This window comes from Medicago sativa, chromosome 5 (genome assembly GCF_051527215.1).
Source record: "Medicago sativa cultivar Bolivia chromosome 5, Bolivia_mono, whole genome shotgun sequence".
Lineage (NCBI taxonomy): Eukaryota > Viridiplantae > Streptophyta > Magnoliopsida > Fabales > Fabaceae > Medicago > Medicago sativa.
In genome coordinates, this window is record NC_140753.1 from 73,626,769 (window position 1) to 73,696,920 (window position 70,152).

At 33.1% G+C, this 70,152-nt stretch overlaps 11 protein-coding genes, 1 long non-coding RNA gene and 1 pseudogene across 14 annotated transcripts in view; 6 read left to right on the top strand and 7 right to left on the bottom strand.

The window, feature by feature from the left end:
• The first annotated feature begins 705 nt into the window (after window positions 1–705).
• Window positions 706–4,615, top strand: LOC146924847 (uncharacterized). The gene is made up of 2 exons (XM_085709798.1): window positions 706–846; window positions 1,823–4,615. Exons 1-2 carry the CDS (start codon window positions 743–745, stop codon window positions 4,281–4,283), a joined length of 2,565 nt encoding a protein of 854 aa, XP_085565924.1. The 5' UTR covers window positions 706–742; the 3' UTR covers window positions 4,284–4,615.
• Window positions 4,616–5,138: 523 nt separating this feature from the next.
• Window positions 5,139–12,948, bottom strand: LOC146924848 (Golgi transport complex protein-like protein). Of its 2 annotated transcripts, XR_015010280.1 has the most exons (4): window positions 11,852–12,948; window positions 9,144–9,617; window positions 6,564–7,637; window positions 5,139–5,388 (listed from the first exon to the last, which is right to left on the bottom strand). XR_015010280.1 is itself a non-coding variant. In XM_085709799.1 (3 exons), exons 1-3 carry the CDS (start codon window positions 12,917–12,919, stop codon window positions 6,699–6,701), a joined length of 2,481 nt encoding a protein of 826 aa, XP_085565925.1. In that variant the 5' UTR covers window positions 12,920–12,948; the 3' UTR covers window positions 6,361–6,698. The 2 variants fall into 2 exon arrangements, 1 of the variants encoding a protein (XP_085565925.1); XM_085709799.1 differs by lacking the exon at window positions 5,139–5,388 and having other exon boundaries at window positions 6,361–7,637.
• A 122-nt stretch (window positions 12,949–13,070) lies between these two features.
• Window positions 13,071–13,356, bottom strand: LOC146924849 (uncharacterized; annotated as a pseudogene).
• Window positions 13,357–15,140: 1,784 nt separating this feature from the next.
• Window positions 15,141–15,636, bottom strand: LOC146924850 (putative cysteine proteinase inhibitor 7). The gene has a single exon (XM_085709786.1). The coding sequence runs from the start codon at window positions 15,564–15,566 to the stop codon at window positions 15,219–15,221; it is 348 nt and encodes a 115-aa protein (XP_085565912.1). The 5' UTR covers window positions 15,567–15,636; the 3' UTR covers window positions 15,141–15,218.
• Window positions 15,637–19,670: 4,034 nt separating this feature from the next.
• Window positions 19,671–22,053, bottom strand: LOC146924851 (uncharacterized). The gene is made up of 3 exons (XR_015010277.1): window positions 21,662–22,053; window positions 21,484–21,579; window positions 19,671–20,210 (listed from the first exon to the last, which is right to left on the bottom strand). It is a non-coding gene; the product is annotated as an uncharacterized LOC146924851 (long non-coding RNA).
• A 3,498-nt stretch (window positions 22,054–25,551) lies between these two features.
• LOC146924852 (cysteine proteinase inhibitor 5-like) lies at window positions 25,552–25,884 on the bottom strand. The gene has a single exon (XM_085711899.1). It carries the CDS (start codon window positions 25,882–25,884, stop codon window positions 25,552–25,554), a length of 333 nt encoding a protein of 110 aa, XP_085568025.1.
• A 676-nt stretch (window positions 25,885–26,560) lies between these two features.
• LOC146924853 (uncharacterized) lies at window positions 26,561–30,075 on the top strand. Of its 2 annotated transcripts, XM_085709788.1 has the most exons (11): window positions 26,813–26,962; window positions 27,199–27,346; window positions 27,549–27,816; window positions 27,907–28,125; window positions 28,221–28,311; window positions 28,410–28,548; window positions 28,637–28,794; window positions 28,895–29,015; window positions 29,101–29,271; window positions 29,371–29,451; window positions 29,550–30,075. In XM_085709788.1, the coding sequence occupies exons 2-11, from the start codon at window positions 27,209–27,211 to the stop codon at window positions 29,841–29,843; spliced, it is 1,680 nt and encodes a 559-aa protein (XP_085565914.1). In that variant the 5' UTR covers window positions 26,813–26,962; window positions 27,199–27,208; the 3' UTR covers window positions 29,844–30,075. The 2 variants fall into 2 exon arrangements, with proteins under 2 accessions (XP_085565913.1, XP_085565914.1); XM_085709787.1 differs by having other exon boundaries at window positions 26,561–27,346.
• Window positions 30,076–31,698: 1,623 nt separating this feature from the next.
• Window positions 31,699–38,054, top strand: LOC146924854 (uncharacterized). Its single transcript, XM_085711900.1, has 7 exons — window positions 31,699–33,106; window positions 33,216–33,661; window positions 33,727–34,678; window positions 34,775–35,995; window positions 36,085–36,286; window positions 36,387–37,255; window positions 37,348–38,054. The coding sequence occupies exons 1-7, from the start codon at window positions 31,699–31,701 to the stop codon at window positions 37,926–37,928; spliced, it is 5,679 nt and encodes a 1,892-aa protein (XP_085568026.1). The 3' UTR covers window positions 37,929–38,054.
• A 2,627-nt stretch (window positions 38,055–40,681) lies between these two features.
• Window positions 40,682–42,534, top strand: LOC146924855 (uncharacterized). Its single transcript, XM_085710964.1, has 4 exons — window positions 40,682–40,761; window positions 41,232–41,298; window positions 41,438–41,959; window positions 42,057–42,534. Exons 1-4 carry the CDS (start codon window positions 40,736–40,738, stop codon window positions 42,324–42,326), a joined length of 885 nt encoding a protein of 294 aa, XP_085567090.1. The 5' UTR covers window positions 40,682–40,735; the 3' UTR covers window positions 42,327–42,534.
• Window positions 42,535–44,667: 2,133 nt separating this feature from the next.
• Window positions 44,668–45,613, top strand: LOC146924856 (uncharacterized). The gene is made up of 3 exons (XM_085709789.1): window positions 44,668–44,790; window positions 44,872–45,222; window positions 45,365–45,613. Exons 1-3 carry the CDS (start codon window positions 44,668–44,670, stop codon window positions 45,611–45,613), a joined length of 723 nt encoding a protein of 240 aa, XP_085565915.1.
• Window positions 45,614–48,185: 2,572 nt separating this feature from the next.
• Window positions 48,186–48,704, bottom strand: LOC146924857 (uncharacterized). Its single transcript, XM_085710965.1, has one exon. The coding sequence runs from the start codon at window positions 48,624–48,626 to the stop codon at window positions 48,366–48,368; it is 261 nt and encodes an 86-aa protein (XP_085567091.1). The 5' UTR covers window positions 48,627–48,704; the 3' UTR covers window positions 48,186–48,365.
• Window positions 48,705–56,643: 7,939 nt separating this feature from the next.
• Window positions 56,644–57,187, bottom strand: LOC146924858 (cysteine proteinase inhibitor 5-like). The gene has a single exon (XM_085710966.1). The coding sequence runs from the start codon at window positions 57,142–57,144 to the stop codon at window positions 56,794–56,796; it is 351 nt and encodes a 116-aa protein (XP_085567092.1). The 5' UTR covers window positions 57,145–57,187; the 3' UTR covers window positions 56,644–56,793.
• A 7,774-nt stretch (window positions 57,188–64,961) lies between these two features.
• The window catches only part of LOC146924859 (putative sucrose-phosphate synthase 3), a 5,419-nt gene continuing 228 nt past the window's right edge, over window positions 64,962–70,152 (top strand). Inside the window, exons 1-12 of the mRNA XM_085709800.1 lie at window positions 64,962–65,358; window positions 65,680–65,912; window positions 66,278–66,341; window positions 66,417–67,118; window positions 67,372–67,506; window positions 67,838–67,969; window positions 68,059–68,235; window positions 68,321–68,374; window positions 68,461–68,523; window positions 68,633–69,544; window positions 69,722–69,849; window positions 69,969–70,152. The exon at window positions 69,969–70,152 is cut by the window's right edge and continues 228 nt beyond it. Of these exons, the coding sequence (XP_085565926.1) occupies window positions 65,068–65,358; window positions 65,680–65,912; window positions 66,278–66,341; window positions 66,417–67,118; window positions 67,372–67,506; window positions 67,838–67,969; window positions 68,059–68,235; window positions 68,321–68,374; window positions 68,461–68,523; window positions 68,633–69,544; window positions 69,722–69,849; window positions 69,969–70,152 (3,075 nt within the window). The 5' untranslated portion in view covers window positions 64,962–65,067. The remainder of the gene's footprint in view (window positions 65,359–65,679; window positions 65,913–66,277; window positions 66,342–66,416; window positions 67,119–67,371; window positions 67,507–67,837; window positions 67,970–68,058; window positions 68,236–68,320; window positions 68,375–68,460; window positions 68,524–68,632; window positions 69,545–69,721; window positions 69,850–69,968) is intronic.

Below are 70,152 nucleotides of genomic sequence, written 5' to 3' on the forward strand. Positions count from 1 at the left end.
AAAATTAAGCGCAAGACTAGTGGAATAATAACATCTAAGGTTGTGATTTAAAATCTACCAGTGATTTACATGTCCCATGTGCATGTCCCATGTGAAATGCCACCTGTGATTTAATCTAAAGTATTCACATGGATCACCCATCTTTTAGTCCTGACATTTTGCTCTATAGTACGCACTAAAGTCTAAACATCTTTGTAGACTAGTATTTTTTAAATATTAACTTTTAATAATTCTTGTTAATAAATAATTAAAATGTTAAAGATCAAAATTATACATTAGCATGTAACAATCAAATATGTCATTTATTTTGTGACAAGAGGGAGTAATATACATGATAGGACACAAAGGATGGTTCATTTTGAACCAAATGATCTCAATTGTAAAGTGTGAATTACTGTACATAGTTACATGTCATCAATCATGTTACTCCCTCCGTCTTGGAATATCTGACCCATTTTCTAAAAAAATAGTCTCAAAATAACTGAGTCATTTCAATTTTCAATACAACTTTCATCATTCTCAATACAATATAACTCTAATTAATACTACTTTCATCATTCCCAATACAATATATTTCACTTTCTCCTTTATTTATACATTTTTCTTAATCTGTGTGAAAAATCAAACTGGCTCAGATAAAACGGACGGAGGGAGTATTATAGTGCAAAGGTACACATGAGCAGAAAAACCAAATAAAGAAACATTATTACATAGGAAATTGGAAGAAACCTTTGTTACAACGATGGCAAACCATGTTGTTGTTCCTCCTTTAGTTGAAAGTAAATCATCTGATCCTCGTAACATGATCACAACTCTTAATTGGAGGGACTTCATTGATTCTAGCTGGTCAGTATCCATTTCATTTCATAGATTAATATTGTTACTCTTTCACTTCTTTATTTGATGATGATTCATGATCTTAGAAGTGAAGAATTTGTTAGTGTTACATACCAACACTAGTTGCAATTGCATGCATATCATTTCTTGTTGATGTTTTTTAGGATGTTGGCAACATGGGATGTAACAAATTTGTATAAAGTTGAAAACTTTACCAAATTGGTTTGCTTGCTTTGTGACTTTACTGTTTCTGAGAGAAGTAACCAACAACCGTAAATGGAAAAAGTCTGTTACTGATTTTTGTCTTGTTTTAGAACATTGTTGGATAAACAAAAAAATTTCCACAATTGCTGATGAAAAAATAATAAATTGAAAGAATCTTACAATCAGATTTTAAGCAATAGCTGCTGTATCTCATATTTTAAAAAAGTTTTTGTATTTAAAATCTGTATAAACCCCTTATAAAGATTCTAAGGACTTTTTTTGCAACTGAAGATTCATAAACTTATTTTAATCTTGTAGCACCGACACTTTAGATTAAAAGCATGCATGTCCAATCTGATTACATTCAATCACTTTCATTTCTCAAATTTTTACTGGTGACGGTGTCTAGTGCTTCCTAGTTTTTAATCGAGAAGCTCATCTAAGCTATAATCTAACTCATTCTGTATTTGACTTGGTATAATAATTGCTTAGTTACCTTATGCTGTCAATCAGAGACTGTTTTTATAATGTCAGTTATTTTTATTTTTTTTTGGTACATTTATAATGTCAGTTATATTCATGGTTTTTTATTGTATGGAGTGTGAAACCAAGAGTACCGTGTTGACACGAACAAAGAGCACTTTATTCTTCATTTGTCATCTTCAATCTGCTTTATTCTTCATCTGTCATCTTAAATCTGATGCAAAAGCACCGCTGGTTTCGGTGGCATTTACATTCTTCTTTGTGTGCATGCTCCTGATAATTGTTTTGTTTCAAACAGGAAGGACGCAAATTATAAAAGAAGAGCCATTGCAAGTCTTATACAGGCAGTGTACTTTCTTGAACTTGATAGGCAGGAGAACAGAACAAAAGAAAACTCTCTAGCTCCAGCTTTTTGGATTCCCTTCAAGTATAAGCCCACACAAATATTGATTGATGAAAGAGATGGGTCAATTTTCGGTGCAATATTTGAATGGGATCGGTCTGCAGCATTGTCTGAATTCAAACCATTTAAACCAATTGGTGCTCCCAGAGCTGTTTTAGCACTCAGAGGAACATTGATCAGATTCCCTACAATGCGAAGAGATTTTGAAGACGATTTCCGTTTTGTTGCTTGGGAATGCTTGAAGGACTCTGTGAGATTTAAAGTAGCTATGGATGCAGTGAAATCAGTGTATGATACGTATGGAAGCAGAAATGTATGCATTGGAGGGCATTCTTTAGGTGCTGGATTTGGTATTCAAGTGGGAAAGGAATTGGCAAAGGAAATGATTAATGTGGAAGCACATTTATTTAATCCACCTTCTGTTTCACTTGCTATGAGCCTTGGAAATATTGGAAAAAAGGCTGAATATGTTTGGAATAGAATTAAAATTTTGCTTCCTTCAAGTAGTGAACCTCAAGTCAGCATTGATGTGGACGAGACTTATGTGGATAAGACTTACATTGTACGATTGAAGAGAATGATGCCTCGTTTATCGCGCTTGATGGATGCTTGTTTAGGAAGCGAAAAATGGGTTCCTCATCTTTATGTTAACAAGAATGATTGGATCAGTTACTTTTATATCCATACCGATGGAACAAGAGAGAACATCGCCAATGTGGAGAATATGGATCCTTCTAATGAGCACAATGAAGCCAAGTTGTATGTTATCACAAAGAAAGACCAGAAATTTCTCGAAGCTCATGGCTTGAAACAATGGTGGTCAAGTGACGGTAACATAGAGCTTAAGCATGATATCCGCAATAGCAAATTTGTGAGCATGCAACTTAAATCTTTGAACACTGGTACACCTTCTCAGGTAGTACTTTTCTATTATCCATATTATGTTTCATTAGCCACTCGTCACATAAATATTAGAGAAGTGACATATTATGTTTGGAATATACTTAAATGTGTGCCTCATCATATAAGTGGTAAATCTCAAATCATCAACGACGGACAAATGACTTCAGGTATAAGTTTGATGGGTTGGATACCCCAGTTATCTAGCTTGAAGGATACCGGTTATTGGGTGTGGAAATGGGTTCCTCTTCTGTATGCTAATGAGAATGTTGGCGCTGTCGTGAAGATGGTTAGAAAGGAGAATATGGATCATGAAGACGGTCAAATTACTGCAAATTTGTTTACTGTCTCCAGGGAACAACTGAACTTCCTTGCAGCTCATGGTTTGGAACAATGGTGGCCAAATGATTTAGAACTTCAGCAAACTATCCGTGATGGAAAACTCATAAGAAGGCAAATTAAATCTCTATACACCGGTTCACCTTGGGAAGTAAAAAAAGGATCAAATGGTTCTTTTCTTTCACTTGCCATGTGTCTTGCAGAAAAGGAAGAATTTATATGGAAATTGAATAGTCTTAAATCCATGCTTCCTTCAAGCAGTGAATCTCGGGTGCTCAATGATGGTTACAATACTTCCGGTGTTGGTTTGAAGGGTTTGATACCTCAGTTATCTGGCTTGAAGAATGTAGCTTATCGGGTGTGCGAATGGGTTCCTCATCTGTATGTTGGCAAGAATTGTGGCACAGAAGAGGAGGTTGACAAGGAGAATGTGGATCCTGCAAATGAGAAAATTACTGCAAAGTTGCACGTAGTCTCCAAAGAACAGCAGAGATTTCTTTCTGCTCACGGCTTGCAACAATGGTGGCCAAGTGATGCAGAACTTCAGCAACCTATTCATGATAGCAAACTCATAAGCAGGCGAACTGGATCTTTATACACCAATACACCTTGGGACGTAACAAAAAGATTAAATCCTTTTATTTCACTTCCCATTTGTCTCGATAGTATCAGACAAAAAGAAGAATTTTTATGGAAATGGAATGCTGTTAAATCTATACTTCTTTCAAGTAGTGAAACTCAGGTGAATAACGACAATGACGATAACAAGACATCAAGTGTACCATTGAAGAGCTGGGTGCCTTCACTGTCAGGCCTCAGGGATACCGGTTATGCCGTGGTCCAATTGGTTCCTAGGCAACTTAGGTATTTATCCTTTGTTGCTCCAGCCACGAGCCTTGGAAATACTGAAGAACAAGTAAACTCTGTTTCATGTAGTGAAACTCAAGTGAGCAATGATTCAGACAAGACTTCATTCCAGAGTTGGATACCTTCATTATCTGGCTTGAAGGATGCTGCTTTTGGGGTGGGAAAATTGGTGCCATATCTGTATGCTGACAAGAGTGGTGGAAAAGACGACAAGATGGTTGACAAAGAGAACAAGGGTCCTTTGCAATAACATAGGGAACACCTCAAGTTAACAATGGATTTAACTCCATAGTTTGCAAAATGCCAAGTTTTCAATCTTAACAATGCAGTCTGCTTTTGCTTTTAATGTTACTCTTCAGTTTAAGTTCTTAAAACTCTAGGAGTAGAAACTCCAATAGCTTTAAGAAGTATCAAGTTATGAACTATTCGTCTAAATAGAAGTGAGGTGAAATGGTTGTCTGCGTGTGATATATAAGTGATTAGCACAAAAAGTTTCTCTAAGTTTGTGTGAGACCTCAACATGTCTGTTGTACTTTGTTTATATATATATATATATGTTTTGCTACCTGATATGATGCTAAATTTCATCTGCTAAACATAAAATTATTTAGAATAAGCACGTGTTTATTTCTTCAGAAAATAGGAGCACATTGGTAATTGGTTACCTCAGGCACGATAACATGCTTTGAGTCGTGAAATCGCGTCAAGATGTATAGGATAAGGTTGGTTCTTGATATATAGGATAAGAAAATCCATAGCAGAATCTGAAAAATCATTGGCAAAAATCCATAGCAGCATCTGAAAAATCATTGGCACATTGGTAATTTTGATTCATGTTCATTTTAAATTGCTTTTGAAGTATTGTGACCTTGCAAATGTCTCTAGTACTTTGCTCGTTAGTGGTCTGTCTACACTTTATACTTGAATGAACGACTTTAGTATCCTGATAAAAGTTATATACTGAGTATACTTATTTGAACGGTGGGTATGTTTTCTCTTGATGGTTTGGTTTACCTTATAGGGGTGTGTGTGTGTGTGTGTGCACGCCAACATGCGCAGTTCAACTTATAACAATTAAGCACATCGCTTGATAGGTCAAATTCAATTTTCAGTTAGTAATCTAAATAAATTAATTTTTTTAAAGTTTAAATAAATTCAATCTTAACGGTACATTAAACAACCAAAATACAAAGCCAAAAGTAAAAATCTATATGCATTAAATCTTAAGAGCTGATCTTTCTTAGGCATCGCTCTAAGACTTCCCATACCACACTTGTTGCCAATTATGATAATAATGTTTTTTCAGTGTCAGCTCTCGTTGCCAACAGAACCTTGAGAGTATGCATGCCTTGTACCTAAAAGAGAGAGGGGCAACTTTAGAGCAACATATAAATGCTATAAAGATCAACAAAAGATGGAGAAAATAACACTTAGGTAGAAACTAACTAAGATACTAGCAAAACAAAGGCCAAAAACGTGTTTTATATCGAAGCCAAACCAAACAAGCTAGATAACATTGGTTACGAATAGTAATATCCCACAACATCCGACAAAATGAAGGGACCAATATTCCAAGTGAAATCCAAAGGTCCAGCTGAATTATCAATGAGGTCATATTTAACAACTTCCTTAATGCAAATATTGGCTGTATCATTATGCAAACAATTGTATTAATCCGTTCAAGACAAAATCCCACCACATGCAACAAAAGACAATAGAAGATTGTGAAATTTAAATGTGTATCCAAAGAAAATGCAAGAAAAAATTTGAAAATTTTTAGCCGGACTTGGTGAGAGAAGAGAGGTGATACCCTATGTGACCATCAAGGAAGAACTCGTGGGGTTCTCAAGATTTAAAAACGTAATTGTATGATAATCATAGCGGTATTTAAGCATACAGAGGGTTCCGGTTCTATCTTGGTGTTATCCTTGCTGAGAGATAGGTGGGACAAGACAGGAGCATACAAGGGAAAAGTGGTGGGGAGGGTAGTGACGATCAGAATCATGAATCTAAAGGGTGCCGACAAAAGTTACAAGAGTGGGAATCAGAGGCAAACCAAGGTTTTTTGGGTCGGGAATCGGAGGCAAACAAAGGCTTTTAGGCAAATATTGATTTTGAATGGTTGTACCTATAAAGTTTGCACCGACATTGTATCACTTTTATACTCTTATAAATAATCTGACAAAAAAGATACGGTGGGAATGATTGCTTGCTTGTCATGCTCATGCATACATCAATTCGAAAAGAAAATAATTTTCAATATGGCCCTCTCCACCTTTGTACAACAAATACCTATATTTTCAATATTGATGGAAACAATTTAGCAATTTAACAAAGGATCAAATACCCATTAATAATGCGGAGTTACAACAGTACTTGTTTCTATCTTCAAAAAACTATATTTCTCTACATTGAGTATAACAAATCAGGAAGGAAGGAAGCTTGAACCAACATTGGTAATCCATTATAATGGAAAGGGGAAGGAAGAATAACAAATAAAAACCTATCAAAACAATACATTAGTTTGTACCTCTTGCATACCAGCAGAACTAGCAGGCCTCTTCCACATGTTACCGCAACTAAACTTTTTCTAAAAACTTTCAAGAAACAATCTGGGAAGTTACAGATGCGATTTAATTTGCTGGACCACAAAGTATTTACTGGATCAAGAGTTTGAGGAAGCCTTAGTCTTTTCGGTCAACGACGAACCCAATTGAATCATAAGAGGATAAACAGGGCTAAACTCCTTATCTCGTCTACTCCTCACATTTGCAGCATAATCATCGAGTGTTGCTTTGATGCCCTTCCATATTTGATCCTCCCCTTGTGAATCAAGCCATAATGAATACTGTAATGGAGTCAATTTGTTTCTTTGCAGAGGTGACTGCAATTCTTCAGGACCACGGGTATACAGATGATGAAGTATGACATTTGGTGGCAGATCTTGAAGAAGGGGAGATGATGCAAGCTGGGATGTTTCCAAGAATATAAGTGGACGAAATGCTCTGAGTGCTCGATATGGGGCACCAAGTTGCTCAACAGGGAACAAATTTTGACCCACAGCTAACTCCAATTCAGCCATATCCCTAGCCATTCTCAATTTTCCTGATTCTGAAAGTGGTCTGACAAGAGAGGCGTGCCGAATGAAGAATACCAGAACACGGGAAGCCATACTCTGGACAAGCCTTGTGCATATGTTTTCAACTCCCGGTGTTGCAGTTTTTCTGGAAGGCAACAACTTAGATAGAAACTCACTGCGGAAGTGAAGAATACATTTCTGGAGTTCCTCCATGTAAGGTGATGCATTATTGTCCATAGCAGCATCCATTCCAAGCATTCCAAAATTATGATCGTGTATTTGCAATATACAAGACTCAAGACGATCGAGCATTGACTGGAATAAAGACGTTACCGAGTCACAGGCAACGCCATATATTGCACCCAGTGAAGCAGACAACACATCTGCAGCAATACTGGGCATTCCTTTAAGCATAGATGATATTCGTGAATGAACATCTTGCAGATGTTGACACAATGTAAAGTTTTTGAGCTGTGCTGGTGTTGCAGGGCCACTTACTTGACGTGATTCAGGACCGGTGGATATCTGCCATAACAATGAAAATGAATAATTAAAAGATTAGACACTCTGCTTCTACAATTATCTTCCTTTCTCATGTGTAAAATGGACTTAAGGTTGCCTAAAGCTACCAGAGAAAACATACATCAATAGCAGTTTCAATATTACAAAACCCACAAACAGAATATTTCAACAGCTGAAACTATCTGCTCTTTTCAAAACCAAAGGTAACCTTATTGATCTTCCTTTCCTCTTATTTATAGCATATCATCTAACACTGTCAAATCAATTCTCTTACTCGCTAACTAACTAAAGTGGTTATATATCACAAATTCACAGTCCCATTAAGCTAAACGTGGAATACGCATTAGGTTAGCCAATACCTTTTGTTGAGACTTGACATATATTGGGACATACTCCCTCCGTTTCAAAATGAGTGTCGCTTTAGCCAAAAAAAATTGTTTCAAAATGAATGTCACTTTCAGTTTACAATGCAATAATAAATTTTTCTTTTCAATTGTACCCTCCAATTAATACTCTACACACTACTTCCAAAGTATTACTTTTAAAACTAACCAATAGTTAATAAGGATAACTTGGTAAAATAACCATTCTCTTTCTTTTAATCATTGCATTTCTTAATATGTGTGTAAACACCTAAAACGACACTCATTTTGAAACGGAGGGAGTAAAAATTTATTCACAAGACTAAGGGAAATAAGGTCCGCTGACTCACTAGACTTCCTGATTGAAAACCATATACTCTTCAAGTTTTTTACTCCCTCCGTTTCAAAATGAGTGTCGTTTTAGCCAAAAAAAATTGTTTCAAAATGAATGTCGCTTTCAGTTTCCAATGCAATAATAACTTTTTCTTTTCAATTGTACCCTTCAATTAATACTATGTTACACTACTTCCAAAGTATTATTTTTTCTTAAATGAAAAACAAACCAATAGTTGATTAGGATAATTTGGTAAAATTGCTATGATATTTGACTACTTTATTCCATTCCTTAATCTGTGTGCAATTGGCTAAAGCGACACTCATTTTGAAACGGAGGGAGTATAATTTAAGCATGACCATATCACGATAAGTACAACATGTTAGTAATATGTGTAGATGTTTGATAAACCTATCTAAAACATTAGCAGATTAACATAGATATACCAACAAAGAAAGAAAAAAAAGTTTCATATTTCAATGGTTGCTAGTCATTAAATGTGGTACTGTCACAAGACTGGCAACACATGCACAGATGAACTCCTCAACGAAAGAATACAGAGCCCTTATTTGATGATATATGCATAACTGTAGTTAACATGATTTTTCTCCTCCTATGTATCCACTCTTTCCTTGTCGCGAATATTCTTTTATAAACAATAAAGTAAAACATTGACAGTTAATTGGATAACCTTCCTGGAAAACCACGAACTGGCTAGTTTTTGAATACTTCCAGACTAATAAATATAGTTCATAAAGCATTGTATAAATAGCAAATGACACCTTTAAATACAATGAGGTCTTTTTTGTTTACCTGGTATTCAGCTCGCTCTGCAAAAAGAAGCAAAACCTTGCCAATTTCACGCAAAACAAGAAGTGTTAGGCGTGCATCCATCTGAACAGCTTCTATCTCTTCCTGAATGCGTGATATTATTCTTGATATTTGTTCCCTGGAGGGAACACTTCCACGACTGGACATAGGAAATACATTATTCACTAGATCTGAAAGACGACTCAAGCAGTGACCCAAAAATGCAGACTGGAATATTTCAACAGCTGAAACTATCTGCTCTTTTCCAGCTGAAGTAATAGCTGGCAACACTCCTTTGACATCCGTGTCACGTGAAATTCTTTCGAGGAGATTCTCTATCATGGAGTAAAGCTTTGGATATCCCATAGTAAAAATCTCTTTAACAAAACTTGAAGCAGTGAAAGCAGATTTCATTTGGCTTGCAAAAGCTTTTGCAATCGCCTCCCAGACTCGATCTGTTAGCATAGGATCACCTTCCTAATCAGCAGCAGTAAAAGTTAGAACAGTGAAAAAAATACAGTTACCAGATAAAAAAATTGTGAATTATAGCAGCTACTCGAATAGAGTAAGTGCAATCAATGTTCCTTGATAAGAACTCAATACTGTCAAAGTAAACCAGATCCTGAAGATTCCGTCGGGTAAATAGATAAATAGTAGTCAGATACATTGTATAGGTTGACAAAATCATGTAATTACAATAATTAGAATTACTGTACAACAACAACAACCAAGCCTTATCCCACTAAGTGGGGTCGGCTACATGGATCAAATGACGCCATAGTGTTCTATCAAAAACCATATTTAGATCCAACTCATTGACCTCTAAATCTTTTCGAATGGTTTCTCTAATGGTTTTCTTAGGTCTTCCTCTACCTCTTTTAACCTGACTCTCCTCCATTTGATCTACTCTTCTTACAACGGCATCTACGGGTCTTCTCTCTACATGTCCAAACCATCTAAGCCTATTTTCTACCAACTTTTCTACTATAGGTGCTACCCTCACTCTCTCTCTAATGGTGTCATTCCTAATCCTATCATGTCTAGTCTTACCACTCATCCAACGCAACATCCTCATCTCCGCTACGCTTACTTTACTCTCGTGTTGACTCTTAACCGCCCAACACTCCGTACCATACAACATTGCCGGTCTGACTGCTGTCAACTACATAATTGGAATTACTGTAAACTACATAATTGTTATTTTTGGTCAATACATATTGCAATATATGTCTCACTTTCTCTTTCCTCAACAGCCCAGACACCCTATGAAAGATGTCTGTTTGCCCTTGGCACAAGATAATATTATTTTTCAAAACCTAGATAAAAGACGTTATTAAAAAATTCAATGCAAGATCTTTGTACATCTAGCATCCTAATCAATTTATTCTATTCTTAATACAAACGAAAGAATACAACTACAGGAGATTATATAGTGATCCTGTCCAATTCAATACAATCCATTCAGTGATGCTTGATGCATCAGAATCAGAAGCAAATGAGCAGGCATAATTTTTTTCCATACCCTGCATCCTATTTGTAACATAAGCTAAGATATAGAGGTATTTGACTGTCTGAAAGCCTATCTGAATAACTCTACAAATATGAGAAACAAATAATTGACCTTGTGTCCTTATATGGCTTAATCTCTCTTCACTTATAGCAGCACAGTAACGCACAAGTCATAGGACCCTGTGTCCTTATTGACCTTGTGAATTTTTCTCCCAGCCTTGTAAATCTATCCTTTCAAGCATAATAGGATGGGAGAAAAATTCACAGAAAGGACAGATATACAAGGCTGGAAAATGATTCATATAGCACAGTGAATCTACTGAGTTCTCATTTTTTAAAAAGGAAATGTCATACTTGTGGGATCTCTGGCATTTAAAGAACTATATGACATGCCTGCAATAGATTTAAAGATTTTGACATGTTGTCATGTCGGGTTCTTCATAAGAATCATTACAGAATGAACTTATACACTGAAATTAATAACCATTGACACAATTCAAGCTATTAGTGTAATTCACTATTGCTTCCATTTAAATAGATTTATAAATTTTCACATGTTGTCATGTCGGTTTCTTCATAAGAATCATTACAAAATGAATTTATACACTGAAACTAATAATCATTGACACAATTCAAGCTATTAGTGCAATTCACTATTGCTTCCATTTAGGAAGAGGACACACAAAAATAACTCCCATCCCATACACTAAACTTCACATCAAATTAGGTTTCTAAAACTGAAAACAAAGTAACCTGGTTTTGTTAACAACTTCTGCAAGCTCCAAACTTTAATTCAACCCCCAGAATCCGGTTTCTTTTAACAGGAAGAAAGTTGGAAAATCCACATGTATGTGTTTACACAATTTATATCAGCAAATCCATTGTAGGAGAGAAGTACTAGTATCTCCTTTGCAACATAAACCAGGGCATTCACTAACTTTAAAGATGCTTATCAAGAAGCTAAAATAGAAAGCTTCTATAAAAATTACCAACATGCAAATAAGAAGCCAATGTCTATAAGATCACAGTTAATGCAAGATTTCTTTCTTCACAAGTAATTCTTAAAAATTCATCAGAACTAACCCTACCTGAGATTCTCTAGCATTGTATATAAGCATGTATGAATATATATATAACAATTCGATTATCACGTAAAATGAAACATGGCTTCAAAATATGGATGAGAAAGTTCCTCTCCTCACCTGAATGACTTCATCAAGCAACAAAACATGTGTAAATGGATCGCGTTTCTTCGAAAGCACCCTCTGCAAATGCCACACAGCCACAGTAATGGAATGCAACTGATCCATACAATTCCCCAACCTCTGCCACAACGCCTCTCTAGCCTTACCACCTCCACCAATCTGAGGAGTCCCAGTACCCCTAATTCCACCCGGTCCAAACCCGCTTCCACTCGATCCCGTTATCGCCTTCATATCCAATGCTACACTCACACTCTTAGCACCCATACCCTTATACTTACTAATCACTTGCTCCACAGTAACCTTCAATTCACCAAGATTATAGAAAACTTGTAATCCAGTACCAACTTCTGCTTGATTCAACCCTTCCATTCCACTTTCCAGAACCTTCATCGCTTCTTTTCGCAACCGATCTCCACTTTCTTTCACCCAACGGATCTCTTCATCGACAACATCAATTCCGGTAAGATCATATTCATTACATAGACTGATGATCTCAGAGTGAAACTGAGCAGCTTTTGCAAGATCAACTTTTTCTATTTCTCCGCTCATGGTATCGCGAAGCTTCTTTGAGACTCGGAGTGCACGAACGGAATGTTGGAGAAGCTCCGTTGTGCGGTGGAGGTTGGTGAGTTGAGCGGTTTTGGAGGCAATTGAGCGGTGTGGATCGGAGAGTTCAGATCGGAGACGGCGGAGGGAGGATTGAAGAGATGAGAGAGCGGATCGGAGAGTGGAGAGAGCGTGATCGGCGTGGTGGAGAGAGGAGAGTTGCGAGAGAAGCTCATCGTGACGAGAGAGGACTTCGGTACGGAGCTGATTCTCGAGGAGGCCAATGGCGTGGTGGAGTTTCTCGGCAGTGGAGGCAGGGGAGCCGGAAGAGAGTGCGGCGGCGGAGAAAGTGGTGGAGGAGAAGGAAGGTGAGAGGAAGGAGGAGAAAATGGGGTCGGTGGAGAGTGAATCGAGTGCGGAGGAAGCAGTGGTGGTAGGAGGGTGTTTGAAGGTGGAGAGACGTTGGAGTGGTGTCGCGACGGTTGATGCCGGTGACCTCGCCGCCGCTGGTGAGGCCATTTTCGGTTTTTCAATAATGAGAGTGAGGCGAAGCGATCTATCTGCACTTCTCTGTTTTTATCAAATGTTATGTGAAATTACTCTTTTCAACTGTTTTTGAGCACATAATTTGTCATAATACATACGGTCAATATAATAAACATTTTCTTTAACATTTTACTTTTTTTTAAAAAAAAGATTTTTTTTAATTTTATTGTATTAGTCGAGAACAAATGAAACAATCTTTTGAGTTTTAATTTGGTGGATTTGTTTTGAGATTTACTTATCATTCAGCTAGAATATTCAGAAATGGCAGCCACGACAAAGATAGAAGAAGCAATACGTGGAGACAAGAACAACAGCTTCATCCACAAAGAGTACCCTAAAACGACAGTATCCATAAATGTCGTTTGAAGATGATCAAGTCTCAACCTAAATGCAGAGAATCTCCAAGACCAAATTTTTATAAGTTAGTATAAATTTATGTTTCGTCATAAATTTGGTTGCACCAAATATATTTATTTGTGAAAAATATTACTAGTAGAAAAGTTTGGCTTGATGTTATTTGAACCATCTGGACGTCCCGGAACGACCTTATGTTTTCTGGTGGCGCTCTGAGAGAGGAGCATGTGGTGGCTAGAGCAAAACTCTTAGCTTGAAAGGGGTTTCTAGCTAAGTATCCTGCTAGTTCCTGCACTTATCATGAGTGGGAGGTGCAGCTCGTCCTTTGTTGGCAGCAATAGGGTTTTGTAGTGGTGGTTTTCCTGGGGTTCCGAGGGGTTAGGTGGGGGTTTGCTGCCTTGCCCTTTCCAACCTGGCTTCCTAGGTTTTGCTTTTGCTCTTTGTTCTTGCAGGGGGCTTCGCAGGTGTGGGACGGCTTCCTTAGGGTGACATCTCCTTGGTTGTGTTTTTTCCTTTTCTTTGCGGTTTTTTGTGGTGTTGCTTTTCCGGTTTACTCTTAGCTCGCCTTGTGGGCTTCGATGTTTTTCGGGGGTGTTTTTTTCTGATTTTATGGGCATCTTTGGATGACCTTGGGGTGTATTTGTACAGTTCCTTTTTCGTTATATATATTGTCATTAAAAAAAAGACAAATTTATCACTTCATACTTGAATTTACTTTACTTGTTTTGACACTTTCAATATCTATAGTAACTACGCACAAAATTTTGCCACCAACGAAAGATGTAAAACTCAGATTCGTAAATTTTTTATTCAATTACTTCTCTATTGTAGAAGGTAGCAATAACACTAATGTCTTGAAACTCCCACTTGATCAAACAAATTAATAATATTCCCTTCACATTAAGATTGAAAGCTCACAAAAAAAGGGTAAAAACAAATATAATAACCTTGAATAAAAGTGGTAAAGTGGAAACACAGCCGAATAAAAAAATTAGAATTAAAGAATACCCAGCTTCGTCACTGCTATTTTCTAAATAGAGTGATTTTTTGTACCATACATTAATGCTAGTTTATTTTTAACCAAATTCAAAATTCGTTTGCATTTTAATTTTCAACGAAGAAAAGCGAATATTCATTTAATGTGAATTAGAAAATTAATAAATGCTTGTACCAAAAAAAATTAATAAATGTAAATTAGATCAATAATATGTCACATGTACTATAAAATAAAAAGGAGTTTAATTGGTTTATATTGTAGATGAAACATAGAAGATTCTAAATGGAAAGATCTAACTCAAAGTTGGATGTTTTGGAATACCACCTTTAAGAAAAGGTCGTCAAGAAGTCATAGTCAACACATGGTTTTATACATTCGACACGTTATCCTAATCAGCCAATCGTGTTTAGTACTTGCACAACATCGTACGAGGAGCAAGGAAATTTGTCCAATGTGGCTACAAAGCATGACTAACAAAAATATCAGTTATTAATTATTAATTTTTAACAAATAAATTATATTCTCTTAGGAAATTCGTTAAGGAATGACCGTTTCTTCAAGATAGCTTTAATTTTAAGGAACAACACATACTTAACTTCTTTTTTTATGAAATACTAAATTGATATTTTTCTTTTCTAAAAGAAATGGTCTATGAAGAATTCAAGCACTGTCAACTTATGATTGGTGAGACCAAGCTTTGACAAACACAAGTTTACATTCTAGAATGATCATTTTCTCTTTTAATCAGTTGTATGCCATCAATTTCAAAAATATTAAAAATACTCTCTATTAGGGGTTCAAACACTCAAAATAAATAGTCTATATTTAATACTATAAGATCATATAAAAATCAACATTTTATATAGAAAACATAAAATTTTATTGCTATAAGATCATATAATAATCAACATTTAATACTCTTTAAGCATGAACAAGTTCAAAAGAAACGAGCTTTCTGTAGTGCTCCAATGACTTCTCGAACACAATAGTTCTATATTTATGAGAAGTTGAAAGACCGTGTGCAGAAAAAGTGAGGCGGTAGACGGTCCCATCAACCACATTTTTAGATTCACCATAGACGACCTTCTCAAACGTTAACTTCTCTATAGTAATTCGCTTGTTGAACTCGTTAACAGCAAACTTTGCAATTTCTACCACGTGGGGATCATTGATGTCGACGGGGCTCCAATCAATGAATGTTAAAGCTTGATTCGTGCCAGATAAGGCCAACAGAACAATGAGAATAAAAACAAGGGATTGAAGTGTCATGATGCTTCTATTGTAACTGCTATATTTTCAAGTTTCACAATTCGTGGTTGTGTGAGTAAGCCTTGATCAGTTTGGTTGTTATATATATATATATATATATATATATATATATATATATATATATATATATATATATAGGAATGGTAGATATTAGAATATAGTGTGAAGATAACTTGGAGAGCAAGTTATCTAGATAGCTTGGAAAGCAAGCAAGTTAGTTAGGAGTTAGTTACACTAACTCGCCCCTATAAATAGCTCTCACCATTGTACTCATATTCATATCTTTTATCAAATCTATTGATTCTCCTATGAGTCTATATGGTTATCTACCACATGAATACTACTATGCTCTCTCTCTAGCTGATCGCTATGACCTTTATCCCTGGGATTCCATGATTCGTAACATGGTATCAGAGCGATACCCTAGGGATGAAGATGATGATGTTGCTTCCGCTTCCGATTCAGAAATTGGTGAAGATGAAGATGAAGAATCTGATGTAGTTCTCACAGCAGCTTCTGCCTCTTCCATTCTTGAATCTTCAGCTTCGCACAATCACATCGTTTTCGGTAGTTTTGATTCTCCAATTGTTTCGGTTTCTTCTCCTTCAATCGAACCAAAACTCGATGGATTCTCCGTCCAAATTGGTGAGATTTCTTGCGTATTCATTGATTCTTGCAAGAACATCGTCGATTGTGACGATTCTGTGTTCGTTACTTCCGAAGAAGACGATTACGTGAAGGATGTTGAAGCAGCATTGAAGAATTGCGATTCTGTTTTCGATGCCTCTGTATCGTCGGAAGAATTCATCACACACGCAACTCCGGTGAGATTGAGGAGCTCTGTTTACGGCGTCGCCGCCATGAGGCCTTTCGCCTTATGGTTGTTCGTCGGAAAACAGTCTGAACAACCTATTTCTGCCATCAATAATCAGCCTCTGTTTCTCTAATTACATGACGAATCAATCGTCGATTTCGATCCCGGTGGAAGTGTTTTCTCGTGTTCTCTGTTCTCGGATTCTAGTGTTCTACGATGCACCTCTTTCTGTTTATTGTGGATACCTTGGGATCGAGGAAAGAAACGTTTCTCGGCATTGATCTTAAGAGATAGAAGTTATGCGCGTTTACACAAGTGCTTCTTAAAGAAAGGTGGTTTGGTTATGTTCAGATTCATGCTTGGATTTGGATTACAGCTTAAGATGTTAAAAGAAGAATTTCTCTGTTCCTGGCTTAATTCACTTTCGATCTTCATCGAATATCACTGCAGAATCACGATTGGAATAGTGTTTGTTGATGGTCATGATTCAGCGTGTTGTGTCGTTTCGTTGTTCCAATATCTGATTCTTAACAGGTCCAAAAGTTATTGCCAGAACAAGCTGTTTTCGATGAATTCACTTTTCTCTTGCAGAATCACTTGCAGAAGAGCGCTTTCTATAGCGTGTTTCCAAATCGTTTCAGAAGCGCTTTATGCAACGTTATACAGAAGTTCTTTTGATTCAATGTTTAGAAAAGTTGTTTTTGGAAGAAGCCCGTTTTGCACAAGAGGATTATCGCGTTACTTTGCACGTTTTACAGTAGCTTTGCAGAAGCACGCTTTGAAGCAGTTATTTTGCATCTGATTATGGAAAAGCGATTATTGAAAAGCACGTTTGGTACAAGCTTTTTTGGTCAAGCACCTTCAGCTAGCATCACGTTATGGAGAAGCTCATTTTGGAAAACGCGCGGTTTGCATTAGCTGATTTTGTCTCAGAAGTGTGTTTGTAGCTTTTGAAGAGGGAATCACGTTTGCTTTGAAGAAGGAATCATGTTTGCATAAATTTGGAAGACCAGCACTTGCCTATTGTTTGTCACATGGATCTGGTTTTCTTGTTTGGGCCTGGGCTTCCTCATCATTTACTATCAGTCTTTGTTAGTTTACATCTATTTTACTTGGTTTACCCCCTAGTTTGCCTAGTTAATCTAGTATGAATGATTTGTAATTTTCATTGTATTTCAAACTCAAATTGGTGAATTTCCCACTTTGAGTTTGAGGGGGACTATTAGAATATAGTGTGAAGATAACTTGGAGAGCAAGTTACCTAGATAGCTTGGAGAGCAAGCAAGTTAGTTAGGAGTTAGTTACACTAACTCACCCCTATAAATAGCTCTCACCATTGTACTCATATTCATATCTTTTATCAAATCTATTGATTCTCCTATGAGTCTCTATGGTTATCTACCACATGAATACTACTATGCTCTCTCTCTAGCTGATCACTATGACCTTTATCCCTGGGATTCCATGATTCGTAACAGTAGATTTGAGATTAACCATGCTTTCAATAGAAAATTGTGAATGTCCTTTCTGAGTTTGAAACAATGTCTACATCATGTCTTTCAACTTTTTTATTAGCTTTAAAAGAAGATTGAGAATATCCTTTTTAATAAATGAAAGATAACCTACTTCACATTTTTCTCTAGTTATATGACACACACTATATTGGAACACTATGAGTTAAGTGTTGATGTGTGAATTGAAAAACTCCTATATCCCACATCAGGTAGATTACACACAATACTAGTGTTTATATAATGGATGTATTATTTTTAAGACTCAAACCATTAAATTTAATTATTTATTTTTTGCAATTTTTTGTTTCGGTACACCTCATCGCCACGTAAGCGATTTGCACACGTCAACATACACTTGACACATGTCAGCACATGTTGAACACGTGCTTTAAAAAGATCGACTTAGTCTGTAACTCAGCCTAGTAATCTTCCTTCTTTTAATAAGAAAATGGTTCATAATCATCTTCTAGGAGATTCCAATAAGTCTGTGTAAAACACATATTTAATTGGGTTAGCAAACCATGGTTATGTTCATCAACAAACTTTGTAACTCGCCACTCGCTTAAAAATGTATCACAGGACTTTTGTAACGAGATTCGTAAATGAGCTTTACATCCATACTATGATGATTCTCTTTTTCTTTGTTTTTTTTTATGGTTTTTTTGATTTTTCAAGAGACTTTACCTTCATGATGGAAAAAAATCACGCCAGCTAATAATTCCATTTTGTTGGATGAATCTACTTCATTTTCATGTTTTTTTTTTGAAAGAGCTACATTTTCAAGTTGAGAACCCATGTTGATCATAAGCATATATCTTATAAAAGACAAATTCTTCTTCTTCACTGAGAACCAGGAAAAGGAACCAGGAAAAGGAAGAACAATATTTGTCTCATTACAAGTTACATCATTATCAACTTCTTCTAAAAACTTATTTATCTCAATATTCTAACTAGAAGACACAAGGCTTTCTTTTTCAATACTTCCAAATTTATCACCTTCTTACACGTCTTTTGCCACGGGTGGCACTTTGGTGACATTAATGTCACCGTGTCATTGCATCTGGACCACACATTGTCATTGCCATTGCATCTGGACCACACAACACATCTAATGTCACCCAATGTGTGGCCCAGATTTAATGTCATCGTGACATTAATGTCACACAAGTATTTCCCCTTTTGCCACCATATTTCGATCAAAATGCTCGCCAATTGTATCTGAATAATCATTCTTCAGAGAAATATCTTCCACCCAACATTTATTAAAATCAAAATTACTTATATTGTTGTTCATGTCTGTAGCACTTAATATTTCCAACGGTAGTTAACTGTCGTTCGCTCCTTAACATTTAATTTAGAAGGGAACGGTGGTTAACTATCGTTGAATGTATTGTTGTCCTTTTCAGGTGTGGGAGACCATTTTTTGAACACTACACCATTTATCCTTTTCAACAACAGTTGAAAAACGTTGCCTGAACTACAAAAATCGTTGCCTAAAGGGACGCTTTTCAGGTGTCTCCTATATGAGCGTCGCCTATTGTCTTTGGGGACGATTTTTCGCGCTCTTTGAGCACAGTTTTTAAAAGCGTCGCCTATACCTGAAGAATAGAGGACGCTTTTTTCATGGTATCTATGGCTACGCTTTTAAGCGTTGCCAGTGGTGGCTACAATAGTAAAACGTTGCCTTATAGTAAAACAGGTAAAACACCAAAGAATTGTTTACTAAAAAGTATATAAAAAAAATTAAATTAAATCTGTTATAGCTCAAACGAGATCGAATTTAACTACATATCCATGAAAGTTAAATTATAATAAAGTTGAGCCAAAACATTCATTCTTGGTGCATGAGTTCAAACGATAAATCAACACATAAAAGTAAACAAGTACAAGCCTAACATAATACATAGTTCGGACTAGTTTAAGGCTTTCAATTTCAAGCCTAAGTAAAATAAAAAATCATTCAACTTTGTCTTGAAATTCACCAACATCTATGTCATCCTCTTGAAATTCATCACCTACGACATCCTCTTGAAATTCATTATCTACGCCTTCATTTTGAAATTCATCATCTACATCGTCATTTTCATCATCTTGAATCATACCTTGTTAAAGTTGACATTAAAGGCAGGCGATGCTTGATAAAATAACAACCTTTTGGACAACCTCATTGTTCAGCCTTGGGTAGGTGTTGCTTGAAGCCAAGACATCAACATTAGCCGAAAAGAAAGCTTGCAAAATGACATGCATTGAGAAGCTAAAAATATCAAATGAGTCACTATGTGCAGGCTGCTTGTGTAAAAGAGATTATATATATCGCTGTGAACACAAAGGTAGCACACACTAAGTAACATTGAGTTAAGGGCCTCATCTATTATAGAAATTGTTAATAATAAAAGATACTATCGTTATGAACAAATAGTATGCCATAAAACTAAAACAAAAAATCACTATCAAGAACACGAGTTTAGTTTGACCAATGTGATTAAGTTGGTGTCATTATTCAAAAAATTAAATTAAATATACACACAAAATGGCAAAACAAAAAAATATTCTCAAAGAGAGGAACTAATTCATTAGTATTCATCCCATTTTCTAGCTACAAGAAAACTAAATCAATTGAAAAGATCTATCAACTTTCAACACAAGTCCAATCTTAGAACATATTGAATAGAATCTAGTAGAAGAAAAGCGTGTGCAGCAAAACTTGAATGCCTGTCACAATATAGCATAAACTTTTTTATTTTTGAGACATCTCAATTATAGTTAAAGAATGATTTAGATGGAAAATATCAAAGTTTCATTTCTTTTCCCTTTCAGAAACTAATACTAAACTTTGAAGACATGAGACTAGTGAAAATAGTGTGATCATGACTGTTCAAAAAATTCTAAGTAAGAGAAACTTTAAGCATCAATATATGATATTTGATTTTCAAATAAAAAACATATTATATGCAATTCTACATGGACTACAAATATACCATAAAGACTATAATGAGTGATAAAGAGTGAAAATTAAAAAAAGGTACAACAACATATTAAAGAGACCCATCCATTCTCCTTCACTTTCGTATATTATTTAACTACCTCCATCTTATGTCTTTTCTTTAGAGTCATGTAAGACAACATTTCCTCCTAATTTCCTTACACAAACACAAGCAATAATGTGCTATACAAGAAAAACAGAACAATGCAGACCACACGCCCCAATACTCTAGAGCCAATACACAGAACTGAAACAACTAAGTCCCCTAAAAAACTATTAAACCAAAACCGCTACCCTGCTGCAAAAACAACACTAGCATACCAAAACACAAACATTGGGTGGAAAACAGAGGTCGACAAACCACACAAAACAAAGCCAAACAACAAGTGAATCCTAACAGCACAAGATAGCTATTAAAACATCACCAAAACAACATAAAATACCTACTAAAAATCACCAGCAGCGGCTCAAAAACTATTCCCCTCCAAGAGAAGAATTTGATTCGAAAGCTACCTATTCAAACTATCCTCCAGGTTCGAGCACCATTCATAAAATAGACTAGAGAATTCACTTAACTATAATGTGAATTAATGAAGATTGGCTTACCTTTTAACATAATTATAATGAAGATTGGCTTATGATAGTGTTTTCTGAAACCCAAATATTTTTTTAGAAAATTGTTGATGCTTCAAACATTGGTACCTTATATCACAAAAAATTATCAAAATAACACTCATAAATTTAAGAGAAAAATGTAAAACTTAAATAATTAATTGTGTCATACCGTAGGTGGGATTTGTGTCTGAACTACGAAGTCGAACTGCGAAGTCGAACTCGAAGGTTTGGTTTCTCCATCACCTTCTCGAATTCGAAAAAAACACAACACACTCAAACTAGGTTTTCATTTCTCTTGCGATTTTGGTCGTGAACGGCAAAATCGAAGGGTTTAGAGGGAAATAGTTTCATGTCTGAGGACAACCAAAATAGTGGCTAAACACCAAATTCAATTTGGGCATTAGGTCAACATAAATTGAAATTGATTTGGGGCTTAAGGACAAAAGAAACGAAATCGATTTGGGGAGAAGAACGGTGAGCAAAAAACGATAAGGTTTGGAAAGAATAATGGAGAACTGGAAAATCAAGATGTTGAAGAAGTTGTTTGGATGAAACTCGAATAAGAAGATGCGGTTTGGGTCTCTCTGTGTAATATAATATCCATGTCTTTATTTATTTATTTATTTTTTGTTTAAATAATATCCCTATCTTACTATTAGTTTTGAACGATATGTAACACTTTATTTCTAATTGTTTTTCTTATTTTTTATAGATTTTTTTTAGAGATATGATATTCTGTTTTTTTAATGTTTTCTTTTTGGCGGAATTCTTTCTCTTTTATTAACAAAAAAGATTTTTTTTATTTAAAAATAATGAATTTTCCTTTGATAAAAAAAACTTTTAATCTGTACGTATATTAGACAATGCTATGAAAAAAAATTCCTTTTCCTTTTTAATTATTTTTAATAAACCACTTAGTATAATTTTATAGTATGATTCCTTCAAAAAAAATATAGTATAATATTACATACATATATATATATATATATATATATATATATATATATATATATATATATAATTAAACCAGAAAAGTTATATATATATATATATATATAATATTATTATTTTACACTAGCGAAAAGACTGACACTCACGTGTCCGTCTTTCCGCTTTTATAGTATAAATTATTATTTTTTGAATGACACCAATAACAATCTTTATTATAAAAAATGTTGTTGTTTAAGTGTATAATTGGGATAATGAAAAAGTAAGTATAGATACACTCATCTAGTTTATTACACTTTTTGAACGATAAAGGGAAAAACTAGACATTTTTCTTTGTTACACTTTTTTTAAATGATAGAGGGTTCAATCACCGCATCGAAGACCTTTAGTTAGTTTTAGGATTAATTTGAAGTTGATACACTTATGTGTTGTTTTAATTTTTATATCACCCATTTGAGGTCGACTTACACTCTTGTGTGGTCTTACTGGGTTAGGTTTATGTCCCCAGTTTTTATGTATTTTTCCCTTCTTTGAATAATATTTATGAACATTAGACAAAAGATTAAAGTAGATGTCAGCTTAGTTGGAGCCTCTCTTTTTTATGTCGTTTTGCTCTTGCCTTATTAAGAACAACTTAAAAAAATATATTATTATCACTAACGTCAAAAAGGACACTAATATTCTTTCAAATGTGCTTTGATTTTTTTAGTCCTAGCTCATTTGTTCCATTGAAAATCGAGTCGGGTTAGCCTATCGGGTTTTGAGTCGGCCCACTAACAACATTTTTATTTGATTTTTGTTAGAAAACACTTGATTTTTAAAAAATATTATCAACTAATTTAAATATTATTAATAAAAAATATTTAAATATGTAAACCTAATTTTTTTTTGACAAAGAATATGTAAACTTAATAAAAAATAATAAATTTTAACTAAATATTTGAAAGTTTATACATTATTAGTGTGATTTAATTGAAAGAATAAATCTAGAATTTAATTAGTATTTAATATTAATGTAAAAATTCTTTACACTTTTATGTTCATATGATCATTTTTTAGCAAAGAGATAATAGTGAAAACTAATATATATAAAAACACATAAAAAAATGAATAAATCAAAAAATATATAAAAAGACATAAAAAAAATGAATAAATAAAAAAAGTAAAATAAATGGTTCGGACCGGACTGGCCCAATTATATAGATGAGCAAGGTCAACCCATTTGACACCTCTATCACAAAGGTTGAAATTTTTGCAACATTTAAAAAATAACCTTTTATTATTTTTAATGTGACAATTCAAAAGTGTCCCCAGAAGTATGTAGAGGGGACGTTTATTGAGTATTGCCACAACAATGTTTGAAAATCGTCCCCATAGAGATTGTAGGCAACGATTATATGGGCTTGCCAAAACATCGTTGTCAACAATCATAAAACGTTGCCAGAAACTACTTTCAGGCAACAATTTTCACATGTTGCCTAAAAAAGTGTTGCCAGAGACCATAAATGGTGTAGTGGAAGTGTAAAGAGTGATTTTCTACAAATAATGTCTTCACATCTTAAAAACAAACACTCCTACAACTAACTGTAAGTCATGCGACGGATAATTCCTTCCATGAATATTAAGTTTCCTAGACACTTTTGTACCCAAAAAAAAAAGTTTCCTAGACACATAAGCTATTACTTTATTATTCTGCATAAATAGGCTATTCAATCCTTAACCAAATGCATCACAACATGGTCGGTCCTAAGATTTTTGGTATCCAATCCTTTTAATTATTCTAATATTTTTCTTCTTGCATTTTTTGTTGTAAAAGATTCATTTTTATCAAAGTTCTCTAAAAATATATTTTCAATAAAATTAATCAAAGACAAAGCTATCTTAGAAAACCTTATGTGAACCTCCAGTATTAACATGTTAAAGTAAAAGAAAAATAAATCCAATCTCTGAGCGAAAAAGATGAACTATTGTTTTAAAAATAATAAAATAACTTAAAATTCATCGACTTTAAAAGAAACAAATAAAGAAGTTTCTCTTAGAAGCGGAGAATTAAATATAAAATTCCCAAGACCAAGGCTATTGGCCCTCAACAAAAACTTAATCACGGTCAATTTAAATGCTACATAGACGCTTCATTCTCATCTCAACTTAACAGAGTTTGAATTGAAATTCACATTCAAGATGATAACGACAATTTCATTCTTGGCAAAACATAATGGCTTTTCCCGCTTTGTTTTGTTCAACAAGGAGAAGCCTGTGTGGTTTGCTTAAAGTATTGCAATGGGTACATGATCATATAGAACCTGTTGATTTTGAGATGGATTCAAAGATTGTACGTGGATAAGTTCCATACACAAGGAAGATTTTTCCAAGCTAGGTGCTATTTTATTTGATTGTAATTTCTAAAGCTCTTTTTTACTTATTTTCACAACTTATGTAGAGTTCATTAGAAGACAAGTCAATGAGACAATTCATGTTCTTATTAAAGTAACCACATTTTTTTTTGGTTCATATCCATATTTTCTTTTTTACTCTTTTTTAGTTTATTCATGGAGCTTCCTTTTGTTATGTTTATTTGGTGGTCCTTCCTTCCAGCATTTTGGTCCCCAATCATGCAATTTTAAACGAAATTTACTTCCAGTTTGAAAAGTATACATGTAAGTGAGAGTTGTGAGTTAATTAATGTGGGATTATACTTGGTAATTCTGTTACAGGGTCATTCCAACTTGTAATCCCCTTCACTTCATATTTACTTGAAAAGAAGAATTTCCCTTAACATATAGTTTAAACATTTTTTTTCCAACTTGATTATGATCTGATTTCTGATGATACTTTGAAACAACTTATCCTTAAAAAATAAAATCGACGTAGGGTGAGATTTTAATTATCTCAGTAAATTTCCCAAAGTGGAATAAAAGAGTATTAATTTTGTCTTCCAAAGTCGTCACTCATTTAATCTTAGTTAATGTATACGTGAAAAATCCATAACAACTTTTTCATAAAGTCATAACTATAAGGAAGTTTAAACATAGTTTTTAGATCTAAAATTCATTCTAGTATGCAACACATAAAATTTTATTTCCATACAATCATATATATAATAAGCAACAATTAATAATGTAAAGGAAAGAGTGCAAAGAAAGTGAGAAGGTGCTCTGATGGCTTCTTAGACACAAAAGCTTCATACTTATTAGAAGTTGAACCATTGTAATTTGCGGAAACAGTGAGGATGTATTTAGTCTCGCCGTTCACAATATATGATAAAGCATTGATGACTTTCTCTAACTTCAATTTCGTCGCAGTAGTTTTCTTGTTGTACTCAGTAATAGCAAAATTAGCGACATCAAACACATGTGGATCATTGATGTTGATGGGCATAGCTTGATTTGTGGCCGCAAATGCAAACATAACAACAATGATAAAAACAAGGAATTGAAATCTCATGATGCTTGTATTATAATGGTTAACTTTTCAAGCTTCGAAAATTATGTTGTTGTGAGTAAGTCTTAATCGGTTAGGTTGTTATATATACATAACACAAATCATATCAAGTTGTTAAATTATTTTTACTAGTGGAAATAAATATAATTAAGTCAATTTTATTTTACTCAATTATGAAAAGAGGATTACATATAAGTTGAATATTTCTTTTTATCTATAATGACCACAAGTTATTGTATCAAGTAGGTAATGTTTTTTGACTAACCCAAGTCAAACCTATTAAATTATATAAGAAAATATCTCATATAAATTGAATATTTATTCATTTATTATATATAAAAAATATTATCTATTCTTTTTTATCTATATTTTAAACAAATTACTATATCGAGTTGGTAATACTTTTCAAGCATCAAGTCAAATCTATTTTTTTTACTCAATAAAGTCAAATCTATTACATTATATAAAATAAAATTACATAAAATTTGAGTATTATTCATTTGATTATAATTATGAAAAAATTGTATATTATCTATTCTTTTACGTAGAATATTATCTATAGTAAAAATTAGTTATAATTATAATTATGTCTTGGGTTAGGTGAACTTCATGGTGATTCACAATGGTTGTATCTTGTTTGATGTGACTTAATAAGATTCTTCCTCAAAAACTGTGTGTATAATCCTCCTTAATATAAGAAGATACTATGTTGTGGAAAAACCCAACATAGTCACTCTCTAATAATTACACGTCTGTAATTGAGGGGTAAAAGATGTCTTAATATTACTTTTTGTAACTAAATGTACAACTAAGTACCAGGTTATGTTGGTTTGGTTTCATTGCACTTAAAATGCTTTTCCCAGTTTAATGCTGACTAAATATGCCAACTTTCGTACAATAACTAAAAGGGTTTAAGTTACCTTTTCTAACAATACACAGAGTCAGAAACCCAATCAATCAAAACTGCTTCACTCTTATCAATAGCTATCATCATACATACCTTGGTAATCTCCTACTACTTTTAAAACTACTACACATATCATTATCATCTCCTGCTACTTTTAACACTTCAACTTTTCTGGTAACCACTTCTCTCATCTATCATGAATCCCAATCTCAATATTTTCCATTAACTTATTTTGTTGTGAATGTTCCACAATTTTTTGTAACTTATTTTGTTTGTAGATCTGCATTTACAACGTTTCTATAAAACCATCTTTTAAGTTATTACACTTTACTATCTATTTTTTAATGTGTTCTTATGTATTATCTATCCTATATCATTTTTATAACACTTTTATTTATATTTATTCTCAGAGCAATCCCAATGGAAAGACCAGTTCAATTTATCGGTGATATTAACCAAAAGAAGGATTTCTGGAAGCTGGCTGTGAGGGTGAAAGACAAATGGGTTATTGTTAAGGATGGGAGGGAGCACTTGGAGATTGTTATCGTTGATGCTAAGGTTTTATGTGTATCATTAGCTGTTTTAATATTATATATGTTAAATAGATTCTAAGACCTAAATGAATATCAATAACCCAAACATACATGAAAAAGTTTTGATCAACACCTGCTGCTTAAATATGATTATATGTGTCTCTCTTTACTTACCTTGAACGTACATGGTTTCCTTCATTATGACTAACAAACAACATATGTTATAGGGAGATGATATTCATGTTGTGATCCCCACTGAATACAAAGCTATGTATGACCTGATACTGAAAGAGAATAACACTTACACGTTGAGCAACTTTCAAGTTGGTACCAATGATTTGCTCTTCAAAGCATCTGATCATAAGTACCTTTTGAAATGGACTGGTGGGACTACAGCAGTTGATGTCAATGTTCACAACATACCAAATCCAATACTGAAAATGAAACCTTTGGCTGAAATTATCTCTGGCAAATGGCGGACTGATATGTTATATCGTGAGTGTCTTATGTTTATTTTCAAAACTTTGTTAGCCTGTCTGACTTATAGAATATGGTTTAATGGGTTTGTGTTTGATTTATGTGCAGATGTCATTGGTGTGGTTCAAGACGTGGGATATTGCCAGCTCCATGAAGGAACAGGGAAAAAACTTCAGGTCAACTTTACGTTGAGAGACTTGAGTGATGTCACTCTCAACTGCACTCTATGGGAGTCTTATGCTGGGACCTTTATTAACTACAACAATGAGAGAAAAGAACATGGTCCGGTAATAGTTCTGCTTAAGTATGGCAAAGTCAAAGAAGAAGGTTTGTTAAGTTTGTTTTCATCTATACATTATTTTTATGTACTAAAGCGTTTACAATTGTGCCTGTCATACTGATGTCACTCTCCATAATTGTAGGTCGTTTTCCACTCACCATTTCAAACACTTACTCCTTCTCCAAGTTGTTTATTAATGAAGACATTCCTGAGATCAATCAGTTTAGGGAAAGGTTTGGTCTAATTTATAAATAACTATACATTATAATGAAGTTTGGTGTTATGTTATTGAAGTTGAAAGTATGTTTATATCGATACACAATTTATGTAGGTTGCCTAAGGAAAACCTGCTCGAGTCCCAAAGTCAGATTGTGTGTACACAATCAAGTGGTTCTCAGATGCCGACTGAAGCTGATTTGTTGTCCGAGCCAATGATTATGCCATTGTCTCAGATCATCGAACTTGATCAGGTTTAATAATTTTGCATCTACGCAATATGTAGGTTTTTTCCTCACATAATTTCGCATTGCTCATTAATTTGATATTTTGAAATTACAGATATCTTATTGTGTCACTGTTGCTACCGTTGACAAGGTCAACTCTACAAAATTTGGCTGGTACTATTTGGCTTGCTGCAAATGTCCCAAGACTGCTAAGGGTGACAATCCTCCATATACATGTGATTCTGGACACAACACCGAAACTGAGATCGTCAGGTATGTGTTCTGCCTACATATTTATAGTTTCTTTGACACCATTTGGTAAAGGTAATCTCAACATTAAGGAACTCAACTGATGATATCACATGACTGTTAGGTACAAGCTGGAGATTGATGTATCTTACGATAACACAAAGGCAACATTTGTTCTTTGGGACCGTGAGGTTACTCAATTGTTGGGTATTTCAGCAGCTCAGCTCCGTAGTAACATGATTCAGGTTTATTCCTATTTCAGTTATTTATATTATTGTTGTCACGTTTGTGTTCATAACTTTACTTTACAATTGATTGTTGTTATCACAGGCTGGGATAACTAATCGCTTTGAGTATCCTATGTGCATTGATAGTATTGCTGAAAAGACTTTCGTTTTCAAGGTCAAGTGGCAACCCAGGTGGAAGTCATTTTCTGTGGTCTGTTACAGGACAGGACAACCATTAGTTGATCAAGTGATTTCTATGTTCCCTATTGTTGAGGTAATAATCATTATAAAATAGTTTGATAATCTCTATTTAATAATTATTCAAGTTAGGAACCACTTACTTATCCATTGGGATCATAACTATAATATGCAGCCTGTTGCACCACCTTTGGAGCCAACTGAAGTTCCTCAGATTTCAAACACTCTTGAAAGTGAAGATCATACCATTCCAACTGTAAGTAATATCATGTCATTTTAGGACAACTTAAATTTTATTCTTTATCTGCATATACAAACAAACTAACCTCTATGTCATAAAATTATCGCTTACAGGAAGGGATGTCTGCAACATCTGAATATGATCCTGATCATATTTCTCAGATCACACCAATTAGCAACCCCAACAATGCTGAAGCAATGGTTGATTGGGATGGTCTTTCCCAACTCACTCCTCTAAACAACATATTGCTTGCTGAACCATTAGTTGCACCAGCCCCCACTCAAAGAACTCCAGAAACTCCTAAGACCACTTTTCCTGTTCCCCAAACACGCAACCAGGAAGCAATCCCTCCTGCGAAGCACTCTTCATCCAAAAGGGTGAAGCTGATCAAACAGGAGAAGAAGTGACCTACTTACCTGCATTATTATGTTTACTTTTATCTATAGCATATGTTTTGTAATATAATTATGACAACGTATTAACTTGGTGAACTTATGTTTGCCAAGTGATACAAAACTTGCTACTTTCCTACCTATGACTTATGCTTCTATGTTATTTCACTACTTATCTAACTTATGTCATCAACTACTGTGTAACTTATATCTATTTCAAATTTGGCTAAACTTATATTCTACCTCATTCCTTTTACTTATTTATATTTTGGTCTGCATTTTTTTATGTCATCAACTACTATGTAACCATGTTTTATAATAATTCTACTAAACGGTTCTCAATCATAACACGTTAATACTGATTTATAAATAGATAACTTATAACTTCATAGTATAAGATCATATGAAAGTGCATATATGCCCCACATTTTTATATGAAACAAAACATTATATCCTATTAATTATATCTTTCATTAACGTCATCCTCTTAAAAGTTGTTCTTACTTCCCCTAACTTACTTTTCTTCAACTCACTTATCTGAATTTGAATCCATAAGTACATACTATAGGTATAAGGTATTATAAATTAAGTGCATTGGCAGGACTATCATTGAGTCTAATCACATTTACCTTATTCTAATGTTTTTCTGCTGGAAGACATATTATTTATTTGTCATTTATTAATATTCACTTCATTATTAAGTGTCTACTATTACTAAGGTCACATAATAAATTGTACATGATCAATAATATTTGGAGTTTTGGATAACGATTTGTTTATCAATTTATCTTTTTTACCACTTTACAATTAACTAATGTCCTTTCATCATGTCATTTTATGAAACTAAATATAAATAGGGTCATGTTAACTTGTGCCCTAAGGACACAAGTTAAGGATCTAAAAAACGAAATAAAACATAAGTTTTGTATTGAAAAAATAAAATTTTAAACTTTCAAAGCATTGAATTCACAATTTTCAAGAATTAGTTTCTACAATTGGCTTTTAAACTTGTGCCTTAAGGGCACAAGTTAACATTTCCCATATAAATATAATACTCCTAACCAACATCAAATGTATTACTTGACTGCACAAGACTTTTCAACTTATATTATAATCTGCGTACACTACTCCCTCTTTGACAAGACTTTTGAACTTTGGAATATGTACCCTATCTCCCATGCATTAAATGATCCAACAGTGTTGGCTGGTATTTAGCATTTCAGCTGTACGCTTTCTATCATATTGTTTCATAGGTCATTATGACTCCAACTTTATTTGGTTTATACTCAGTCTCATAACAACTTTATAAGTTCATACTAATATCTTTTTAAACAACTATCTGCATTGTATTGTATCACTTTGGAACCTAACTATTTTGTAATAACTAAAATTAATAATAACTGTTTGCTTCTAACTAACTCACTATTTCAACTATCATCATACAACAAATAAAAATAAGTTTAAACTACAGAAGTTTCATTCATTTGCAAAACATACCAGCAACTCCATCTGTCTGATGCTTCCTCCATCTATTCAGTAAATTATTTGGTAGAGAAAAGACACCAGGTAAATATGAAACTATCTTCATAACCATATGCGCTTTGAATCCATTTCGTTAGTTCTCTATTTCCCATTATGTTGTATAATTCTGGAATCACTATTTACAGCACAACACATTATAATACTTGAACAGCTTACAACACATATTGTTAGTTCTCCTACATTGATTATACCTTCTACTTATTTTGTTACTCAATTTACAAATATAGAAAATAGCATGAACAATTATCTTACTTTCCAATGGAATAACAAACCCTCCATTGTAGGATCTATGCGGACCTGATATGTTGTATTCATAACTGTGCAGGAAATGGATCAACAAAATGTATCACCTCACACGAAGTCTGCAGAAGCTAGAAACAAGAGGAAGTTAACTTGCACTAAAAAAGGTAATGTTTCAAAAAGACCAACTAGATCAAAACCTCTTTCTGATATAACATCATCCACAATAAACAGGCAGATTAATCCAATTTCAATGCCAAATTCCACTAATATATCGTCAGTTGCGAATCAAACCCAATATTCACAACTTAATCAAAATATCCAACACCCACCTACCTATGGAAGGAGATGTGTACCTGGGTTAAATCTTCTTCACAAGTTTGATGCAACTTTGCAACCTGGACCAACTGCTGACAAAAGTACTAATGTTGCCAATAAACGCAAAACACCTGATATCCCCTATGTTCATAACTTCCCTTCTTCATCCATTGCAAACATCAATAAGAGGATGCTTCCAACATCAATAACTAAGTCCACTGGATCAAAACCTCTTGCTGATATAACTTCATCCACACTTAACACACAAATTAATCCAACGTCAAAGCAAAATTCCAATAATATACCAGATGTTGGCAATCATACCCAGTTTTCACAACAAACTCTTAATACATTACCCACAACCCATACTTATGGAAGAAGAAGTGTACATGGCTTGAATCTTCTTCACAAATTTGATGCGGTGGAACAACCTGGACAAACTGTTACCCAAATTCCTAATGTTGTCAGTAAGCAGAAAACGCCTGATATCCCTGATGTTTATCCCATCTATTTTCCATCAAATAAACAGCTCAATCAGAGGATACTTCCCGCTTCAATAACTAAGTCAACTTATCAACATGTACAAAGTTTCAACCCTTCCATATTAAAAAACCCTCAAAGACCACGTGCTGCTCAAAACAAGTCCCCCAGTATTACACAACCTTGCCCAATAAAATCTTCCACTTCTAATGTTGGAACAAATCCCAAACCTTCTTCATCCAATTTTGATTGCTTCGCAAAGGGATTCTTATGTAGAAACAGCAGAAATAACCACAATAAAGACAATCATCCTATTGTTGAGACAGTACATCAATTGAAGCGACCAATGGTTGATAACTCTTCAACAACATTCATGCCTTCTGATGCGCATGTGCCTAATAATATCATAAATACACCAACATCCAATTCTGATCAGGGGCATGGTTATCGATCTTCCAATTTTTATATTGGAGAAACTTCTAATTCAACTGCTAAAGTTCGGACCAAAACAACATCTATTGCCAATGATGCTGAATACTTCAGGAGCAGGCCTGTTCATCACAATACTGCAACACAAACTAATGTTACTGGTAATGATACAGAATCGGACTCTGACTCTGATCAAAGTAACCATACAAGTCAATCAGGCAATAGTTCAGATGAAGATTTTGACAATGAACAAGATAATCAGGCTGAAGGTATGTTACAATGTATTACAATTTATTACAGTTATACATATTTAATACTGTATATTTCTATTACTAATCACCAGAATACTTCATACTAATATAGTTTATATCCGTATAGGGTACTTTGATATAGGAGATCCAGTTTGGGAGTGTCAATATTGTGGTTCTTTAATGTGGTATCAAGAAAGGAAAGAGAAATCAAGGAACACAACACAGCCAAAATTTAGCTTATGTTGTGGAACTGGTAATGTTCAACTACCACTACTGGAACAACCTCCACCTTTACTTCAACATCTCTTATTTGATCATGAAAGCAGAGACAGTAAGAATTACCAAGCAAATGCAAGAGTATACAATGCTATGTTTTCTTTTACTTCACCTGGTATGAGTATGGACACCGACATTGGAAAAGGGAGAGGCCCACCCACATTGAGACTGCATGGACAGACCTGTCATAGAATTGGCAGCATGTTGCCCTTAGCTGGACAAAGACCTAAATTTGCACAGCTATATATCTATGACACAGATAATGAAATTGCTAACAGAATATCCACTTTCAAGTCAGTAGACGTCAATATTAATTTGTTTATTCCTTCAATATTTACCATATCAAATGATATTTTCTTTAGTTCTGCTATTTACAATTGTTTTATCGGAATACCAGGAACAACAAAGAACTTGACCCGAAGATTGTGCAGAAATTGAAGGCAATGCTTGATGAGAATAATGTACATGCTAAAGCTTTTCGAATGGCAAGAGATATATTAAAGGATGGACCTGTTCAACATGTTAAGTTGAAACTGATTTCTGAAAGGAAGAGTGATGGCCGGGTTTATAACAAACCTACTGTTTCAGAGGTTGCAGCACTAATTGTAGGTGATATCGATTCAGCTACAAAGAGAGATATTATAATGCAAGGTCAGAGTGGACATTTACAGAGAATTGATGAGTTTCATGCAAGCTATCTAGGGTTTCAATATCCACTTATTTTCCCTTATGGCGAAGATGGTTACCGCCCGGGAATATTGCTAAGGTATAAAGATGATATTGCTGTGACCGGAAGAAATCGACTAACTATTAAAGGATGGCTCTCATATCGTATCATGGTCAGGAAATTTGAGGCACATACTTTAATATGTTCTAGAAGACTTTTTCAGCAATTTTTGGTAGATGGTTACACAATGATGGAAACAGAAAGACTTACTTGGTTAAGAAAAAATCAAACAAAATTAAGAGTAGGTAAATACAGGCAACTTACTGAATCCACTGGTGCTGCTAATCAAGGTACCAAAACAATAAAAGGAACGAGAGTAGTGTTGCCGTCAACCTTTGTAGGCAGCAAAAGATACATGGATCAGTTGTATTTTGATGGGATGGCTATTTCAAGTATGGTTGGATTCCCAGACTTTTTTATTACATTTACATGTAATCCTAATTGGCCTGAGATTACTAGAGAACTTGAAAAGTACAAATTGAAGCCTCCAGATCGTCCAGATATCATTGCAAGGGTATTCAAAATCAAGTTTGATGAGCTAATGAAAGACCTAACAAAGAGACATGTCCTTGGTAAAGTTGTAGCATGTAAGTGATTTATACAAACATTATTACTGATTTCGTTACTTTATATGTGAACATTTTTATCTTATTACCTTTGTTCATGTTGTCTTTGTCATACAGTTATGTACACTATTGAATTCCAAAAAAGAGGTCTGCCACATGCTCACATTCTACTTTTTTTACACCCGTCAAACAAGTACCCAACTCCTGCACATATTGACTCCATCATATCTGCTGAGATCCCTGATCCTGAAAAAGATACGGTTTTATATAATTTGGTCAAAAGTCACATGATTCATGGTCCATGTGGTCGAGCTAAGTTGTCATCGCCGTGTATGAGAAAGGACAAATGTTCCAAATTTTTTCCAAAAAAATTCATCGAAAATACGGTTGTTGATCAAGATGGATACCCTGTATACAAAAGAAGTTCTACAACTCACACGGTTGTGAAAAATGGAATTACAATGGATAACAGAAATGTTGTGCCATATAACAGAAGATTGTTACTTAAGTATCAAGCTCATATCAACATGGAATGGTGCAATCAAAGTACATCCATAAAATACTTATTCAAGTATATTCACAAAGGATATGATCGTATTACAGCTTCAGTTGTTCCATCAAAGCATCGTCCAACAACTTCACAACAACCGGTGGATGAAATTAAACATTATTTGGATTGTAGATATATCTCACCAAGTGAGGCCTGTTGGAGGATTTTCTCTTTCAAAATCCATGGGAGGAAACCAGCTGTTGAACGTATGTTTTTCCATTTGGTAGGAGAAAAGTTCATATACTTCACTGATCATGCAAGAATGGAAAATGTTCTTGAAAAAGCCAGTGTTACAGAATCTATGTTCACTGCTTGGTTGCAGGCAAATCAAGATTTTGTAGCTGCAAGAGAGCTGACATATACTCAATTTGTCTCCAAGTTTGTTTACAGTAAAAAAAATCGAGTCTGGACCCCAAGGAAGAGAGGTTTTACTATAGGAAGACTTATTTGGGTTCCACCAACAACTGGAGAGTTGTTCCATTTGAGGATGATGTTGACTGTTGTTAAAGGTCCTAAATCCTATGAAGAAATTAGAAAAGTAGGGCAAGTTCAATATCTAACTTTCAGAGAAGCATGTTTTGCTATGGGATTCCTTGATGATGATAGGGAATTCATTGGAGCTATTCGAGAAGCTAACCAATGGGGATCAGGTTATTTTCTAAGAAGATTGTTTGTGGTACTGTTGCTAGCTGGATCCATGAATAGACCACTGCATGTGTGGAATAAAACTGTACAATGGCTGTCAGATGGTATTCTACGTGAACAACGTATATTGGCCAAAAATCCAGGTATATTTTTCATTCATCACGCTCTGACCTATATCAAACATAATTTTTATTGTACTTAACCTTATGTCCTTATACATTGTTTTATTCAGCATTACTTCTCACAGATGAACAACTGCAAAATTTGACATTAATTGAAATAGAGAAGTTATTACAATCAAGTAGAAGATCATTGAAAGAATTTAAATCACTGCCTTATCCAAATGGTTATGTACTTGAACAGTTGGGCAATAGGCTCATTTACGATGAACGTAATTACGATACTCCCACCCTCAAAGCTGAATTCCAGCAACTATTTTCACAACTTACAGGTACCTTTATGCCCAATATATGTCTTATATTTTGGAATCATACAACTTTCTAAAAAGATGTTTAACAAATTTCTTTTTAAAACTCATTCAGATGAACAGAGGTCAATTTATGACAAGATCATGCTGTCGGTTGCAAATCAAAAAGGAGGAGTTTTCTTTTTACATGGTTATGGAGGCACAGGTAAAACATTCATGTGGCGAACCCTTGCAAGTGCATTACGTTCAAAGCATGATATTGTTTTAACTGTAGCCACCAGTGGTATTGCATCTCTGCTGCTACCTGGAGGAAGAACTGCACATTCTAAATTCAGAATACCTGTCCCAACCTTTGAGAATTCTACTTGCAAAATAGATCATGATAGTGATATGGCAGACCTTCTTCGTCAAACTAAGCTCATCATATGGGATGAAGCACCCATGGCCCATAGGTTTACATTTGAGTGTTTAGATAGAACACTTAAAGATATTATGGGAGACAAAGACAATCCATGTGATACAATTTTTGGAGGAAAAGTCATAGTGTTTGGTGGTGATTTTAGACAAATACTACCAGTTATACCAAGAGGGTTCCGATCTGATATTGTCCACGCAACGATTAATGCATCATATATTTGGGATCATTGCAAGGTACTCACATTGACCAAGAATATGAGATTGAAAGCTGGATGTAACTCTCAGGAAAACAAAGAGATAGAAGAGTTTTCAAATTGGTTGTTAAGTGTTGGTGAGGGTAAGGTTTGTGAACCTAATGATGGTTTTGCTGAAATCCCAATTCCCAAGGATATGTTGATCATGGATTTTCAGGAACCACTTCATGCAATTGTGCAAAGTACATATCCTGACTTCCTACACAACTATCAGTCCTATGAATACTTGAAAAGCAGAGCTATTTTAGCTTCAACCATTGAAGTTGTAGATCAAATTAACGATTATGTTTTAGGATTAATGCCAGGTATATTTTATATATTCTCTTCTACTAAAATAACAATTTTTAAATATTAATAAGTATGAAAACAAAAGTTCACTGACTCATATCGTTTATAGGTGATGAAAGAATATACTACAGTTGCAACTCAGTTGACAGATCTGAAATACATGACAACAACATTGTTGATGTCTTAACACCGGAATTTTTGAGTATGCTGCGTACCTCCGGACTTCCCAACCATCAAATCAAATTAAAGGTTGGCTGCCCAATTATGCTTCTCCGGAATATAGATCAATCTGAAGGGTTGTGCAATGGGACAAGATTGATGGTAACCAAGTTAGCAAACCATGTTATTGAAGCTAAAATTATGGGAGGCCAGCATCATGGAAATATAATCTATATTCCACGTATGGATATGTCACCCTCTCAGTCTCCATGGCCATTCAAGTTAAGTAGAAGACAATTTCCAATTGTTGTTTCTTATGCTATGACAATTAACAAGTCTCAGGGTCAATCTTTAGACTGGGTTGGACTATACTTACCCAAAGATGTGTTTAGTCATGGTCAAATATATGTTGCAATTTCAAGAGTAACCAGCAAAAAAGGTATTAAGATTTTGATACATGATGAAAATAAACAACCAAAGGAAACAACAACAAATGTGGTCTACAAAGAAGTCTTTCAAAATGTTCACTAAGTAAGTGCATCAATTCTATAATATGGTACTTACCTGCAAAATAAGTGTTTAACATATTATTTTGCTTACATCACAGGTCACTCCAGGAACTTGGATCAAGATTGGTATGTCTTCACAATTGGTTTATCAAAACTCCATAAAAACCACTCTTATCCTGAAACATTCAACCGCAAATTTGTTCAACTTTGTGTTTTCAGTTCTACTTCACTGACAAGAACTAAGATCTCTATCTAAATTTTAATCTTTTTATATCATCTGTTCGCATACAAATACTTTTATATTTCAGCATTATCTTCACAGTAGTTTGTAGTTTGTGACTGAATTGTGTTAACGTTAAGATATTACTTTCATATACATGCATGTGTGATCATATCAGTCTTTGCTATACATAAACATAAATTCATCAAATTGCTATAACAATGAGCTATGGTATAAACAGTGAAAGTAATCAAACTGACATCAACTAGCAATTCTAAACAATAACATCTACCAGGGTTGTCATTAAACCAAATCATTTCAATTACATATATCCAAACAATACTAATTATTTCTGATTAGATCAAACAATTCCTCTTAAGTAGAAATTTGGTTCATACCTGGCACACATTTACCTTCTGCAATGTTTATGTTCCTCTGTTGTTGCCATAAAGTCTCTCATTACTGACCAGGTATTAGGTACCTTATAAGTATACTAAACAATTTATTATAACTTCTGACTCAGTTAGGAATACTATCAACAATTTTAATCTTAATACTAATTAAACATGCTTACAATAGCTCATTTTCGACTGCATGTCCTCTTCACCTTCACCTTCTTTGATCTCACACATGCATGAAAATCCAATAGCTTCATCAATTAACTTGATATATTTCTGAGTTGGATACAAACATTCATTACAAATCTCCTGGACCACCTAAGAATTTCTCCAATACCTGCTACAAAAGATGCCTCACCTACCAACATAACACTACCCGTGACTGCACGTCTCTTCCCAATTATATTTTTAAAGAAACAATAAAGGTAGAGTGTGTACCCTGCCATAGTCTGATTTGGTTTATGTATTGTCTCAGCTTTATGTACTTTATTTGAATGCCCATTAATTATAAAAGTTATTATAAAGTGAGGTTGTTACAACCAACCTATAAATGACAAATTACGTGATTTATAACTTATGAGTTTTTATAATTACAAATTTGTTACAACTCTTTGTAACCAAAAAAAAAAAACTCTTTGTTAAATACACCCTCCGGTCACTAATATAAGCAAAAATCCATTTTTTAGATACATTCAATTCATGATGTATGTGGTCTTTATTATATGTCACATACATCATTAATTAAATGTATCTAAAAAGTGGATTTTTGCTTATATTAGTGACCGGAGGGTGTACACACATTAAGATTTTATTAACTCTGTTCATTCTTTTCTATTGTAGTTCAATACACACATTAAGATTTTATTAACTCTGTTCATTCTTTTCTATTGTAGTTCGAATATCACTACTTAAATTAAAAACGTATACTTTTACTACCTTCGTTTTAGCCAAAAAAAAAATTGAATACTGAATGTCGCTTTAACCAAAAAAAATTATTTTAAAATTAATGTCACTTTCGGTTTTCAATGCAATAATAAGTTTTTCTTTTCAATTGTACCCTTAAATTAATACTATGTTACACTACTTCCAAAGTATTATTTTTTTCTTTAATGAAAAACAAACCAATTTTTGATTAGGATAATTTGGTTAAATACCTATGACATTTGACTACTATATTCCATTACTTAATCTGTTTCTAATTGGCTAAAACCACACTTATTTTTAAACGGAGAGTATTTTTCTGATGCCCACATTCTTTTTATTCAAATCATTTTTTAAGCTAATTAAGTTTTTTGTCACTACAAACTATAGTGGGCCTTTTTGGCCGTGTTCCATACCCCATCTCAAATTTAGTCTCCGTAATTGTTGATGCTCATTACTATATTGTACAGGGACTCAAAATTATTATGGAAAATTTCATTTTTACTAAAAAATGTAACGTTTTTTTTTATATGAACTAAAAACAAAATGCTAAAAAAATTTTGGAAATACAAACAAACTTCATTAACCTTATTTTTACATTTATTCTAGGTTTATCTTACATATAATACATTATTTTATAATGGCTATATGGTACACCGACATAATTGATATATTCAAATCATTTCTTATTAGATTAACATAAATTTTAAATAACCTGGATAATACACAATTATTTCAATATTATTGCTCCCTCTATCTCACAAAATTTGTCTATTTATTCTTTTTTGGCATTTCTCAAAGTAATTGTCATTCTACAATATCAATGCAAGATTTATTTTTTTCTTCTTCTACTATAGCCTCTTATATTGTATTTATAAGCAAATCTTATTCAATAAAAGTTGCTTACAAATCTTACCGGAGAGAGTATTCATTATATTTCATCCAACTTAACTACTTCATTAACTACAATTAATAAGAGTGTTTTAGAAAATAGTACTAATTTTACCATTGAAATCAACACTTTTAGACCGACGGAGTATATCTTTATTGTTAATTTTACCAAAAAATAGTTTCAATACACCTCCAAATTCCTAAAAGACTTTAACAAACAACATCACAGTTAGTCTCTTTCAATATTCAAGTGTTATAAGTCCAGGCCCGTATACCTATTATTCATTTCAAATTTACCCGGCCCATTACATATGCAAAGGATACTGTCTTTTAGGGTTTCTCATCATTAGTTAACTAAGAAACGGCAATTTAGGGAAGAAAGGAAAGAAGACAGCAACCATGGTCCCTACTACATACCAAATCCGGTAACAATGTCTTTTTTATTTACAACTATGCCTAATAAGTTAAATTGCATAGAATATCAGTATAGATAAGGATTGATCTGCATTTTAGTATAGTAATTGACAACAACAACAATGAAATATTTACCACTTATCATGAACATTCATTATTCTATTCTTATATCTGATATTTTATTCAACTGAATCTGTGACGACAATGTCCACATAATTTCAAATAGATTATCATCGATCAAATATCAACAACCTACATGCATTTAGTTTTGTTATTTTCCTTTTTAAAACATGCTTTTTATTAATAATACACATCACAAATCACCTATTACATATCTCTTTGTTCATTTCATAATGTTTAATTAGTTTATGCCTCAACTTATGTATGAATACATTTTTTTAAAAACTTTGTTTTTAAACTTATCTTTAATACACCATATGTAATTTCTAAAATATTCTAGCTGCTTCAAATATGATTGCAGTGAGAATGGTGAGGGTAGTTCTTCAGCTGCTTCCAAAACTTTTCAGACCATCATATATCCTTCTCAGGTTTTTTTTTTTTTTTACTAACTCAATTCACTTTGTTTTTCATTTTTTCTTATTCACTATTATCAAATACAACATATTATTGGTTTCTGTTCTATAATATACATTTAGTTATATAATATTTTCAACTTTCATTTATTAGGATGATATTGAAGTCTCTAATGAATTTGTTGAACAATGGACAAATGTTATATCTGAGGAAAAGTATGGATCTATTAGAGATCCTGCTGGTAATTACTTTGGGATAGATACATCAACAATTGTCACTAAAAACTGTATCAAAGCTGGAATTACGGTTTCTCAGTATTGTGGGTTCCATGAACCACAAAAGGTTCTATTCGATTACCAGCCTAATTCAAACCAATTCAACATGCGTATTATTGACGATGGAGGAAAAGATATTCCATACTATGGCTTCCACTATCCAATTAATGAACATGACAAAAAACTTGCTGATCCAAATTATGAGGTAGACCCTGCATTCATTTTTACATATCAAGCTGATGAGGATATGTACATACCAATTGGTTTTGGTATGGAACATATGAATATATCAGAAAAAATGTTAGAAGCAACTCAGAATCCTAATCTGCTACCAGAACTGTATCCATTTGAATGGTTCTGTGATGTCTCTAAAGCTATATCAAAAGGAAAAAGTGTTATGGTGAGTACTTCATATTATGTAAAAATATTATACAATACTGCTTGCTGCTAGGTTTCTTATTGTTTGTCTTTTTTTGTTTTTTTTCTTTCTATTTTAGCACTTCCCAAAGGCCATTTCCAATGATGCAAAACTTGATAATGTTCATGATATTGTTGTGATTAATCAAGAAACTGATCAGATCATTCGATGCACTATCAAAAAGTCCAATAGAATCCCCCCTGAATACTCCATCGGTGGAGATTGGTATGCATTTGTAAAGAATCTTAAGTTGAAGATTGGGGACAAGTTGGGATTTGGGATGGATAATCCTCCTGCACATATCCAGGTTATTGCTTTGAGGTCAAGAGTTGAATATGGCAATCACTGAGATGTCTTTGCAGAAGTATAATCAAGAAGTTTAACAGTTCACTTTTTAATTACTTTAATTTCGTTTTTCATGGTTATGTAACTTAAGAACAAATTTGTCTTATGATTTGGATTTGCTTAATGTTGCTACATTCTGTCTACCCTGTTTTCTTGATTATTTACTAAGTTGCTAAAATTTATTGAATTTTCTATATATGTCTTATATTCACCTTATAATATATTTCGCTGCAACTTATATGTGAATTTTGCTATATTTATTATATGTGTATTTTCTTATTCCTACAAAAAATGTATTTTCTTATTTTTTTTTCATAAGTACTATTTGCTGCATAATATTTCCAATTTCAAATGATCTGCTGTTGTTTGCTACAATTTCCTGACTTATTATCCAACCTTTTATCAATACTTTTATATGAACCAATTTTATGCTGTTTTCTCATATCATTTTTCATCAACTTTTTCAGACAAATCAATATGGTATAATGCCACCCTATATCAACTCTAACTACAATGAGGCTTAATTTAGCTTAAACTCTAACTATCACTTCATTATGTCCGTGCTAACCTTATAGCTTACATTTATATATATCATAATCGAATTAAAACAATAAATAAAAATTGGTTAGCCAAATTCTTTCAAACTAATAAATTAATTCACTTTTTCATACATAATTAAACATACACTCCCAATACATTGTTACTTATACTAATCACTACTCTAAAGGACAAACATATAATCTTCGTGTTGGGATTTCAAAATTAAACAAGATATCTATTCCAGCAGACCATTGCTTGCTCCTAACCAAATCATACCATCCTTTGCTAAGGTACTTTTTCCTTTCATCCCTTAGACACATCTGTACTTGACATTCATGACTCTTATTTGTGTCTTCATCGATCAGAGTTAAGCTATTTATATCGTTATTGATAAGTTCTTCAGCTACATGCTTAGGAAAGTGCTACAAACAATTACAATATATAACAATTAATTTAACTATATAAGTTATTATTTTTAATGATATTATAATTATAATTATATGCATAAACAGTACATGTATAGAAAATCTTACCATAACTCCTCTTCCATTTATGCAATTTTTCCTTAACGTACAAGTCCAAATCAATGGATTCATTTCAACCAAACTGCAAATGTGTGACGTTTCCTGATTTCAATTCAAAACACAACATCCTACTTTTTGAAATTAATATTGACTGGTCAATTCAAACTATGTAAGGAATCTCTTTTTTGCAGTTTATCTCATAGACAAAAATTTACAGGAATCTCTATAATTTCAATGTAACCATCCTGTGCATTTACTGAATTGGTGTTTATCATATGCCAATTGATATTTTTTTCAAAATTAATCTACATAACTAAAAATTTATATATTCTTATTTACTATTTACTTACATAACTAAAATATTTATCATCAATTATTTTCAGATTTATTAGATGCATAAGTTCATATAATCCACGTTTATTTTTTAACAATTATTCATCTCACATCTTATATTTATTTTAATATTTCTTAGTTGCCAAATCATTTCAATTATTTTAGTTAATCTTTATATACTTCTATTTATACCACTCTATGTTTCTGTTTCTATCACGCTTTAACAACTAATTTTTACATAACAAGTTCTTTAATTTTCTTACATTAGACACTACCAAACTCACTTTAATCTTCCAGACAAATCAACTAGAAACCCAGCTTTTATCCTTACAATGGCTAACAACAGTTTAATGGATAATAGGGCGGTTAGTCATTGTTTTTTTTATTTAACATATCACTTTTTATAAATGTTGTAACAAGTTCGATCTTCTTTTCTTTTTCTCACACTGCCAAGTGCAAATTTACCAACACAATATACAATGCATGCTTTGTCTTATTATGACATTTTGATACAACCCCATCAACGTCTATCATAACTTTATGCATAATTGTATTCACTTTTACACCCAATGTATTAACTTTGTTGTGTCATCTAATCAAGCATCCATCAAAATGTCGATTCCAATACAATGCATCCTTTTGTTTTGTGTGTTTAGAATTTCACAAGTACAACCTATGCATTATTATGAGATTCCTTTATGACAACTTTACAATTTACAATACTCATATTGTACATGTAAATAATTTCATTTTCCTTTCTTTACATTTTTCATTTTAAGTAACGTCATATTGACAACTATATTAAACTGACAACTACTTTTTTATGTCCTCATCAATAACTACATTTTTTTCTTTCTCAAATTATTCATTATACCCCATAAATTATATAAATATCTTGCTTCAACTCTGCTTACTATTATTTTGCCTCCACATAATCTCTTATTGAAAATGGAGTCAAGTTCATCTTCTATAACTATACTTCAACCAGATCAAATATCCGTCAATTGCAGCGTGGCTCCTAGCACAACACTTGAATCTGATAGACCTTTTTTCGTTGCCGTTTGTACAGATGTATTACTACCTTTTTAATTCATTATAATCTCAATGCTAATTTGATGTCAATATACTAACAATCTATTTTTTATATCACAGATAATTTGCGAATTAGATCCGATATTTGTTGCAGAACATTATCATGAACTGTCCCTATCATGGTACCTACAAGATGGTTATGGCAATTCTCATGAAGTTGTTTTTAACAATAGTGTAGTAATGCCAATACTAACCGACGGTTGGCATGAATTCCGTAATTTCTATAATATCACAACAAATCCGCTAATGTCTTACACATTTTTAGGTAATAGTGTTTTTCAAATTAAAATTTTCAATGGTTCTACAACACAAATTGAATATCCAAGGTATCATAGATTGACTACTTCAAGCACTAGAAATCTTACATTTCAAGTCAACATTCCAAACAGATTTCCAATGAAGTCCAACCTGGTATCCTTCTTTATATTTTAACTCTTACATTATATATATATATATATATATATATATATATATATATATATATATATATATATGTTTAAAACCAATTTCTTTTTTTTTGGATGATAATAGTAAGTTATTTTTTTCCTTGCAGATTTTGCCACATGATATTAGTCATTTCCTGAGTACTACCAACCATGAATGTCTTAGATTATGTGGACGATCTAACACTATGACTGTATGCAAATTGATATTCAAAAAGAATCCTCAGACACAAAAAACAACTGTCATCATTGGAAGTGGATGGAAAGCTTTCTGTTCAACCAATCGTATTCGTCCAGACAATGATTTGGATTTTAAGTGTGACTCAATCATGGCAAAAAACATTGTATTTGTACTTTAATTTGTAAAGTTATTAATCTGATCATGCCATTCTCATGTCCTATTCATTTATTTATATTGAATAATTTTTTTTATATCTTATTAATATCATTTCAACTGTACTTATAAATATGATCAACTTCTTTATATTATACGTTAATAGTTTAATATGTATATCAAGTATAAATATTTATACTACATATTCGATACATATGCCCATTAAACTGATAAAAACAATATATCAATCTTTCAAATCTTAAGTCTATTTTATTAAAGTTCATATTGCATTTAATTAGAAACTTTACTATTCAACCATATCCTTTAATTTTTTCGGCCTGGTACCACCAAACAATTTTCATTGATTCATATACATCGTATAATAAATTACAACTTATATAAACTTTGCTTTAAATATACAACAATAAAGTGTAATTCAATCAACACAAACAAATATTAAGTCGTCATTTAAATACTAAGACATTTATATTATAATGTTAAAAACAAGTATTGGGTTTTCTATGTCATAATGCTATAATATGCTTTATTCCTACCTATCAAATTTACTGCCATTTTAATATTATAATTAATTATCCTTCATTTTGATCGGATTATATATCCCCATTTTTAATAACTTCTTTTATTACACTGACATCTTTTTTCCTATACAATACACAACCTTCAACTACCTCACAGTTTAACTTCATCTTTTTCCAATACCGCCCACAAACAAAACTATGGAGAGCATCAGATCTTTGCTTCAAAGAGACCCACTTGAATATTTCTCAGTTGTGAAGGTTGCAGAGCAGGTATATGCACTAAACTTTTTTCATTCATTCAATTATTTTTTAATGATTACTTCTTCATTCACATTAAATTAATTATTTTTGTATCAATAAAATCTTCTTTGTTTAGATGCATCCTGAAATCGAACCTGCTTTTGTGAAGGAAAATTTAGCTAACCTATCAGGTTCATGGCACCTACTCAATACAGAAAACACAGGTCACATTTTAACTTTTAACAAAACCTTTGTTAACCCTTTGTTAACTCATGGTTGGACCGAATTTAAGGATTATAATGATCTTCCTGAAAATGTTGAAATTGTTTTTGGTTACTATGGGAATAATATGTTCTCGGTGTATATGTTCAAAACAATATATACACATAATGAACTACCTACATGGCATAGTCGCTGCACAGTCATCAATCATACTGCGTATTTTGATTCTCTCCTTACTGAAGATGACTTTCTCAACCCATTGAAGGTTTTTATTTTTTTTTCCAGTTTTTCACTTCTTTTTAAATATTGCCATTCCTTATTTATTTATCATATTTCCGAATTTAATTGTTTTGTACAGCAAGTTGATGAAGATTTTGCAATGTATCTCAAGCAAAATGCTGTACAGGATATAAAACTTTGTGCTGATAATGGCAATGAAGAGAAATTTAAGGTGTATTTACTTAATGATGAAAAATTGACAACACAATTTGGAATCCTTTGGGATCATTTCTGCAAAACCAACAACTTCAGAATTGGCCAAACCATACGGTTCAAATTGATGCTTTCAGATATTGCTAAATGTCATGTGTATAAAGTCAACCTTCCAGCTACATCTTCTATTGCTTCTGCTTAGTGACTCCTACTACTGGCAAAACTTAAGATCTACTTCATCTGCCATCTCAAAAATTCTATTCACTTTCCAATCTACTCTGTTTTTATTTGTCTATTTGTATTATTCCTTAAGTATTATGGTCATTATCTTTAATGCAATTTCTGTAACATAAAAACTTTTTAATCTCTCTATAGTTTGAATTATTAATGTTTTATTATTCGATAGCAGGTGTATTAAATTCATATATTCCGTTAACCATTGCATTTTTTTTTATTATTGTACTGTTTTATTGTATGACTGTTTAATGTGTATACATATTACTGTTTAATATGTATACATTTCAAATTTTTACAAATTATATATCTTTTAAAACAAACATTTTACAAATACATATTGTCAAGTTTATACTGCACAAATTCGTCCCCAACCAACCAGCACCCGTGCGGATGCACGGGTTTTTTACTAGTGTATATGTAAAATACTCTACCGTTTAAGTAAGTGAGATTTCAATGAACTTTGAAGCATTTTGTAAAATGAATTTATAATCCCTTAAACATGGATATGACTGTGTTACCCTTATGAGATACGTTTCACATAGGTTTTGAATGTTTGACCGTGTAACACAAATCTTCACCAATGTATGGGACCACAATAGCATGTAACGTTATTGGGAAATTAGTTGCGTAGTTGGACTCAGTCTAGAGGATTGGACTTCGAACAAGATTAATATGGAAAATATTATTTTTGTTTTTTGTTTGTGGTGTCCAGGGTTCGAACCTCGGATTTTGTATATTATGTATTGTCGATACCAAATGAGTTAAGCTCACGACGACATATTGAAAAGATATTGCGAAAATAGTCATACATAGCTCACCAAATCGTGGCAAAATACAAAGTTAAGTGCTTAAAATAATCACAGTAAGTGCTTCAGTGATACAATCAAAGTAAGAACTTAAAAGTTAAAATCCAATTATATAATAATGTAAGAACTAAAATATGAAAGTCTATAATTTGAAAAGCAACTGCTTACAAAATTTACAAGCTTTGTGTATCCACAATGTTATTTACGAGAAACCCACATAAACAAGTTAAACTTATTAACAAATAATTAATTAATGAAAATATTCAAATACATGTGACATTACTTATCATTCATCTAGAAATCAGAAATTGCAGCCACAACAAAGATAGAAGAAGCAAACAGTGGAGACAAGAACAACAGCTTCAGCAACAGAGAGTATCCTAAACACGATAGTATCCATGAATGTCATTTGAAGATGATCAAGTCGTTTCCACCTAAACGCAGAGAATCTCCATGGCCAAATTTCTTTCTTCACTTTCTTCAACCATAACATGCTACTCTTCTTTCCCATCAAACGCTTTCTCAAACTACTCTTTCTAATCTCTTTTGTTTGGTCTTCCATGGAATATTTGGACACATGAAATTGTTATGTGAGGTAGATACTCTTTTATAAGATTAGATTAGATTAAGAATATCAATAATGAGGTGGCTTTGGATGCTTCATAGACAAGAATGTTATTGCTGTCTACCACTGGCTGGTCCCACCAATATGTTCCGTTGATCAACCGTCAAAAAAATACAATAAAAAATATATACTTTTACTTTTAATATATGATCATTTTTTTATTGTTGAATGTGTTAGTAGTTTGGTTACGGGTCGGGGTGCCGAGGATCGAACCTCCAACAACTAGTTCTTATATGACCAGTATGGAGGTGTGACCGATGGCATGTGTGAGTAGGTGTTATCATAGTTTCTAAATATGTTTAAATTGTAAATACATTTTGAAATGTCTTTTTAATTAGTCATTTTAATTATCAAATATAATGTGTTTTTTCTTAATCATTTTAATGTTTAACTGTGTTTTTCGTTAATCAGTTTAGTCTATAAATTTATAGATAAAGAGTCACTTTAAGGATTTATCTACAATTTTGATTAATTAAAAAGTTATAGTGGTAACATCTCAAACAATTTCGAACTAAAATGGTGTTTCAGTGCTTTTACTTTATTAATGGAGCTTCCTTTTGTCATGTTTCTTAGTTGGTCCTTCCTTCCTACACTTGAACTTTGGTCCCCAATCATTCAATTTTAAACGAATCTTATTTTCAGATTGAAAAGTATGTTTTTGTCTTTAGAAAACCGTGTTAAATATCTTTGAATTTCTTTTAAGGAAAATATATTTGAGATTTGTCTCCTAAAAAATATCTTCAAAATTTTATTTATTGAAAAACTTGAAACAGAATACTGAAAATAGTACTAACATTTGTTATTTTTAAAGAAATCCTTGCAAAAGTGAATTTTCTAGTTTGGAGCATTTTGAAAAACTAAATTTAGAATGTCTTCCTAATAATTAAACAACTAATACCATATGATATAATAATTTTATCATCGCTTGAGAAAGCTATCAATGATGTTATTGTGTGTGTACGAACATGATTCAGGGGCTGGGAGGTGCTTCATGTGCATTACCAGCAGATTAATGTATGTATCTTGATGTACTCGGTAGGGTTGGATTGAATGTTATTCTCTTCGTCCCAAATTATAAATTATTTTGACCATTTCATATCTATTATTATTAAGAAATATAACTAATTTTGTTGGAAGAAAGAAAGTATGAGTTGTTTTACAAAAGAAAATTACTAACTAGCAGTTTTGGGTCGCTAGTTAAGGAAACAAGTGTGGTAAGAATTTTTTTGAAACTTATTTACTCAAGTATTTAAAAGTGCAAAAAATGTTGTCTTCAATGCAAAACATATCTTTTTTGTTTTTATTAACTAGTGTCGCGGATGCACCGTTAATGTGACCCTTTAATTTATAAAATTATTCAATAAATGATATTGAAAAGATAAATTAAAGAATTGAAAGAAGAGAGTGTAATAATTAGTTAAGGGTATAGTAGAAAAAAACAACATTAATATTTCATTGATATTATAAAATGACGTATAATTTGAGAGAATTTTTTTCCTTAAAACAGCTTATAATTTAGGACGTAGGAAATATTTCGAATGATATGTTTACTCTAATAGCATAGTTGTTTGTGAAGGTGTGCAGATAATAATGGCCAATGGTATATTGCTTTTGTCCATAACTTGGAAACATCTTGTGTCCTAACTCATAATGTCTGACCTTTGGGGCCTTATTTCTACTTTGGAGATAGCATGAAATCGAGAATTTGGCTATTTCTGGTGGAGTGCGACTGAAAAGTTGGTGTTAAAATTTTGTAACATCGTATATAATTTTAAGTATTGTTGATTGATTCTACAAAGCAACATTAAACTTTTTAGTGTGTTTTGTTCTCACTTGCATGTTTTTCAAGAAATTTTTATAAGATCGTTTATCTCAAAATTTCTCCAAGTCAAACACATTTAACTATGAAGTTCTTATGAAATGAGATAACATAAATAAGAAGCATCTTGATCTTGATATAGGTAGTACCAAACAATTATTATAAGTCATCCTTCATCCATGTAGCCTCATACATGCACGATCTAAGGATCCCTCTCCTCTCAATGTGAATTTAATTCAATCATGTATCCTCCTTTTTCCTAGAAGCGTCTAGGAGCTGCTGATTACCATGCATTGTGCAGCGATGATCACTCCTCCCCTTCGTCATCGTTAGGCGACACATGCCCACCCGCTTCTGTCTGGTTCTTCCCTAAACCACATCGACTAGGAGAGGTCTACTATGATACCACTTGTATTATCCAGTGTCTTGTCCTCTCTCACACAATTTAAGGGAAACTTCATATAAGGCCATCCATCCCAAAACTGCTCCAAGTCAAGCACACTTAACTAAATGAGATACCAAGTACAAGATGCATATTGTTGGTATATGCAGTACCAAACAATTCTTAGAAGTTTTCTTTTAACCATGCAGTCTCATACTTGCATGCCCTCAAGATCCTTCTCATTCTGATGTGAAATTGGTTCATTCATGTGTCCTCCTTTTGCTTATAAGTTGTTATGAGTTTTTCATTGTCATGTCTTGTGCATCACTGATCACTCCCCGCCATCATCATCGTTATGCATCACATAAATAGTTGTATATAGTAAAATAATGTTATCTTATTATTAAGCCCTTTTGTAGCCTAGTCACATTACAACCATAATAAAAGACCTTAATGTTTCATGACCGATCACAGGGTTTGTATGTTGCTTACATTTATTTTAAAATTGATTTGTTGTGTATCCATTGCTTGGATTGAGAAAACATCACATGTTTGAGTGTATATAGCAGCAGTGGTGGTAGTGTCAGCAGCAGCAGCACTAAAATGAAATTAACTTCCTAGAACGGACCTAGGTAATAAAGGGTCGAAAATTTTGCCTTGTACCCCAATAGTTTTACCTTCACCCCTACATTTTGCATGAATTTATTTACAATAAAAGTTGTATCTTCTTTATACTTTAAAGCCCATAACAACACTAAGATGAGTAAAAAAAATAACACTAAGAGGAAAAATACAAGATAGAAAGAGAAGAGAAAAATGAAATGATCTATATTAATTATTTTAATTTGTCACAAAATAAAAATTGCATGTATTCTCACAACCTTATATTACATTTCTAGAAATATAATATAAAAGTGTTTCATACATCGTCAGTAAAGGTAGTCTCTGTTACAAATGACAAAAACCTCATTAAAGTATTAAATAACATCAAGAGTACAATACAAGGATGGTGTTACATGTAAACAATCTAATAAATTCTCCAAAATAGAAAATACATAACAATTTAGAAACATCAAAATGAAACAAGCTCAAATCTAATGGCAGGACAAATAAACTTCTCTGAAAAAGAATAAACAACAGGGGATGAGATTATTCTTAAAAAAAAAAAAAAAAACAGGGGTTGCGATTACTTCTTAATTGGCTCCTAAAAGCGGAAAAAAAAAAGCAAACATCTTTGAGAAATTTTTAGGTGAACTCTCACCCAACATGTCATCCTTACACCCATCTAGAGCTGTCAAAACGGATGACATATTGGGTGAGAGTTTACCTAAAAATTTCTCAACATCTTTTATAACTTCAAAGTCACAATTACTTTTTTATATGTCTAACGTCTATAAGTTCCTGGGTCCCTTTAGCTTGGACCAGTGTATGTTTTGGTCCAACTTAGACCAGTAAAATTACCTGATATCATAGGTTATATTCCAGTTGTCCCATACCATACACCCCCTTATAGGAAAACATGCTAGCAACCCCTTTCCCTCAATAATTTACAAAGTTTCTTTTTGTTTCAGATCTATTAATGAGTAGGAGTTTTACACCAACTTACCACCAACATCAACAGGTTCTGTTCCAGTTGTAATTAATGTCATTATTTTTGGGGTCATGTTAACTTGTGCCCTTAAGGAGCTTAAAAAGGAAATTAAAAATAAATTCTATATTGAAATTATAACTTTTGCAACTTTTAAGACATTGAATGCATAAGTTTCAAGGAAAACTTTCTACATTTGTCTTCTTAACTTATGCCCCAAGGGCACAAGTTAACATTTCCCTTATTTTTGAGCTATCAAACCTTAAAAAAATTTCTCTCAAAAAAAAAACCTTAAAATTTTTGTTCTTCGAGCTTCTGGACCTAATTAAATGAAAAATAATTTTGATTTGATTAAAATATAATAATATATTATGATGTTGAATTATTAATCTTTAACTGCGTTGTTCTAATTTTCAGTTCGATAGCAGTAGCACTTTCCTTTTTTCTTTTGCATTTGTTCATCTGTTAATTTTTTGTGTATTTCTTTTACTACTATAAAACATAAAACTAAGATCCTGTGCATCTAAAAATCCATTAAACAGTGAGTGCCATGTAGTTCCAAGACATTCTGATTTTCCTTCTAATCTCACCGTCACCAATATGTTTTCTCAAACACAATAATAGTACCATAATCACAATTATTTTGCTCCCACTATATAACAGATGGGTTATCACAAAGGGTACGAGTGTGGGTCTCTGGAGTTAGAAAGAAGATGATGAATATTATGACAAAGAAGATGAAGATGATGATGATTGTTCATATGTTGCTGGACTTTTATAAATTTGACTATATAAAAAATAAAGGGTAAAATATGCTTTTCGTCCATGTAATTAGGGGCCATTTGAATTTTCGTCCCTGAGCTTACTAATCCTCCCATCTTGTCCCTGTAATTATTAATCATTTGAGATTTCATCCTAATTACAAAATTTTGCTGAGGTGGACGGTAATTAAAGACGTGGCATGTGGTTAATGGTTTTTTGTCAGGACACGTCAGCAGATGGTCGGGGCAATGACATTTTTGCCCTTAATGAACCTGGGCTTGCGCGCAATGACCGTTTTGCCCCTGCCTCCATCTTTTCTTCTTTCCCTCTTCTCCTTCTTCTCTGTCGAACTGGGTTTTTCACATTTTCCAATTTTCTTTCTTCTAAGTTTCTTTCTTCTAAGAAAAAAGAAATAAGAAAACTCAGAATCAAATCATCAACAATGTCTTCCAACGTTGCTTTCTTCTTCGTTTTCGCTTTACTCGCCACCACCGCTTTCGGCGAAGCACCTTCCACCTCACCCACCGCCGCACCAAAAGCTTCACCAGCAACACCAGCAGCGCCTGCACCTAAAGCCACCGCCACTCCTCCTTCTTCCACCACCACACCACCAAAATCATCTGCCACACCACCAACATCCTCACCATCTCCCAAGGTTTCATCTCCACCTTCTCCAACACCAGAATCCGCATCCACCTCTCCCACTGAATCTCCTATCGAATCTCCTCCCGCTCCCGTTGCTTCCACCATCTCTGTCTTTCTCTCTCTCATGCTTCAAATCATCTTCCTGCCTCACTGAATCTCCGGCATCGAATCATCCTCCACCAAGACCGAACCGGAGCTTCACCGTACGAATTCTTGTTCCGGCAACATTAATTTTATGGGTAATCTACCATTGTTTCGAACCAATATTGTCTTGCAGCATTTTCATTTTACTCACACAGGCTTAATCGAATTCGAAGAAAAAAAGGGGAACAATGGTATTGTAATAGGCGAGATGGCGAGATAGAATATGCAAGATACTAAGAGGATAGGGGTGCTTCAGATCTGTGATGGGAGGACGAAGATGGAGACGACGGAGGTCGTGACAGCAGGTGGCGCAGTGGCTGTCTGGTGATGACGGTGCTCTGGCTTCCGACGGTGACGGTGACTCTTCTCCCATATCCAGTTTCATGTCTTCTTTTTACAATCTGAGCTTCATACTCTTCAAGTGGTGAAGAACAAGGAAAAATGGTTTTGTTCAAATAACAAGAAACAACATCAGAAGGAAAAAATTAGGAAAAAAAATATGAATTTGTTTGTGACAAAAATGTATGTGTTTGTGTTGAATATGTTGGTAATGATTTTGTTGAGTGTGATAATCCCTGAGTGTGACAACCCAGATCGACAGAGAAGAAGGAGAAGAGGGAAAGAAGAAAAGATAGAGGCAGGGGCAAAACGGTCATTGCGCGCGAGCCCAGGTTCATTAAGGGCAAAAATGTCATTGCCCCGGCCATCTGCTGACGTGTCCTGACAAAAAACCATTAACCACATGCCACGTCTTTAATTACCGTCCACCTCAGCAAAATTTTGTAATTAGGATGAAATCTCAAATGATTAATAATTACAGGGACAAGATGGGAGGATTAGTAAGCTCAGGGACGAAAATTCAAATGACCCCTAATTACAGGGACGAAAAGCATATTTTACCCAAAAATAAATAAAAAATTACATAAGATCCATGTTTAGAAAGGACAAAAATTTTCCTGTGCGGTCACACTTACACTAGACTTGATTTTATTGAACTTATACATCAGGTATCAGACCTTGAATCACAACCTTCCATATTAATTATTATTAAATCTATGGTCAGTTTTCAATTGGTCCAAGTTAGAGACCAACTTTCACTGATCCAAATTAAAAGAAACCTAAGTTCCTATCTCTTTGGGTGCACCATCAAACGTTAGAAATATAAGGATCTAAACCTAAACTGACAAAATTTGTCCTAACGACTATGATAGATTTCTCCAACACCATTTCTCTGACACCATGGCTTATTAATGTCGCTGGTATTAATAGACATTTTACTACATTCTTGTATGAGATTTTAATCCATTATGCAAGGCTACCATATCACCATCATAATGTGTACATCTAATTTTTTTGTGAAACGCCAAAATGAGATTAATTTTTTTAGATCAGATTATTAAAGTTGGTAATAAATCTTCAAACAAAAAAATTATTTTATTAAAAAAACATGATGATTAAAATATGACGCATTTACACACTGTAAACTCGTGATTTTCTAGATCAGACTATGAAAAACATTTGGTCTATAGTTGAACATGATCATTTTTACTCATGATTTTTACTCATTTTTACTCGTTTGTCAACTATGTTACCCCATTTTATATATGCTTTGCGGTTACAAAGAAAATCAAGCTTTTACTTAGATCACACTTCATGGACTAAAATATCCACACAACATGATCAGACACGTTTTATTTTATTTTTTTAAAAAGTTATTTATTCGAATTGATTAAATATAAGTTTTTTTTTTTTGACAAGTGATTAAATATAAGTTGAATATTTATTAATTTAATTATATAGTTGCAAAAAATAATATATATGTATATATATTTTTAAGGAGTTATAACTACTTTAAAAAAAATTAAATTTAATGAATTTTGTTTTTGGCTAAAACACACTTTTGGCCCCTTATGTTTGCTATCGTAGCAATTTTGGTCCCCTAACAAAAAAAATGCAATTTTGACCCTATATTTTTGTCATGTTTAAGGAAATATGCTCTTTTGCCCTTTTATCTTTGCAAAAAAGTTGAGATTATGACCCCTTTTTTAGGACACATGGCGGCTTCTCATCATAGTTGGAAAAATTAGGGGTTAAAATTGCATTTTTTTTGTTAGGGGACCAAAATTGATACGATGGCAAACATAGGAGGCCAAAAGTATGTTTAAGCCTTTGTTTTTCAATTCATACCCTTCAAGTAAGTTTGTTGCCTCGAAATACGAACAAAAACAAATTGAGAAACTTCGTCTCTATCTCAATCTTGATAAAAATGATTTTTTCCCCACAAAAGAAAAGTTTTTGCTTATGAATATGTACTAACATTTTATTCCATTATGTGAGTCTGCGATCATCATAATGTGTACATCTATTTTTTTTGTAAAATGCCAAAATAAGTTTAATTTTCTTAGATTAGATTTTTTTTAAAGGTGGTAATAAATCTTCAATTAAATAAACTATTTTATAAAAAAAAAGCATGCTGATTAAAATATGACGCATTCACACATTATGAACTCGTGATTTTCTAGACCAAAGCTATGAAAAACACTAGTCTATAGTCGAACATGATCATCTTTACTCGTTTGTCAACTATGTTACCCCATTTCAAATATATCAGCAATTTCCTCTCTAAAATTCATAGACACTCAGTAAAATAGTTGATATGGATTTCCAAGGAAGTAATATTATATATAGATCCCTAATCCATTATGAAATACAAAACATAAAATTTTATTTCTACGTGATCTTATAAAAAACAAAATGTAATGATTTAAGCATGTTGAACAGGTGCAAAGGCACTGAGGTTCCTAAAGTGCTTATATGGCTTCTCCAACACGGTGGCTCCATAAGTATTAGAAGTTGAACCATTGTTAGCAGAAAGGGTGAGGCGGTAATTGATCCCATCATTCAAAGTATCAGCTACACCATTGAGGAGTTTCTCGAACACCAGTTTTGCCTCAGTATTTTGCTTGTTGTACTCGGTAACAGCAAAAGTTGTGATATTAATCACGTATTGATCATTGATGTTGACAGGGCTCGATTGGATTGGTCGTATGGCTTGATTTGAGGACAACGAGGCAAACAAAACAACAAGGATAAGAAAAATGAATTGAAATCTCATGATGTTTGTATTGTAACTGTAATATTCTTAACCTTCACAGACAGATTATGTGGGATTGAGTAAGCCTTAGTCGGTTAGGTTGTTATATATATGTATAGCACACAAGTTAATCAAGTGTGCAATTTTTCTGTTAATAGTATAAATAAATATAATTAAATCAAATCTATTTTTTAACTCAACCTAAGTCAACTATGATATATGGTACTCCCTCCGTTTCAAAATACATGTCCAAGTCAACCACTTCACATATGTCAATGCACAATTTTGACCGTTAATATCTTTAATTATCTAAAAGAAAAAAAATTATAAAAATTTAATATTTTGAAAATATTTGTCGAGACAAATCAAACAACATCTTACATGCTAATATTTGTATCTATACATTAGTTAAAAAGTATGGTCAAAGTAAGTCAAGTGAATAGTGCACATTGCAAAAATTGGACATGTATTTTGAAACGGAGGGAGTATAAAATAAGACCTAAGTCAACTATGATATATGGTATAAAATAAGATTACACATAAGTTTTTGACCAAAAAGATTACATATAAGTTGAATATTTTTCATTAAATTATAAACATAAAAGTTGGTGATATTGTTTTTACTGGTGGAAATAATTATAATCAAGTCAAATTTATATTTTGACTCAATTAAGTCAAATATATTATATCATATAAAATCATATAAAATAAAATTACATATATTTTTTTTTGTCAAGTAAACTAGCGGTTGGAGTTCACACATTTTAAATGTGGAGAAATGGGGTGTCCGAGGTTCGAACTCTGACCCCCGCATATATTATGCAATGTCCCTATCAATTGAGCTAAGCTGACTGGGACATTAATTTGAATATTATCTATTCTGTTATCTAGTTTTTTTTAAGTAGATTTTTTTGTTTGAAGTAGAATATTATATATTCTAAAAGTTAGTATACTTATATTAATAAAAAAATTATTAATTTTAAATTCAAATTCTTGAAATAACCACCTAAACAAAAAACAGAAAAACTATTTGAATATAATGTTTGGAATTAAGTTGGTGCTTAAAAATATTGAGCAATGATAAATATAAATTGAAATATTTTATTTTTATTTCAAATATAAAACATGATGTTCTATATTTAGTGATATGAAATGTACTTTTTTTTTTTTGTAAAATGCCAAAATGAGAATATATTTTTTAGATGAAACTAGGAGAGATGATGATAAATCTTCAATAAAAAAAATGTTTTATAAAAAAAATCATGTTGATCACACACTGAACTCATGATCACATTACAACCATAATAAAGACCTTAGTGATTCATGACTGATTACATGATTTGGATGTTGCTTAGATTTATTTTAAAATTGATTTGTTGTGTATGCATTGCTTGGATTGAGAAAACATCACATGTTTGAGTGTATATAACAGCAGTAGTGGTAGTGTCAGTAGCACTAAAAGGAAATTAACTTCCTAGAACGGGCCTATGTAATTGGGCGGAAATTGCTCTTCTCCTATCCAAAATTGCTCATTGCCATACAAACTGATGAAAATACCTTCCACGTGACTTAAGTCACGTTGAGCACTCATGTTGGTTTACTTGTGTTATTTATTTGTTGCAATAGTCGAATGATTCTTCTTTTTTACAGCAAATATATGAAGGCTTAATTCTCCAAGTGGCTCTCCCTTGTATCGTTGCATCATGTGCGCACCATAAATATGACGCAGTCTTTGGAATGGATTTATTGCAATCATAATATTTCTGGTATAAGTCTGCCATCGAATATAGGTAAAAAATTATACATTGATTAATTTGCAACAACATTGAAATAGACAAAATAGTAGTACATGTAATATAATTCAGATGTAATTTTTGGCTTCAGAAGTTAATGAAACACTTTTCACTTTTACCGGTCAACAATACAAAGCATGAGAAAGAACTAATACTACACCAAGCAATGGTGAAGAATCGTACAACTATAGTAATAAATAAATCACATGAGTAAACCAACGTGAGTTAACTCATGTTGATTACATGGAAAGTGAGTTAACTTAAGAAATTCTGAATTTAATGAATATTTTTTCCTTTTCAATTCATACCCTTCTAGTAAGTTTGTTGCCTCACAAAAAAAAAAAAACCTGATTACGAACAAAAACAAATTGAGAAACTTCGTCTCTATCTCAATCTTGATAAAAATGATTTTTTTCCTTCAAAGAAAGTTTTTGCTTATGAATATGTACTAACATTTTAATCCATTATGCGAGTCTTCCATATCCTTATTTATTATTTATTAATTTTGTTACGTCTGCAGCAACTTAACCTAATTTTTTTCAGCTCATTTGCTTTATTAGGTTTGCCATTATTTAACCTAACAAATTCCATCTAAAAAAATGCATTGCACACTAATATCATTCCTATCCGCTTGCCTTTCTTTCTTTTTTTTTGAAGAAAATATTTTCTACTCAATGATCTTACGGGTTAAAGATTATTTATTGGTCTCTATCATTCCTATCCGCTTGCCTTTCTTTTTTTTTTTTTGAAGAAAATATTTTCTACTCAATGATCTTACGGGTTAAAGATTATTTATTGGTCTCTATTATAGTCGAGAAAACTCGTGCGACGCACGGGTCAAAAGTCTAGTCATCATAATGTGTACATCTAATTTTTTGTGAAATGTCAAAATGAGATTAGTTTTGTTTTTAGATCAGATTATTAAAGATGGTAATAAATCTTCAATCAAATAAATGATTGCATATTATATGGATCAAATCAATATATGCAGGGATAAATATATTTTAAATCAATTTTAGAATAAATCTAAGCAATATGAAATGTACTTTATTATGATCATCAAATAAATGTTGATCATCCAAGCAATATGATCATATTATAGGGATCAAATCAAATACATGTTCACGGGGATTTAAAATAATGCTTGGATGATCATGTTTTAAATGAGGGTTAATTATGTTTCTAGTCCCTATAAAATAGCGACCTTGTAAGTTTAGTCCCTACTTAATTTTAATAGCATTTTTAGTCCCTATAAAAAAAATTTACTTATAATTTTAGTCCCTGCTAAAACAAAGTTTGATTAATTATCCTTAAACTCTTAAATTTTTGAACGATTTTTTTGAGACAAGATTAGAACACTATGAAAGGTTCGTTTACTAAAATTTAGAATTTTCTGACATGAAATGAATTAAATATGAATTTTTTAAAACGACAAAAGTTAAAGATAAAAAGTAATAAAATCTGGATGTAGAAATCAAATTTTGCGATAATTTTTTGCGGACGAACTTTTAGTAATGTTCTAAACATGTCTGCAAAAAGTTGTTCAAAAATTTAAGAGTTTAAGCATAAATTAAACAAATTTGAATTGAGTAGGGACTAATACTCAGTGCAGAAAAACAAAATTAGGGACTAAAAATGCTATTAAAATTAAGTAGGGACTAAACTTACAAGACCGCTATTTTATAGGGACTAGAAACATAATTAACCCTTTAAATGATTGCATTATTTTAAATGATCATATTTTAAATGATTGCATATTATAGGGATCAATCAAATAAATGTTGCTTGGATGATCATAGATTGCATTATTTTAAATCTCCGTGAACTTAACTCAATTAGTAGGACATTGCATATTATATGCAGGGGTCGGAGTTCGAACCCTGGACACTCCACTTCTCCACAATTAATTGTGTTTGCTCTAGCCATTAGGCTACTTGACAAAAAAAAAATCTTCAATCAAATAAATGATTTTATTAAAAAAAACATGATGATTAAAATATGATGCATTCACACACCGTGAACTCGTGATATTCTAGCTATGACAAACACTAGTGTCCCAAATCCATCTCAAGCTATTACTAAATGTCCTATGGATCAAATTTTACTGCGTTGTAAATCACCTCTTGAGGGTCTCATCAAAGTTAATGTGGATGTCAGCTTTCTTGAAGACAGCCCCCGTCTAAAAGTCGGTGGAGTTGTTCGTGGCCATGATGGTAGCTGGATAGCAGGGTTCACTCACTTTGAAAATGGCGGTGATACACTCATGGCGGATATTCGTGCTATTCAACTTGTGATTGCTACTTGTTATGATCTTGGATATACAAGCATTCTTTGTGAGAGTGATTGCTTAGAAGCGGTGAATCTTATCCACAACTTGGAAAATGCAAGTTTGCATGTTTATGCAGTGTTACTAGAAATCTCGGATGTCTTACATCATGGGACTGTAAATTTAGTTCATATTATGTAGGAGCAGAACATTTGTGATAACTTTATGGCCAAGGAGGCTTCCTATTCCGCTTACTCAGCTCACTGGACTCGTCCTACAGCTGGCTAATTAGAGTCTCTCCTTCTAAAAGACAGTCTAGCTAGTTAGTTTTTTGTTTTTTTTTTCCTTTTCTTTTTGCTTGTTACAATGTAACACCACCAAAAAAATGTCCCAAAACCTATAAAGTACAATTTTTAACACAGTCTAGGGTCAATTTGAATTATACAATCCGAATAATTCTAATATCTTTCAGATCATATGGTCCGAACCAGTTCAGAATATGGACGGTTGCTTGGTCAATTAGACTGCCTCATTGAACATGTGTTTTTTGGGTTGGCCACCAAGACTTGACCTTTCCCCCATTGATGGATTGTTACACTCTATGAACTCATTCTTCACAAATTTCCCCTAGAAATACAATTTTCCCCTATAATTACTCACCCATCCTTCACAAATTCTCATTCCATCTCACATTCTCTTCTTCTCTTTTATAATTTTCTTCTACAATGTTCCACCGTTGGCCTTTCATACAAAAAGTCATCTAATCTTGTAGGGATAATATGAATGGTCAAAGGGCAATGTCCCACTTTACAAGTTGGCACTATCTGTCTAGATTTAAGTTGCTCATCAGAGTTTCCTTCTCCCACCAGATTTAATTTTACCCTTCCTCTCCTTTCTTAGGATTCGAGAGGAAACAAACCTTACTCCACCCTCCTTTCCCCCTCCATCATCTTCCACTACATATTTAACTTTAGGTATCTAATAATTTATTGTATAAAACATTATTTTAATGTAAGTGTACTATGAAACTATTGATCAATTAGTCAAATGTGTTAAATAACTGGGAATTAGTATCTTGTCTCTTTACATTTATTTTATTTTTTCATTTTCAATTATGTCATCTTAATAATCTGGTCAAAACACGTTTGCAGATACATATGCAAATAAAATCTATAATAAACATAGTGCAAATATTTAACGGATTTTTACATATGATGTTTTTAATAAAAACATTATGTTAATGTTGATAATTTTCATTTATTATTTTTAAACATTTTACAATATTAACAATATAATTCCTTCTTATATATAATTATTGTAATGTTATGCGACCGGTGCATTGCACTTGCACGAGTCTTTTATTAGTTGCTATTATTATTTTAACTCAATTATTATTTGGAATGGGAATTAGGGAATTATTTTGTTTAACAAACAAACTGTCACAAAGTGACACAAGCATTAGTGAAGAATCTGTTTGGTATCGCCAACTATCCCTCAAATAGCAATGTACTTTGTCTGATTGCTGAGCACAGCATGTGTGTGGGATGAAATAACTTGAAACTAAAAATTGGTACAATTGATTACTATTTAGTATATCTAAAAGGAATATTGGTGTAAAAGGCTTGAAAACAATGAAGGCAAGAGATAAAGTTTGGTTGAATGTGGTTACCACTTGGTGGGATGATGGCTCATTTGCCACAAACTTTTGCATCAAACACGGACGATGGAGGGTTGCCTTTATTTATAACCCATTTTGTTCAACATCATAGGCCTGGCTGTGAGTGCTGATTGACAACACAACCTAGTTGTAATATTTTTAAAGATGCAGTGCTATGAAAAAATATCTTTCTAATGTTATCTCAAATAACTACTCTTTTATTGGATGTAATTTATGTGTGTATTACTCTTTAGAAATGGATCTCATATAAAATAATAAGAAACATATGGATTTCATTTAATAATAGAGTGAATGTTAGAAAATGTATTAAAAAGAGAGTGTTAATAGCATTTATTTATTTATTTTTTTAAAAATGACTGCAGATGAGGTCTAACAAAATGAGTTAAACTCTCATGGTTAATATGACAAACTAATTAAATTTGAAATTCAAACAAGAAGTGTCCATATTTAATGCATACGTGCATCGAATAAAATTACCATCTCCACTAAAGAAAACATGAAAAACGAAAAAGAAATTCAGAAATTATGAGTTTAACTTTGATGCAAAATTAAACAGTTACTTTGATACAAATTCTAGTGATATAATTGGTAGATAATTGAATTCCTTATAAGTGGTCGAATGTTCATAATGATGTACTTATAACTTATGGAACACTGTTTGTTGAAAGATACTTAACCATGCTGAGTAGAGGATACCCCTTGCTCACACAAATGACACAACAAATTTATAAAACAACACGAGCATGTAGATTATCAATAATTTTTTAGTGTTATATATACATGAAAATTATGATAAAAACAATTGAATTTATAAAAAGAAATAAAAAAAACAGCACAAAGACTTACGGATATAAAAAATGAACATGTAGGGTTATATAGGAAGGAAAACAAGCTGCATGATCACATTGGGAAGCGGAAAACAGAGAAAAGTACGTATCATAACAACCCTTCCTTCCCAAATTCAAAACAAAAAATAAAAAACAAAATAATTCTTCCTTCCCAAGTCATCAACTCAATACTCAAACAAAAGGATATATGGATGATTTAATGGTTGAGATGGGAGAGTTAAAGAATGGAGAGATAAAAGGATCGATAGTTTGATCTCAACCGTCGATTTAATAATACTAACAATTATTAATATAAGCGTTTCAAAGAAAAATCTTCAATACCGAATAACGCTTAGATGAAATGACAGATGTATCTTCTAATTTAACTAAGGTTTTAGATTCAAATTCAACCTTGAGAACCTTTAAAAGGATACTTGGATCCAACCTTGAGAACCTTTAAAAGGATACTTGGTTTACACGAAGAAAAAAAATCCTCAAACCAAACAACTATTCTCTATTGTCCCAGGATTATAAACAAAAAAGCATTATTTAGTTGTTTAAATATAATTAAATTTAACTATTTAATTTTACTTTATTTTATATATAGTTTTTACATTTACTATATAGTTTAAAATATAATAAAATTTAACTATTTTACCTAATGATATCATTTTTAAAAAACTCTTTTAATTTATACTTTATTTCTTAACTCTTTTATCATGTAACAAGTTTACATGAATGCATTTATAAAAAAAAAAAAAAAAAGTTTTACTTGAATGATAAGTTTTTTGTCAACCAGCTTAGTAGCTACAAATTTACCTCTTAAAGGTAAATAAGTGGGTGTCCGAAGTTCGAACTCCGATCCGTACAATATATTATGCAATGTCCTACCAACTCAACTAAACTCACGGGAAGCTAGACTCACCGGGACAACGTGAAGGATAGTTTAAAAGATACAATTATATTTTTTTATAATCTTGTTTTTTATTCATTTTTATTACAATATTAAAACTAATTGTAATTAACAAAAAAAAAGTAGTTAGTGTAAAGTTAAAAAAAAAAAAATAATGCTTACAAACGAAATGAGAAGAATAAGGAATAATGTTAATAAGATACGGTGCCTAACTAACACAACAGACAATACAATACGCAACACACAAATTTGAACCAAAAATGAGCAATATACATCGTTCATTGCATGTGGTTCTCTAACACTGCACACAAAACATCCCTTCTCTTCATTACATAAAGATAAGCCATGTCGATCATGTAACATTCAAGAAACATATTTCACATTAGAATGAGTACTTGAGTTTTAGAATATTAATGTAAAATATATAGTAGTGTTACATCACATAATACAAAGAAAGTTTGTGATTAATGGCTGGTAATGAGTGGATTAATGGCTACCTTGAGGCTATACTATCGACCGGTGGTGGTGCTTCTACCACCGTGGAAGAGCAGCAAAGGGTGGCGGCTGCAGCTAGAGAAAGTGGTGATCATTTCAATCCAACAAAATATTTTGTTGAAGAAGTAGTGAGTGCTGTTGATGAGTCTGATCTTCATCGTACATGGCTTAAGGTTGTTGCCACTCGTAATACAAGGGAACGTAGCTCAAGACTCGAGAACATGTGTTGGCGTATTTGGCATCTTGCTCGCAAGAAGAAGAAGGTTTTTATCATTCAATTTTTATCTAACTCAATTGCCAATTTTCATTCATAAACATACATGACATGTTCATCTATCATATACATGTATGTCTGAACATTTTTTATACTAAAATATTAGTTGTTAGTATGTCATATTAGTAACCAAAGTTTGAACTCTACACCTAAATTTTTTGAGTGTTTCAGCTCAAACACTTGAGCCATACTATTAAACATTGTTAGGCTTAAAATTTATTTTATATTAAGATTAATTTGTTTGGATTGGCCTAATTTATCCTATGAATTTGGTGAAACTAGTAGAGTACTAATGAGGCATACTTTGTAGGTGGAAGGAGAAGAACTTCAAAGGTTAGCATACAGAAGATGGGAAATAGAACAAGGACGTAGGGATGCAACGGAGGATTTGTCTGAAGAGTTGTCAGAAGGAGAAAAGGGAGATGGCATTGGGGAGATAGTACAAATTGAGACTCAACAGAAAAAACTTCAGAGGCATGCTTCTAGCCAGGAAATATGGTCTGATGACAAAAAGGAAAAGAAACTTTATATTATCCTCTTAAGGTATATTATTCTTAGACTCGGATAAACAATTTAATTAAATACTTAAAGTTATACCATAAGTGTTTATTGTACAAGCATTTATTTATAAAATAAAGTCAAATTGTTTTCTTATAAGTTATAAGCTATTTGCAATTGTTATCATGGCGAGCTTATGAAAATAAGCTGAAAACGGTTTATGAACATGTTATAAGTTGTTTTCATAAACTGCTAAAGTAAGTTAATCTAAACGAACCCTTATTCTTTGTTCACCTCAAATCTATATAATCATATTATTAATTGATATCTCTTCTAATATTGTTATTGTGAAAGCTATGATCATATGTATGTAAATGCAATGTTTGATCATGAACTTGGCTTTTATACAGTTTGCATGGATTGGTACGAGGAGAAAACATGGAGCTTGGTAGAGATTCTGATACTGGTGGACAGGTACTTGATATTCATACATTAACAAGTTCTTTTCTCCCTCTCATTTAGTTAATAATAATCACTGTATTCTCACAGATTAAATATGTGGTAGAACTTGCTCGTGCACTTGCGAAAACGGCAGGGGTATATAGAGTAGATCTCTTCACGCGCCAAATATCATCTCCTGATATTGATTGGAGCTATGGAGAACCTACAGAAATGCTATCTGCAGGTCCAGATGATAATGATGAGGATGATAGCACCGGAGAGAGCAGGGGTGCATATATCATAAGAATACCCTTCGGTCCACGCGACAAATATCTCGAGAAAGAACTTCTTTGGCCTCACATTCAAGAATTTGTAGATGGAGCCTTAGCTCACATTCTCAACATGTCAAAAGTATTGGGCGAACAAGTTGGCGGTGGACAACCTGTGTGGCCTTATGTGATTCATGGACACTATGCTGATGCTGGTGACAGTGCTGCTCTTCTTTCGGGTGCTTTGAATGTGCCAATGGTGCTCACTGGTCATTCACTTGGAAGAAACAAACTAGAACAACTTCTTAAGCAAGGGCGCCAATCGTGGGAGGATATCAACTCAACGTATAAGATAATGAGAAGGATAGAAGCGGAAGAGCTTTCCTTGGATGCGGCAGAACTTGTCATCACTAGTACAAGACAAGAAATTGATGAACAATGGGGACTTTATGATGGGTTTGATGTCAAACTTGAGAAAGTTTTGCGTGCACGTGATAGGCGTGGTGTCAATTGTCATGGTCGTTACATGCCTAGAATGGCGGTAAGAATGCAGTTTTTAGCATACTGAAGTTAAGATCATATAGTATTTGAGATTAATTTTGATTCACTATCAGTGTATAACTTTTTACACAGTCAACCAATCATAACATATCAATTAATTCATAGTATTTTAGGTCATCAAACTAAATTGCATAGCATATATCAGTTATGATTGGTTGACTGTGTAAAAAGTTATACACTGATAGTATTTTAGGTCAACCAATCATACCATCTCTTAAATGGAATTTCTGCAGGTTATCCCTCCTGGTATGGACTTCAGCAGTGTGGTGATACAAGAAGATGGCCCTGAAGTCGACGGAGATCTCTCACAGCTTACTGGTGGTGCTGATGGATCTTCACCAAAAGCTTTACCTTCAATTTGGTTAGAAGTGAGTAACTTATACAGTGATAATATGTGTTGGAGCTCAAGTGTGAGCGGTTTAGTCATACATAGCCTAAGAATTTGTTAAATGAAGGATATGTAAGAATGTGATCATATATGCCTCAAGGTTTTGAGTGTAGATCAAAATATCTTAGGGGTCCTCCTGATCATTAGCTCGTTGTAGCCGATAACCAAAGAATTACTATGTCACACAATAACCAAATATTTTAAAAAAAATGAAATACTGATAGTAAAAAGTTTGGAGGCATTACTTATATTTGCTCTTATCACACCTTATTTAGTACTGTTATTGACTTGAAACTAATAACATTATGCAGGTGATGCGTTTTTTCACAAATCCTCACAAGCCTATGATATTAGCCTTATCAAGGCCAGATCCAAAGAAGAACATAACAACTCTATTAAAGGCTTTTGGAGAAAATCGTTCCTTGAGAAAACTAGCTAATCTTGTAAGTAACAACTTAACATAATTCAATTGCCATACTTGGTGGAAAATATGATTGAGCAATTGTGAAATGACTAGTATGTTTCTAAACAGACCCTTATAATGGGAAACAGAGATGACATAGAAGATATGTCATCTGGGAGTGGCAGTGTTCTCACAACTGTGTTGAAACTGATTGACAAATATGACCTATATGGACATGTCGCATACCCTAAACATCATAGACAATCTGATGTACCTGAGATATATAGATTTGCTGCTAAAACAAAGGTATGTAGATATATGTACAAAACACGCTTCTTCTGCAGTCTTAATGATATAGCTAGCCAACTAACTAGTTTGATATTTTTCTCAGGGGGTTTTCATAAATCCTGCTTTAGTGGAACCTTTTGGTCTTACTTTAATTGAGGTAAGTTTTAACTAACTTACCACTTTGGTGACATATTCACATTTTAATGTTATAGTGTTATTAAATATGTGTTTAAACTCACTCAGGCAGCTGCACATGGACTGCCAATGGTGGCCACTAAAAATGGTGGACCGGTTGACATTAATCGGGTAATTGAAAAATTAACTTTATATATATCATACTGAGTTACAATGTGCATACTAGGAAGTTCCTATATTTTAAAATAAATGGCGTTGTGATTCTTTGTTATAATGTTAGGCCCTCAACAATGGTTTGCTTGTGGACCCTCATGATCATCAAGCAATTGCTGATGCATTACTCAAGTTGTTATCAGAGAAAAACCTATGGCATGAGTGCAGAAACAATGGTTGGAAGAATATACACCTGTTCTCGTGGCCTGAACACTGCCGAACTTATTTGACACGCGTGGATGCATGTAGAATGAGGCATCCACAATGGCAAACTACTACTACTGAAGATGATGTAGATGTTGAAGAGTCTTTCAATGATTCACTTAAGGATGTTCAGGACATGTCACTTAGGCTTTCAATTGATGGTGAATTTGCTGCATCAAGCGGTGGCAGTAACGAAGACCAAGTGAAACGTGTCTTGAGCAAGATAAGGAAGCAAGATTCTGGTTCAAATCATGAGAACATGTTGCTTGATAATGTATCAAACAAATATCCTCTATTAAGGCGAAGGCGCAGGTTGATTGTTATAGCACTTGATTCCTATGACAGTAATGGAGATCCTGATAAGAAGTTGATTGAGATAGTTCAAAGGATAATTAAAGCTGTTCAATTAGACCCTCAAACTGCGAGAGTTTCAGGATTCGCTTTGTTGACTGCTATGACAATGCAAGAAACAACTCAATTTCTAGCATCCGGAAATGTTCAAGTGAATGAATTTGATGCTATAGTTTGTAGTAGTGGGAGTGAAGTTTATTACCCTGGTGTTCACACAGAAGACGGGAAGCTTTTGCCTGATCAAGATTATTCAGTACATATAGATTATCGTTGGGGCGTTGAAGGTCTAAAGAATACAATTTGTAAACTTATGAATGCCTCTAATGGTGAAGAGACTAATGGAATAGCAACTAGTCCTCTTGAGGAAGATTTGAAGTCTAGTAACGCACATTGCATTTCATACAAAATAAATGATCCTAGCAAGGTAAGTGAAATTTACTAATACCTTTGCATACCGACACAGATTAAGTGCATGGTTGGTATTACGGTGCATTTGCCAAATCAAGGTGGCTCGCCGTGATTCTGATAACTCACCGTGAATCAAAACATGCTGTAACACTTAAAAATTGATTGAAATTGTCCTATAAATTGTTCGTTTTAGGCAAGGAAGGTTGATGACTTGAGGCAAAAGCTTCGGATGAGAGGTCTACGTTGCCATCCTATGTACTGCAGGGGGTCTTCTAGAATGCATGTTATTCCTCTTCTTGCATCTAGAGCTCAGGCACTCAGGTAATATTTTATAATAAGCTATAATCACGTTTTATAAGAATCAAGTGCAAATATACTCTAAAGACCATAAAATTTCCATAGTATTCAGAATTTGAATGTTTATTATTTAAATGTGTTAGGTATTTGTTCGTCCGTTGGAGATTAAATGTTGCAAACATGTATGTCATTCTTGGAGAAACCGGGGACACTGATTACGAGGAAATGATTTCTGGAACACACAAGACTATAATCATGAAAGGAGTTGTGTCTAAGGGTTCAGAAGAATTGCTTAGAGGTCCAGGAAGCTACCAAAGAGATGATGTT

Excerpts from the sequence above, each read along its gene's own strand:
- LOC146924847 (XM_085709798.1), top strand. The coding sequence starts at position 743 with ATGGCAAACCATGTTGTTGTTCCTCCTTTAGTTGAAAGTAAATCATCT. Across the intron at positions 847-1,822 it reads GACTTCATTGATTCTAGCTG|GAAGGACGCAAATTATAAAA; the intron begins GTCAGTATCCAT and ends TGTTTCAAACAG.
- LOC146924848 (XM_085709799.1), bottom strand. The coding sequence starts at position 12,919 with ATGGCCTCACCAGCGGCGGCGAGGTCACCGGCATCAACCGTCGCGACA. Across the intron at positions 9,618-11,851 it reads TGCTTGATGAAGTCATTCAG|GAAGGTGATCCTATGCTAAC; the intron begins GTGAGGAGAGGA and ends GCTGCTGATTAG. Across the intron at positions 7,638-9,143 it reads CAGAGCGAGCTGAATACCAG|ATATCCACCGGTCCTGAATC; the intron begins GTAAACAAAAAA and ends TTGTTATGGCAG.
- LOC146924850 (XM_085709786.1), bottom strand. The coding sequence starts at position 15,566 with ATGACACTTCAATCCCTTGTTTTTATTCTCATTGTTCTGTTGGCCTTA.
- LOC146924852 (XM_085711899.1), bottom strand. The coding sequence starts at position 25,884 with ATGAGATTTCAATTCCTTGTTTTTATCATTGTTGTTATGTTTGCATTT.
- LOC146924853 (XM_085709787.1), top strand. The coding sequence starts at position 27,143 with ATGTATTATCTATCCTATATCATTTTTATAACACTTTTATTTATATTT. Across the intron at positions 28,549-28,636 it reads AGATCATCGAACTTGATCAG|ATATCTTATTGTGTCACTGT; the intron begins GTTTAATAATTT and ends TTGAAATTACAG. Across the intron at positions 28,795-28,894 it reads ACCGAAACTGAGATCGTCAG|GTACAAGCTGGAGATTGATG; the intron begins GTATGTGTTCTG and ends CATGACTGTTAG.
- LOC146924854 (XM_085711900.1), top strand. The coding sequence starts at position 31,699 with ATGGATCAACAAAATGTATCACCTCACACGAAGTCTGCAGAAGCTAGA. Across the intron at positions 35,996-36,084 it reads TATATTGGCCAAAAATCCAG|CATTACTTCTCACAGATGAA; the intron begins GTATATTTTTCA and ends TGTTTTATTCAG. Across the intron at positions 37,256-37,347 it reads TGTTTTAGGATTAATGCCAG|GTGATGAAAGAATATACTAC; the intron begins GTATATTTTATA and ends TATCGTTTATAG.
- LOC146924855 (XM_085710964.1), top strand. The coding sequence starts at position 40,736 with ATGGTCCCTACTACATACCAAATCCG. Across the intron at positions 40,762-41,231 it reads CCTACTACATACCAAATCCG|TGAGAATGGTGAGGGTAGTT; the intron begins GTAACAATGTCT and ends ATATGATTGCAG. Across the intron at positions 41,960-42,056 it reads CAAAAGGAAAAAGTGTTATG|CACTTCCCAAAGGCCATTTC; the intron begins GTGAGTACTTCA and ends TTTCTATTTTAG.
- LOC146924856 (XM_085709789.1), top strand. The coding sequence starts at position 44,668 with ATGGAGTCAAGTTCATCTTCTATAACTATACTTCAACCAGATCAAATA. Across the intron at positions 44,791-44,871 it reads TCGTTGCCGTTTGTACAGAT|ATAATTTGCGAATTAGATCC; the intron begins GTATTACTACCT and ends TTTATATCACAG. Across the intron at positions 45,223-45,364 it reads TTCCAATGAAGTCCAACCTG|ATTTTGCCACATGATATTAG; the intron begins GTATCCTTCTTT and ends TTTTCCTTGCAG.
- LOC146924857 (XM_085710965.1), bottom strand. The coding sequence starts at position 48,626 with ATGGAAGACCAAACAAAAGAGATTAGAAAGAGTAGTTTGAGAAAGCGT.
- LOC146924858 (XM_085710966.1), bottom strand. The coding sequence starts at position 57,144 with ATGAGATTTCAATTCATTTTTCTTATCCTTGTTGTTTTGTTTGCCTCG.